At 34.4% G+C, this 72,089-nt stretch overlaps 5 protein-coding genes across 6 annotated transcripts; 4 read left to right on the forward strand and 1 right to left on the reverse strand.

The window, feature by feature from the left end:
* The first annotated feature begins 16,193 nt into the window (after positions 1–16,193).
* LOC137805855 (putative N-acetyltransferase HLS1-like) lies at positions 16,194–18,082 on the forward strand. The gene is made up of 3 exons (XM_068605756.2): positions 16,194–16,545; positions 16,810–16,940; positions 17,066–18,082. The coding sequence occupies exons 1-3, from the start codon at positions 16,357–16,359 to the stop codon at positions 17,940–17,942; spliced, it is 1,197 nt and encodes a 398-aa protein (XP_068461857.2). The 5' UTR covers positions 16,194–16,356; the 3' UTR covers positions 17,943–18,082.
* A 5,766-nt stretch (positions 18,083–23,848) lies between these two features.
* Positions 23,849–25,563, forward strand: LOC137805513 (PKS-NRPS hybrid synthetase cheA-like; the record flags this gene model as incomplete). The annotated part of the gene is made up of 4 exons (XM_090300118.1): positions 23,849–23,872; positions 23,947–24,482; positions 24,600–25,287; positions 25,339–25,563. Coding segments are annotated over 4 exons (1,473 nt in total), but the record flags the coding sequence as incomplete, so codon positions are not given.
* Positions 25,564–25,989: 426 nt separating this feature from the next.
* Positions 25,990–26,563, forward strand: LOC137805514 (uncharacterized). The gene is made up of 3 exons (XM_068605455.2): positions 25,990–26,097; positions 26,145–26,336; positions 26,417–26,563. Exons 1-3 carry the CDS (start codon positions 25,990–25,992, stop codon positions 26,561–26,563), a joined length of 447 nt encoding a protein of 148 aa, XP_068461556.2.
* A 6,605-nt stretch (positions 26,564–33,168) lies between these two features.
* On the reverse strand, positions 33,169–37,695 carry HCF107 (high chlorophyll fluorescent 107). Of its 2 annotated transcripts, none has more exons than XR_016519665.1 (8): positions 37,113–37,695; positions 36,874–37,017; positions 35,119–35,424; positions 34,960–35,019; positions 34,558–34,799; positions 34,076–34,186; positions 33,807–33,983; positions 33,169–33,689 (listed from the first exon to the last, which is right to left on the reverse strand). XR_016519665.1 is itself a non-coding variant. In XM_068607426.2 (8 exons), the coding sequence occupies exons 1-8, from the start codon at positions 37,611–37,613 to the stop codon at positions 33,300–33,302; spliced, it is 1,935 nt and encodes a 644-aa protein (XP_068463527.2). In that variant the 5' UTR covers positions 37,614–37,695; the 3' UTR covers positions 33,169–33,299. The 2 variants fall into 2 exon arrangements, 1 of the variants encoding a protein (XP_068463527.2); XM_068607426.2 differs by having other exon boundaries at positions 34,554–34,799.
* Positions 37,696–56,838: 19,143 nt separating this feature from the next.
* Positions 56,839–57,557, forward strand: LOC137805856 (dirigent protein 11). Its single transcript, XM_068605757.2, has one exon. It carries the CDS (start codon positions 56,914–56,916, stop codon positions 57,439–57,441), a length of 528 nt encoding a protein of 175 aa, XP_068461858.1. The 5' UTR covers positions 56,839–56,913; the 3' UTR covers positions 57,442–57,557.
* Positions 57,558–72,089: the final 14,532 nt, after the last annotated feature.

Consider the following 72,089-nt stretch of genomic DNA (forward strand, 5'->3'; position numbering starts at 1 on the left):
TCAGAAGAATATACTTAATAACTTTAATATCACTTCAATTCTTCTACCGTTAAATGAATACTTGTGTGTATTTCCAAGAAAAATAAAATATATAGGTACTTCCAAGGAAAGAGCATTAACATGTTGAGCTTGATTCAATTAGCTCGAGCCCAGGTTTTCGTATTGGAGGAATTTAAGCGAAGAGTTTGAGAGTTGTATATTGGATGAAGATGAATGAATTCAACAACATATTGAAAAAATAACCCTACAAAGTTATTGTTAAAGTTTTTAAAAAGGAGGTATAATGTAAAAAAAAAATTGAGTTATCTCATAAATCTTTCTAATTACTCGTAAGAGACAACATATTAACTGTTTTTTTGAAACAACAATGCCACCATTTTTGTCTTTTCTTCTTCTTGCAACATAGAGGAATGATATTGCCGGTATGAGATTATCAGTAATGATCTATAAGCTTCATATGCTTATATCTATATGGATTGTTAGAGTTCTGACATGAGTTATGTTCCTGCTAGGTTAAAAAATATATAGCTTGATAGAATAGCAATTGAGTGGCATGTTATGCGTAGGATCCGAGGTTCTCTCAGTGCCGTGGTCAGGCTAGGATAAGTAAAGAACAATTTAAATAGAAAAATTTGATAAAAAATTATATCATGACATAACTTTATCATTTATAAGTTGAAGAAACTCATTGAATAAGTAAACAAAAAAATTATATTTAGGTCACTAAAATTAAAAGAAAACTTAGTGTCAAAAAGAATTTTTTGTAAATTTTGTAAAAAAAATATTGTGATGGCCATATTAAGGAATATATATTTACCATTAATGTATATATTATGATTAGCTATGTAAATGCAAATCAGATCCCGTAACGTGGATATCATTAGTTTAATGTCTTGAGTTACGTAGATATTCTCTCCCTCCTGGTTAAACTTTAGTGTATATATGCCCATGTATGTATCAAGAATAATCACACACAAAATCAATTTTCTGATCATCAATTTCCAGTTTTACATCTTTTATATGGTATCATAGCGTCGATCCTGGTGCTTTGAAGAAATCTTTCCCTATTTGTCAAAAACAGTCTGATCATGTCCAAAGACGCAGAAACCTCTGAAAACCATCCTCATGGATCCATCACATCCGTATTATGTCCATCATTCAGATAAATCCGGGCACATGCTCGTTCCAACAAAATTGAATGGGTCGAATTATTTATCTTGAAAGAAATCATTGACACATGCCCTCATCGCAAAGAAGAAGCTTGGCTTCGTCGACGACATGCTAGCAATGCCTTCACAAGTCAATAAGCCCCTTGAATTCGATCTATGGAATTAGTGCAATTCCATGATTCTCTCAAGGCTTATTCATAGATCATTCCAAGCCTCCAACAACATCGACCTATGGTATATGCGATTGGGCCACCCTTCCTCTACGCGTCTCAAACTCGCTTCCTCTATATTACCTTCAGTTGTTATTTCTGATCACAATAATTATAATGTTTGTCCTCAAGCAAAGCAAACAAGGTTACCTTTTCCCAAAAGTGAAATAAAAACTCATTCTTCTTTCGAGTTGTTGCATTGCGACATTTGGGGTCTACACAAAGTACCACACAAACAGGACATCATTTTTTTCTCACTATTCTAGACGACTTTACTAGGTGCACTTGGATTTTTCTCATGACTAAAAAATCACAAACATCACATCTCCTAGAATCGTTTATAACATTTTCTCAAAATCAATTCCATGCAACGATCAAAGTTTTTCGTGCTGACAATGGACTGGAATTCCTTTTTATGCAAGATTTCTTTCATAAAAATGGTATAGAACTTCAACGTACTTGCGTATACACGCTCCAACAAAATGGGGTGGTCGAATGTAAGCATTGAAATATCCTAAACATTGCACGTGCTCTTCTATTTCAATCACATATGCCACTTGAATTTTGGGGGGAATGTGCGTTAACGGCAATCCACATCATCAACCGCCTTCCATCACCACTTCTCAAAAATAAATCCCCTTTTGAATTGTTTTATCATCGACCTCCCTCACTTTCACACCTTAGAGTCTTCGGTTGCCTCAGTTACGCCATTGTTGTCCATCCCAAACAGAAGTTTGACTCCCGAGCTCGTCAATGTGTCTTCGTCGACTATCCCAATAATAACAAGGGGTATAAACTTTTCGACTTAGAATCCCACAACTTCATCATCAGTCGTGATGTTATTTTTCACCAAATCGTCTTCCCATTCCAACAACAAACTCAACCGTCATTTGCACCTCTGTCTTACCTAACTTAGCACTCGATCTACCCTCATCCTATCCGTCTATCCGAAACACGGAAACACATAATCCAGAACCAAATAGTCCTTCTGAACCTGTCACTGAACCTGACATTAATCATTCACCAATACTTACTCTAGCTCCTCTCACACGTCGCTCTGAACGCACCAAACACCTTCAGGCATGGCATAAAGACTACGTGGTTGACTCAACATCCACCTCAAGCACTAGGTATACACTCCATAATTTCCTTTCCTACTCACGCTTTTTCACTGCACAAAACACCTCTTTTGCTAATGTTTCAGAGACTAAAGAACCCACAACGTACGCTCAGGTTATTCTCAATCCAAACTAGCAGCAGGCTATGCACACGAGTTAAAAAACTTGCAACAGAATAATACATGGACAGTGGTGCCCCTTCCCATAGGTAAAAAACTCATCGGTTGCAAATGGGGCTTCAAAATTAAATATCGATCTAATGGGAGTATTGAGCGATATAAAGCACGTATCATAGCCAAAGGCTATACTCAAGTTGAAGGGATCGATTATCATGAGACATTCCCGCCTACTGCCAAGCGTAACATTTCGATGTTTAATCACTATTGTTGCAGCTCAAAATTGGTTTCTCCATCAGTTGGATGTACATAATGCCTTCTTACATGGCAGCTTACATGAAGAAGTTTATATGGATTTACCACCCGGACTTTGTCGACAGGGGAAGACTGGTGTATGTTGACTCAATATCTCTTTACGGGCTAAAACAGGCTTCCAGAAATTGGTTTTCAACATTTTCATATGTCATTCAAAAGGATGGATACCAATAGTCAAAGATTGATTACTCCTTATTCACCAAACAACGAGGTTCTTCGTTCACTACATTACTTATTTACGTAGATGATATTCTATTAACTGAAAATGATCTACGGGAAATGAATCATCTTAAAGCATGTTTGCTTAAGTGTTTTTGCATCAAAGACCTTAGAGATTTGAGGTACTTTCTTGGCATTGAATTTTCAAGATCAAAATAGGGCATATACATGACTCAAAGAAAGTATGCCTTGGACATACTTCAAGATGTGGGACTTAGAAGTGCACGACCAGATAGTTTTCCAATGGAGCAATATTTAAAGTTGTTAACTGATGATGGTGAATTACTCTAGGAGCCTACTAACTACAGACGCCTCGTTGGTAAATTAATGTATCTCACTGTGACAAGGCCCGACATTGTTTATTCTGTTTGAACCTTGAGCCAATATATGCATGAACCCCGCAAACCTCATTGGGACGTGGCATTACATGTCCAACGTTATATCAAAGGGACACCAGGGCAAGGATTATTTTTTTCATCAAAGAACAACCTCACTTTAAAGGCATTTTGCGACTCCGACTGGGGTGGATGTTGTACTACATGAAGGTCTGTTACTGGATATTGTGTATTCCTTGGCACGTCACTCATCTCATGGAAGTTGAAAAAACAAACTAATGTTTCAAGATCTTCAACAGAGGAAGAATACAGGTCGATGACAAACACCTCTTTAAAAATTGTTTGGTTACGGTACATATTGCGGGATTTGAAGGTCTCTTGTGACGTTTCTATACCATTATTCTGCAATAATCAAGTTGCTCTTCACATTGTCGCTAATCCTGTGTTTCACGAGTGCACGAAACACATTGAGATAGATTGTCACATTGTGCAAGAGAAGTTGCAATCTGATATGATTAGCCCTTCATATGTGCCAACTCGACATCAATTAATTGACATATTTACAAAAACACTATGGAATGATCAATTTTTAACACTGCAACACAAGTTGGGAGTTTCCAACATACACTCACCAACTTGAGGGGGAGTATTAAGGAATATATATTTATCATTAATGCATAAATTGTGATTTTCTATGTAAACGCAAATCAGATCTAGTAATGTGGGTATCATTAGTTTAGTGCCTTTAATTACGGAGATATTATCTCCGTCCTTGTTAAACTTTATTGTATATGTTCATGCTATGTATGGAAATTATAAGCAAAAATTATGTCACTAGTGCAAATTGTGTTACTGATGACTGAAAACAACAACGATTTTTTTATCTTCTGATGATTTTATCATAAATATAATGATCTATACGACAACAACAGTTAAATAGGAATCGTTGTTGTAAAGAAAAACAATGAGACTAGTACTAAAAATCACCGTCATTCTATTTTATGGTGACAATTTTCATTTAATTGTTGTCATATAATTATTGTCATATAGGTAATTTTAAATCATTATTCTTCATTTTACCTTATGGTATGAATGAAAGTTTCTTCTTCTTATTTGTTGTTCATTCACTTGTGTTCCGATTGTGTTGTCATTGCGATCCTTCTTTCTCTTTGTCCCCCTCTTGTCGATATTTGTCGTTTGTGAGTTGTCTTGGAACGTCATGAAGGTGTTGTGTTGTCATAATTCCGCTATCCTACGACATGGATCTTGCTGGCTCTGCCAGTAACCGATTTTCACCCCTTTTTAGTGTTGGTCAACAATCCTCACTCACTGTTAATCGCTCCTCAACACATGTCATTGCTCACTACTCACTACTATCTAGTTCATTTTCTTCCTCTAATTTTTTTTTTGTTTTTAAAAAATATATTAATTAGTTAATTATTTCTGAATTTTTTGTTTTTATATATGGATTGTTGTAGTGTTGAATTATTTGAACGCATTAGTGTTGGGTTTGGGGGTGTCTGACCCCAACAAAGTAAATTGTTTTAGTTTTGAGATAGTTTATGTTTTGTGCATTAAACTTATCAAAGTTTTGGTTGAAATAATAATTGTTTACTATACTTTAATTTGAATTGTTTTTTTGAATGCACAAATTTATTTTGCTTAGTTTGATATTGAAATTTCATTGTAGTTGTGATGGAGATCAAGTTCAAGAAGAAGAAGTCGAAGATGAAGATGCTCAAAAGGATAATTTCCCATTCTTTTGATGGTAGACAAACTTCTCCTAGGCATTCTTCCAAGGATTCTTCAATTGCTCACAGCCATGGAGAGGATAGTAGAAGGAGGAGGCGTCGTCATCATTCCAATGGGGGAAGCCACCACCGTGAACAAAGACATCACCAAGAGACCAAGCCTCAAGTTCCTTTTGTAAAAGTCCCTAGTTTTAGTGGTGATAGTGATCCTAATTTGTATTTAGAATGGGAGGCTAAATGTGAACAAATTTTTAACACCTATGAGGTTGAGGAGGACCAAAAGGTGAAGATAGCCACCCTAGAATTTGTAGATTATGCCATGAAATGGTGGCATAGCCTTGTAACGGACGTTTGCTATAACAAGAGACCTCCCGTGGTCTCTTGGAACAATTTGATAGAGTGTATGCGCTTTAGATTTGTGCCACCACACTTTAGGAAAGACCTCATGTTGAAGCTCCAACGGTTTCAACAAGGCACGCTAAGTGTGGATGCCTATTTTAAAGAGTTAGAAACGCTTTTACTTCAAGTTAATTTGAAAGAGAGTGAGGAAGCTATGATAGCTAGGTTTGTAAGTGGACTAAGAAGGGATATTCAAGATGTTGTTGAACTTCAAGAGTATTCATCTTTGGGATCTTTGGTTCATCTTGCAATGAAGGTGGAACCCCAAATTGCTAAAAGAAATACTTTTAAAAACTCTCCCAATGATGGTTACTACAACAACTCTTGGAAAAATAAAAAGTCTTTTTCAAAACTTCCTTCTAAGGATTCTTCTTTCAAACCTAAGGAGTGTAGGCCTTCCACTTCTACTCCTAAATCTCCAATCAAATTGTCTAGTAAGAAATGCTTTAAATGTTTGGGTTATGGTCACATTGCTTCTAATTGTCCTTCTAAAAGGAATATGTTTGTGCATAATGACATTGTAGTTAGTGAGCATGATTCTGATTCATCTAGGCATTCTTCTCATTCTAGGGCATCAAGTGAGCATGAAGGCGAAAATCCCCTTGAAGGAGATTTGTTGGTTGTGAGACGAATTCTTGGTAAAGTTTTACAACCCTTTGATGAAAGTCAAAGGGAAAATATTTTTCATACAAGATGTCTCATTCACAACAACATTTGTTCTTTAATTGTGGATTGAGGTAGTTGTGCCAATGTGGCTAGTACAAGAGTAGTAGAGAAGCTTGGTTTACCTACTATCTCTCATACAAAGCCCTACAAGTTACAATGGCTAAGTGAGGTGGGCGAAATCATAGTTAACAAACAAGTCCTCATAAATTTCTCTATAGGAAAATACAAAGATGAGGTCTTGTGTGATGTTGTGCCCATGGAAGCTACACATGTTCTTTTGGGAAGGCCATGGCAATTTGATAAAAAAGTTTTTCATGATGGATTTACCAATAAAATTTCTTTTGATTTCCATGGTCACAAGGTCATTTAAAATCTCTCTCCAAGGGAAGTCCATGAGGACCAAATTCTTATGAAAAAAAAGAGGGAGAGTGAAACCGAAAAGAGTTCTAAGAAAACCCTTCTTATTTCTAGCCATGAGGTCCAAAAGGAAATAGTTTCTCACACTCCTATTTTTTTAGCTCTTCCTAGACCTCTTACGTTATAAAGACTTGAGGTTAGTCCCCATTGTTTGGATAATTTGGTAAAGGAATTTAAAGATGTGTTTCAAGATCCTCCTAAGGGACTTCCACCTTTAAGAGGGATTGAACACCAAATTGATTTAATTCCGGGATCTTCTTTACCAAATCGTCCCGCCTATAGGACCAACCCAAGTGAAACTAGGGAAATTCGCCAACAAGTAGAAGAGTTGATTGCTAAAGGGTGGGTTGAAGATAGTATGAGCCCTTGTGCCATGCCTATTATACTTGTCCCTAAAAAAGATGGAACATGGAGGATGTGTTCCAATTGTAGGGCTATAAACAAAATTACAATTAAGTATAGGCATCCCATCCCTAGGCTTGATGATTTGTTGGATGAATTGCATGGTTCCCAAATTTTTACCAAAATTGATCTCAAAAGTGGGTATAATCAAATCCGTATAAAACCGGGTGATGAATGGAAGACCGCTTTTAAGACCAACTTTGGCTTATATGAGTGGTTAGTTATGCCATTTGGTTTAACTAATGCACCAAGTACATTCATGCGCCTCATGCATCATGTTTTAAGACCATTCATTGGCAAGTTTGTTGTTGTTTATTTTGATGATATCCTCATTTATAGCTTGTCTTTGTTTGACCATAAGATGCATGTTAGACAAGTTTTAGAAACCCTTAGGAATGAACATTTGTATGCTAACCTTCCTAAATGTATGTTTTGCACTTGATCATATAGAATTCCTAGGGTTTATTGTTAGTATTAAAGGGGTGCATGTAGATCAATCTAAGGTGGTAGCCATTCAAAATTGGCCAATCCCTACCAATGTGAATGATGTCCGAAGTTTTCATGGCCTTGCTTCTTTTTATAGAAGATTTGTGCCTAACTTTGGTACAATAGTCGCACCTCTCAATGATATAGTGAAAAAGGATGTGGTTTTTAAATGGGGAGAAGCACAACAACACGCTTTTGATGTTTTAAAGGAAAAATTGACTAATGCTCCCATTTTAGCCCTTCCTAATTTTGCTAAAACATTTGAGATAGAATGTGATGCTTCAAGTATAGGCATTGGGGCTGTTCTCCTTCAAGAGGGCCACCCCATAGCTTATTTTAGTGAGAAATTGAAAGGTAGTCATCTCAACTATTCCACTTATGATAAAGAATTATATGCACTTGTTAGAGCTTTGTTTACTTGGCAACATTACCTTTTTCCTAAAGAATTTGTGATTCATAGTGATCATGAATCTCTTAAATATTTGAAAAGCCAAAACAAGCTCAATAAGAGGCATGCTAAGTGGGTGGAATTCCTTGAGCAATTTCCTTATGTGATCAAACATAAGTAAGGCAAAATTAATGTTGTGGTCGATGCTCTTTCTAGACGTTATGCCTTGCTTAATATTTTAGGTTCCCAATTTCTTGGGTTTGATCATATTAAGGATCTTTATCATGATGACCTTGATTTTTCTTTTATCTATCAAGAGTGTGCTAGGGGTGGACATAAAGATTTTTTTTATACAAAATGGCTTTCTTTTCAAAGGAAAACGCCTTTGTGTGCCCCCAAAGCTCTATTAGACTTTCTCTTGTTAGAGAAGCACATGAGGGAGGATTAATGGGACATTTTGGGGTTGCAAAAACTTTGGATGTATTACATGAGCATTTCTTTTGGCCTCATATGCAAAAATATGTTCATAGTTTGTGTGATAAATGTATAGCTTGTCGTAAGGCAAAATCTAGGGTGCAACTCCATGGGTTATATACCCCTCTTCCTATCCCTTCAATGCCTTGGGTTGATATATCTATGGATTTCATCTTAGGATTACCCAAGACATCAAAGGTTAAGGATTCCATCTTTGTGGTAGTGGATTGGTTTTCCAAAATGGCACATTTTATTCCTTGCCACAAAGTGGATGATGCATGTCACATTGCAAATCTCTTCTTCAAGGAAGTGGTTTGTTTACATGGACTTCCTAGAAGTATAGTATCTGATAGAGATTCCAAGTTCTTGAGTCACTTTTGGAAGACCTTGTGGGGGAAACTTGGTACTAAACTTTTATTTTCTACTACTTGTCACCCCCAAACCGATGGTCAAACCGAAGTGGTCAATCGAACCTTGGGACAAATGTTGAGATGCTTTATTTTCGGGAATCCAAGCGTTTGGGAAGATTTACTACCACATGTTGAATTTGCTTATAATTGTGTAGTAAATTCTACCACTTCACATTCTCCTTTTGAGGTTGTCTATGGGTTTAATCCCTTAACACCTCTTGATCTTCTTCCTATTCCAATACTTGATGAGGTATTATGCAAAGATGGGGATGAAAAGGCTTCTTTTATAAAACAATTGCATAATGACATCAAGTTACGAATTGAGAAGAAGGTTGGCAAGTATGCTGAACTTGCCAACAAAAGGAGGAAAACATTATTGTTTGATGTGGGTGATTGGGTTTGGCTTCACTTGAGGAAAGATCATTTTCCTACTCAAAGGAAGTCCTAACTTATGCCTCATGGAGATGGACCTTTTCAAGTCCTAAAGAGGATTAATAATAATGCTTATGAGTTAGATATGCCTGATACATTCCTTGGTAGTCATACATTTAATATCAGTGATCTAACTCCTTTTTCTGTAGGTCTCCAGAATTCGTGGTCGAATTCTCTCCAACTCGGGGAGTATGATGGAGACCAAGTTCAAGAAGAAGAAGCTGAAGATGAAGATGCTCAAAAGGATATTCGCTCATCATCCTTTTTACCTCAAAGGATTACTAGGAGCAAATTTAAGGAATTAGGAAGTAGTGGTCAGTTGTTTTCCCTTTTTGTAGTATCTTTTGTATAAACTTTAAAATGCTTAAATATAGTCTTTAGGAAAGGTGCTAAGAGGGAAACCTAAAAATACCTCTTATGTAAAGCATCTTTAGATATTAGTTTTAGAACATTCTAGTAGTTGACCCTTCATCACTCACTTTAGGCGCTAAAAAGTGGGAGATTTGCAAGGGACCTTTTGGATAGCTTCTTGTGTAAGCTTCTTGTACTTCTTGACCGGTCCTCCTCCTATATAAGGAGGGCTTGAGTCCTTCTAAATACAGAATTGATATTTTGACTACCGAAATTCTCCCAAATTGGTGAGTGCTTGAGAGACTTGTGTCTTCTCTTACCTAGTCTTATCTTGAGAGCAATCTTGGAGCCTCAAGTGGCGGCATCTACACTCATCTTGGAGCTTTGCATCCTTCAAGTGTCGTGTTCCTCTCCAAGGACTCCAACCACATAAGTTCTCTTGTTCCTTCCATCTTATTCATCCATTTCCATGTTCACATAAACTCTAGAAACATGTCTTAGGCTTTTCTTACACTTTTGTTCGGTTCATTTGTGCTAGTTCTTGTTTTGTTCGATTCATTTCATTTGTTAGCAATTTTAATCGGTTCTTTAGCTTTCTTTCTTGCTTTTGTTCGGTTCTTTTGATTCTTAGGTAGTTTTAATCGGTGCTTTTACATTCTAGTTCATTTCAATCGGTTCATTTGACAAGAAATGGGTTTACACATGAGTTTTGGTTTGGTCGCTTAAGATTTGGTGAGTTCTTGAATGAAAGAACATTGATCCACTTCTAGAAAAGTGCCTATTCATATTCCAACTCAAGTTGACTCCATAACATGTCTATGAAATATCTCTATCTTGTTATTGGAATCATATCAAGTTGCATCGAGTGAAGCTTAGTTCTTCATTTGAGATTTAATACAAAAGTTATGTATTACCTTTGATTTGAAAATTTTCTTTAATTTCTTTCCTGTAAAAATAAAAGAAGGTCGTACTAATAATGAATATATTGAATTTTGAATTGCACGGTTGACAGTTTAAGAAGATTAATAATTTTTTAATATTTTATTGATACATATAGATTTTAATTTACATTTCGCATATTTTATGAAATTTGGTTGACTATATTTTATATTGATCTTCGAGTGCATATTTGATTGTGGTTGATTAACGCTTTCATTCTGTGTAACCTAAATACAAATGTCAAGTTAATGAAGAGGATCTTAGTAATTTTCATATTATTGGCACCCGTTTATTTACATCAACGATGATCAATAAAAATGATGATGATGTACATGCAACCCGTAAAGATTATGAGGAGGGAATATACATATGACCATTCCACACGCTATGTATGAATTTGTTAATTTTGTTAAAAATATTAATTATGTATGCATATGTTTGTTAACTAAATTATAATGTTAATCATGATGCATGTTATTTATGTTTGGTACTTTGTTGTTTGAACAAAGATATGATTGATGATCAAGACCCATTTAGTTCAGATGTTACCTTGAAAAGATTTGCTAGAGGATCCACCAAACTGAGGTTACTCACTCAAACATGCTACTAGTGAGAGGACACCAATCACTATTGATGTCAATATTGGTGTGGCCTATGGTCCAAATGCATACATTTTTAGCAACTACCTTGGAGTTATTGCACGTGAAAATATTTCTTTTCTAGTATCTTCATGAGATCATGGGATCATGTGTATGAGGTTGACCAAAATATGATTTGGCAAGATATTTTGGTAATTTATCTAATTTTATTATTGTTATCTATTAGTTATATTGAATATAATTATTTGTTGAAAGTTTTATTCCTTTGTCATGCAAATGCTTTTTTATATTCCTAGTGATGTGGAGACGCTGAGATCGAAGACTCTTTCTTTGGTCACCATTAAATTTCATCAATTTTATTAAATTGACAACAACATATGTATTTCATTCAAAAAGAGATGAAAATTCTTGTACGAAATACACAACAATTAACAAAGAAACTCGACGTTTGTTTGTTCAAAGTCGTGAAGACAATAAATGGAAGATTAGTACACTTTAATTTATAAATATGTTAAGTGATCATTAAATACAATATTAAATAATTCATAAAAATTTTCCTATATGTTACAGGATGTTAGAAAAAAAGGCTAAGTCTATTTAGGTTCAAAATGTTACCTCACACTTATTGTCTTGTGAGGGCTATGAAAACTTGAAGAAGTCATGATGAAGGAGAGAAAACACGACCTTCACCTACTTCTGAGGATGATACATGTGTCATTCACCCTCCATCACTACTATCTCCTCACCAAAAATGGAAGCAAACTTGTATACGATCATCGAGTGCATATACTTTTGTTTAGGTCACGTCGAGTCGTTGAAAAAATTGTAAGTTAACACGTCGTGATCATATTATTATGTTTTTGAATAGATAAAATATAATTTTATATTTCATGATTCTTTGGTTGAGCAAAGCTTTTAGGGTACTTTTACTCCTCACGATCATTAAGACGTACTTGTTGCCAGAATGACTTGAGCACCCTAAAAGTGTGTGTGTGTTGTTAGGTCAGGAGTATGCATTCATCAATTCTTTGGATCATTTTCACCTCAATAATCTTTTGGGACACCCAATCAAAAGAATCTTTCATAATTGAGACAACAAATCACCAGGATGTAACAAAGGGGGTTACTCAGAAGCCAAGACAGTAGGTCTTTCACAACATACCCTTCCTGCAGAGCCACCTATTCTGCCTCCAACTGTTAGAGTTAGCATAAAGGGGAGTTGTGCAGCTGATAATCCATTAGAGGATTACATTGACTCCACAAGCCAATGTGAATTATTTGTTGAGGACACTTCTACCCCTCAATTGGTGGCACTAGGGAAAATATTTGAATGGGTCATTGTATTACATAATGTTGCCTCCTATCTAGTTAAGGCCATGGTTGTAGTTCTTGTGCTAACAGACAAAGTATTTACTGTGGCACAAGCATTTCAAACTTTCTTAGTCTGGTCTAAGCACCTTGTTATACTCATTTCAGATATCTTGTACGAACTTACTTGTGTTATTACCTTTTATTTATGTATGCATGTTATAAATTACTCAAGTTGTTATTTATCTTACAACAACATCGTCATAAACATAATCCTTCAAGAAAGAAGCAATTTGTATCTATTATATGGCTGCATTATTAGAGGTTGTTATGACCATATAGGTACAAATCCAACGAATATTCCATGGGACTCTATTGTATTTTCCAGGAACTTTGACATCTCATTATACATACATGTGTTAGAGGTTGCTATAGGGAACCAAAAATTGAATACATCAATTATTCAATTATGAATGATATAAGTGTCAAAAACATTATTTAATTTTACTTTAATATTAATTAATTAACTAATTAATTATGCTTTAAATGATTTACTTTTAGGTACATGTTTGGATTAGGTGTTAATGAGGGTAAACATTATGTTTATGGATTCATGGACCCCAAATTTATTAATCCATTGGAAAATAAAAAAGTTGAAACTCAAACGTATATCACCAACTGCTTGGTTTTAGGGGGAAGTAAATATATTTCACACAATATGTTCATGAGTAAGTGTAGTTTTTCCTTCATCAAATTACAATCCATCATTTATAGTTGTAATGATAGTTATTTTGAATGTCAGCGTCATTAACAACTACTTGTCATATCCCTAATCGATCACATTATTACATGGTTTTGCTCATTGCACAAGAAATCTCCTATGTATCTCAAACAAATAGTGAATTGGTAATTAACATCAGTTTATGTTCCATTATATTAGTCTCCCTAACTTGTGTTCTTTTCTTATTAGTGTGTACTCAAAATATAATATTTTAAATCAAGAGCAAGATTGCAAAAGTTGGCATGGTTGTAACTCAAGGTTATTAATTTTTTCCCAAATATAATTGGTTGCTTGTTAATTAAATACATTAATTATTTTGGTATTGAATTATAGAGTAATAAACAAAATAAATGATATGGGTGTCAATATTATGTAATGTGATTAATGACAATTCGAGGAGGTTTAGACTAGATAATTATTTAATTAATTCATAATTAAACAACTTATGTGTATTTTATGTACTAATTTAAGTTATTATTTGTTGTAGTATTTCATGGAACCATTTGATTCTAAATCCATGGACAACATATTTCACCAATTTCTACAACACATATATTACAAAACTTTGTAAACTTGTCTTTGTAATTTTACCTTTGAAGTTTGGATATTATGTTTTAAATTTCTCATTTGTCTTACTTTTTATTATTTCTTGGTACATTAGTGATGTGAGTTGATTTTAGGATTGTTCACTTAGGTGATACTTTAGATTTATGATTGAGATTTTTAGGCAATTAAGAGTGAAAACCTAAGGAAAATTCCCATTGAACATTAACTTAACCAAGTGGTTAAGTAGATGAGAAGGTTCATTTCACAAAGGCAAAAGGAAAACACAAGTATAAGGTGAAGATGATGACAAGATATGGTACGAAATTAAACAATGAAAGCAATAACAAAAGGAAATGACCGAATAGAAACAAGGAAGCAAAACAAGAACATATTTATGAATTGAATGGAATGACAATGGAAGGAAAATATGAAGAAAAATGAAGCTTATGAGAAATGGAGTTTGAGATGATGAGCACGTCACTTGGATGATGAAATGACTCCAAGATAAGTGTTGGAAGCCGCCACTTTAGAGCTCTCAAATTCTCACAAGATAAGACTAAAGACTAAGAGGAACAAGCCTCACTAGCATCTCACACAAAATGTGCAGAGTAACTTTTCTCTATTTCATTCAACTTGTAAAATGCACTAGGTAGGCCTCCTATTTATAGGTGAATGAGCCTTGGAGAACAAGCTAAAGGGGTAGGATGGGAAAAGGGAAAAAATGGGTAGTCTTAGGGTTTGACTAAGTCAATCTCGCATCATAGGCTTGTCTTTCTAGAAACTAGGTCAAAATGTCTTCCAAAAGGGCTAGGAACAAGCTAAAATGCTACCCACACCCTCTATTATGCTAATGATACCTTATTCTAGCCTATCTTTGCTATTTGGACCCCTAAAGTGAGCCCAACTTATTTACAACATTTTTTAATCATTAAAAAGACTAGCAGGAAGAACTTTAGGTGCTCTGGTCGTTGTCCAATTCTCCCTCTGGTGAGGTCTCTACTTTGAGATGACTTCTCATTGTGTAAATTAACATCCTTGGATATCTCCTCGTTGACTTGATTTGCATTAATTACTCATTCTGTTGTAGAATATATATTGTATATAAGTTGTTTAATTATCAGGTAGGAAAAAAAAACATAAATTAAATTAATAAAAAAACATGTAAAGAAATTATGAATCTTACAAAAATCATTGTCAAAGACTCCAATAACAACAACAGTTTATTACAAAATTATCATCATATATCATCCAAAGAAACTCTTTTTTTACATTGTAAACACCTATGACAACATTTTTTTATCCAATCGTTATTGTTATCAAATCATATGACAACAATTTTTTATTCAATCGTCATTGTTATCAAATCATATGACAATAATTTTTGAACCAATATAGGGCGATCGTTCAAACCGTTGTTTAAAATAATTTTTTTTAACCAAATCCGCAAAAGATTTGAAAACTATAAATAGAACTTAATGTTGTGATGTAAGTATAAAAGTATTATTTTTAGTACATAATATTCATTTTAATATAGATAAATGTAGAATTTTTTTTTAATAACATATGTACACATTATATCATAATATTAATATTCAAATTCCTCACTTTTAAACGATAATTTATTTATTTAACTCAATATATAAATAGTAAATTAGTATCATTATGAATAAGAAATAACAGACTTTAAATTTTAAAGAAATATAAAACAAAAAATTATACGCCAAAATCAGAACTCACTTATTTTATAGTAACTATAAACATTTATTTATTCCTAAAAAATTATCATACCACATTGATTTTGTATTGGAAAGATTAAGATCCGTTGAAAAAAATGAGCAAGCATGTAGTACCTAAGCCCGGGTCCCCCTACGTATCTGTGACAACTCACAAGTCTGGCCACACCTGAGTAAACGATCATCAGCATTACCATTATAATCAACACTCTGTGTTGAATAACAATTAAATTGGTGGAGTTTTATGTCGAAGGACTTGCAAGAGTTTGGACACATAACAAATGATTTCTTATGCGTATTGCAAGCGACATTGGTATGTCATTATCATTAGCTACGTACGCATGTTTTAAGTGACAATGGTTGAAGAAAGTTGTGAAAATCTTTATAAATAGATTCAGTGGATCATTTTGATAGGCTACTGTTTCAGTTTTGTGGTGCAACCCGTGTAGATTGTGTACTTGTATTTGTCCAGATGACAACGACTGTGATAAATAGTGTCAGCCTTTACTAATAAAAACTAACACAGGAATGCTATTTTCAACGGATGCGTCAAGTTGCGTGTTGTGATAAAATAGTTATTAACGGAATATCTTGATAGAGATGATACCAGATCATAGGACATTGTGAACAAACAACCAATGGTTCTTCACCACATATAAATAAGGATGCGGCATGAGTTGGATGGTTGGAGAGAACCCAACCCAAAATAACAAAGACCCAATCTCAGAAATCATTCCTGATTTCAGTTTCGCACTATACATCACTTGCTTCTTTTAGCTAAGGAAGAGTAGAAATGGTTGACACTTTCAGTGTAGAGAGCAGGGTTCATATAAGAGAGTTTGATGAAGATAGAGATGTTAAGGTGGTGGGGAAGCTTGAGAGGAAGTGTGAGATTGGGACTAAAAAGGGGGTCTCCATTTTCACCAACATGATGGGTGACCCTTTATCTAGGATTAGGTTCTATCCCCTTCATGTTATGTTGGTGGGTATCTAATACCTTATCTTGTTCTCCTTTACATGATTATCTCTCCAAATCCAAATTTGGGTTCAATTAGTTAATTATAAATATGTATTCCATTCCATCCAACACTCATCTTCATATATATATGTATATACTCCATTTCTGTACTTACATTCTACTATATATGAAAGGTTTATCTGTTTCAAATACATGCACATACCACATTACTAATATATATGCAGCAGATGACTGTACTAATCATATATATGTTTCGTAATGGCCTAGGTGGCTGAGCTGCTTGAAAGCAAGGAGCTTGTGGGTGTGGTTCGAGGGTGCATTAAGAGTATGAGAACTCCTTCTGAATCATTGCTGAAGATAGGTTGCATACTAGGCCTTAGGGTCTCTCCTTCACACAGGTAATGTACCCAATTTCTTTTATTTATGAGGATGTAAAACCTTGAACTTGGTATGAGGAAACACATTGCAATATGGTCAGTGTTGCACTGAATAATACACCACCGACATTTACTCATCTATGCAGGAGAAAGGGGATTGGACTAAAACTTGTGACCTCAGTTGAAGAATGGATGCTGAGAAATGGGGCTGAATATGCACTCTTGGCCACTGAAAAGAAAAACGATGCCTCTAGAAACCTATTTACCAACAAATGCAAATATGTGAGCCTCAGCTCGTCACTTTTCATATTTGTGCATCCAATTAGTTTCCCTGCAAAGAACATTTCCAAAGATATAGAAATTGAGAAGGTAAACATAGACCAGGCAATTTCCTTATACAGGAGAACCCTGAGGGCCAAAGAGTTGTACCCATTAGACATGGATAGTATTTTGAAGGAGAATCTCAGCTTGGGCACCTGGGTGAGTTATTACAAAGAGGGAGGCTTACTCAACTTACAGAGAAAGGAAGAGAGTGAAGACATTATTACCAACGAAATCACAAGCTCATGGATCATCTTTAGCATATGGAATACTTATGAGGCTTATAAGCTTCAACTTAAAAAGTCTCAGCCACTTAGGTTTCTTCACACAACTTTAAATCATGCAAGAGACAAAATTTTCCCTTGTCTGAGAATGTCGGTGAGTGACTCACTCTGCAGACCCTTTGGGTTTCTCTTCCTCTATGGGCTCCACGGAGAGGGAGAGAACCTTGGGGAGCTAATGGAATCCATATGGAGGTTCACATCAAGGATGGGAGAAAGTTTGAAGGACTGCAGAGTGGTTATAACCGAGCTAGGGTTTGGGGATCCACTTGTAAACCATGTCCCTCAAACAGCTTCTATGTCGTGTATCGATGATATTTGGTACACCAAAAGAATTTCAAGCCACGGTGACGAAAAGGATGATGAACTGCTGATTAAGAGACAAATCGGGAATGTGTTTGTTGACCCTAGAGATTTTTAGGTGAATAACTTTTTCTCGGCTACTTTTGTTGATGTATCTATAAGAATGCTTCTAGCATCATGATCTCAGCATATTTGAGAATTATGTATACCATTGACTTCATCTCTTAGTTGAAGGACTACATTTATGATTAACATCAATTCATCATGTCCCCTTCTTTTCTTTACTTTTTCCGTCTTTTCTTTCTCCAACCCAGATAGACGAATCATTGATGCAACAGTTTTATATCTCAAAAGATGGACTTAAATTTGTTGTTTATCATTCATTGGTTGAACATAAAAGAAAATCAAAATACCTGCATGCTTTTCTTGGAATTTACGATGCAAGCTTTCAAACAGAATGCTCCTACTTCAGGAATCGATCGTGGTTCATGGCTGAACTTTAAAGATACCCAGTTCCCTGTTTCAAATAACAGTCTTTTTTTTCAAATTTTTATTATTACACTAGTATATATGTGTGTGTAAAAGGTACTGTTTATTACTATTCAACAGCATTACCCTCATATGGAATCATAGAGTTACTTGTAAAGGTAAGAGTGGTGCGATTTGCTTATCTAATCTTTGGTGACCCTAGTAATTCAAATCAGTTGAAATTGAGCATATGCACTGCACTATGCTGATGCAACAGTTCAAGGTATAGCAGATCTACTGAGAGAAATATTTGCATAAGGAAAGTATAAACATTCATCGTAATTTGGGCGGATTTGAGTGGTAGTGGGAAAGAAAGACAAGTAAAGAAAATAAGATAGAAATAATTAAGATGAAAAATAAAATGGGAGATGCATAAATATAATTATTCTTTAGTTACATATATTTACTTGTATATTGGCTGTAGAGTTTAAAAGATAAAAATTATATAAAACTATAATAAGTATTTGTTTATACCATTAATTAATTAGTAATACTTTTTAACATGACTATTATAAAATTAATAAACTTTGTGATAATTATTCATTGATTGACAATATAAAAAAATTATATTTTAAATGTATACATGTTATCTACTCTGAAATAAATAAATTTTAATGCATATATATATAGTAAATTAACTTTAAATAATTACTACTACATAAATATTTTTTTCTTACTTTAAGATAATATTATATTATTTATTAATTAAATTAATGGTTCTGTACATAGCGTACCCAAAAATCTTGATTTTTTTTATCTTATAAAATAGTCATGACTTTAGTTTATAATGATTATTCATTGCAGGGGTTAGTTTCAAGGTATTATTACTATCTTAATTAATTTATAATAATATTTCGTTAAAGATATTAGTTTTTATTTTTAATAGAAAAGGGTATATTCGATTAAACAAACTACCTAAATAAATTCTTCTGTAATAAATTATATTTATTGTGTAAACATTAATTTTATAATTGAATATTAAATAAGAGTATTATATATAAGGACTAATTTCAGGAGAATTAGACAATAAATTTTTGAAAATAAATGAAGAATGAAAATTATACTTTTAATTACAAAGGTTACATATAAAAATTATTTTGTCTTCATTTATTAAAAAAAAATCTCAAATTGATAACTTTTTAATTCTCTTAATTAACCTTCTCTAATATATCTAAAACTAAATCCTTTTTTTCATCATTTTCTCTTTTTCAAATAATTAGTTAGTTGAGTGTGACGAATAAATCAATTTAATTATATTGAAATTTTAATTTAAGTAATTTTTAAAATATTTAAAACTAATTCATAATAATATTTCCTTAAAGATATTAGCTTTTACTTTTTAAAATGAGTATGCCAAACAACCTTAATAAGTATACTTCTATGATAAATTATTGTGTATAATGAATATGTGATAAGAGTATTTTCTATGTATATGACTGATTTTAGGACAAAGGTTCTGAAAATAGATGAAGAATGAAAATTATATTTTTAGTTAAAAAGGTTATATTTAAAACTATTTTATTCTTCGTATATATTAAAAATTCATTATCTTTCTCAAATTCAAAAACTTTTGAAATTTTTCTACCTATGTCTCTAATATATTTAAAGCTAGCTGTGGTGGTTATATTAAAAAAAATCAGAAATAGTTAGTTAGTAAGGTCGGAATAGTAAACCAAATTTAACCTATTAAAATTTTAATTTGAGTAAGATTTTCTTTTTCTCTTGTATATTTGACTTCTTAATTTTTACTTGTAAGTGTGTAGAGTTTAGGGATTTTGCATCAAATTTCACTCATTAAAATTTTAATTTGAGTAATATATTTCCTTCTTCTATTTTGAATTCTTAGTTTTCACTTGCATGTATGTAGTGTTTTGGGATTTTGCATTTGTGATTATGTGTTTTATTTTTCAATCAAACTTTCTAAGAACAAATTAGGAATTTTCCTAAATTTAGTTTATGTTTGGGTTTTTTTGTGGGGAAGCATACAAAGTAAGAAAAACTAACCTAATCATTTATTTGGTAAAGTTATATAGGTGAAATTTTTTTACTTGCGATTTAATTTATTATTATATTAGATTGTTTGAATTAAGTAACTATTTTGTTTGTAGAATAAATTAAGATTCTTACTTGTGAAAAAAAATAGTAGCAATTTTTTAAAAATAATATTAAGTTTTGCGGAGGATTTCTTGTTAGGATTTTGAGATATTATAGTATTGATGAAATTTGGCTAGTTGATGCAATTATCTGCATTAGAGTTCACTCATATAGATATATAGATGTACAATAATATAAAATCATTAAATAAAAATTAATTTTATAGATAAAAAATAATTAGTTATTATATTACCTAAAATATATTTTATTTTTAAATTAAAAAATTATTAGTATCTAGAGTATTTTTTTATTATTAATAAAAGAAATTATAAACAGGTTTTTAAATCAGTATTTTATCAAAATTTTAACTATCAACTAGCTATCAATTTATAAAATAATTTATAATTTTTTATTAATAATAAAAACTACTTTAGATACTAATAATTTTTAGTTTATAAAATAGTATATAATTTAGTCAATATAGTATTTTTGTCTCTAAAATAGTTGTTATTTAATTATTTTCTTGTAGTGAAAGTTGACCATACAAATATGTAAAATGTTTGTTGATGTATATATGTGTGTCAATGAGTTTCTTCTGCATGGATATGTTTTAGACCAAGTGTGGAAGGCTTGTTAATGTAAATATTTGCATTAGAATTCCATTCACATTAATGTGGCTGAACACACAAACATGTGATATTTGCACTAATGTGTTTGGATTTGGAAGGATATGTGTGAAAATTTGAGAAAATGAAAGTGTGAAAAAAATGAAGTTATTTAGATTGGAGTATGTTAGAGTAAATTTCTAAGAATAATTTATTGAAATTTGTTAATGATGTGATGTGAGATGATTTTTATTTTTTTTAAATGTTGAAAATGCAAGTTTACAAATTTACCTTCATTTTTTAAAATAGAAGGTCATCCCGCTTTCCCACCAGCCTCACTCTTCCTCAAATACCCTATAATCCAAATAACTTTCGCACATGCTCTTCTTTCCTCTTCTACAATACACACCTTAAAGCAAATACACCCCATGAGAATATGATTGCACCCACAAAGGTGTGCTTACTAATGTAAAATATTTATATAAGAGTTTTTGTCCACATGGATGTGACTATGACCCATAAAGATATAGAAGACCCATTAATGTAAACATTTGCATCAAAATTTCGACCAAGAGTATATGTTTAAGTTTGTAGACATGTAAAAGACTCGCTGATATTGATATTTGTATTGAAATTTCATTCATGAATGTAGCTCATATCATAAGAGTGTGATAGACATTGTATAATGTATTTCACTTTTAGGTATATTTTTTCATGTTATTTAAGTATGAATTTGTATCGAATTAGAAATATTAGTCAATGTAAAAGTTCTAAATAATTATCTTAATTTTGAATTAAGACAATAATCAATTTAGTATAATTAGTATAATTTTAAAGAAAATATTTAGACTTTACACATTAGGGGAGTGAAAGATTTTGTGAACTAGCTAATAGATTGTTGTTAATATTTTAATGTTTTTACATTTGAAATATTAGTATGTATATGTTAGGATAAACCCAAACATACAGACCCAAAAAACTATGTTAACATAAATCTCACAAATATAAGTGAGATTCTGAAAAAAAAGAAAAAAAGAAAAGTTTATAGTTAACCCTAATTTAGTAGTATGCTGTAGGCATAGCCTTTGTTAATCATAGAATAAGTAGTTGCAGTTCTCGTGTTCTATTAATTGGTGCTTTCATTACTCTTACATGCCTCCCAAAACCCAATCAAAAGACCCACGCAAAAAAAAGCAAAGTAGAACAACAGCAGGAAGCGACGCACCAAACCCTAATGGCGCACCAAGCCCTAATGCACAAGAGGAACCCAAAACGCCCCCAAGGCCCATTTTCCTGTTGCACCCCCGTGGCCCAGTTTCCTACTGCACCCCTCCACGGAGTTTCTTGTTGCACCCCTCACGACCCAGTTTCCTACTGCACCCCCACGACCCAGTTTCCTACTGCACCTCTCCACGGCCCAGTTTCTTGCTGCACACTCCACGACCCAGTTTCCTACTACACCCCCGACCCAGTTTCCTCCTACACCCCCAACCCATTAAAACATGTCACACGCCACAACACCACTCGTGCTCCAATCGTCGCACCGTCCAACGTCGCAAGCCTCCACGTAAAACACATCACACGTTGGAACACCACTCGCGCCGCGTTGCCAGTGCTGCCAGCCGTCGCGCACACCAGGTCAGACGCCGCAACACCGCTTGTGCTCCATCCGCCGTGCCGCCCAGTGTCGTCAGCCTCCGCGCACGTCAGATCACACACCGCAACACCGCTCGCACTCCAACCGTCGTGCCGCCCAGTGTCGCCAGCCTCCGCGATCGTCAGGTCACACACCGCAACACCGCTACCGGCGTCTAGATCCGTTCAACTGCCAGCACCCCAGTCCCGCCGCTCTATGTCACCTCCGACACCCTCCTCAGTAGTATCCATTAGAATTCCAAAGATTGTTTATTTCTCACAAAAAAAAAAGCAAAGGAAAACAACAACAACAAGCGGCGCATCAAACCCTAATGGCGCACCAAACCCTAATGTACAAGAGGAACCCAAAACGCCCCCAAGGCCCATTTTCCTGCTGCACACCCACGACCCAGTTTCGGTTTCTTCTTCCTGCACCCCCACAATTTTAAATATTCCAACATTAACCTTGAGCAATAATTTTAAAAGGGCAACGTTCAGCACTTCCACAGTCACTGCTCATCTTCATCCTTGGGTATCAACTGTTGTGGAGGTTTTTCATAATTGTTGGGAGCAAGGCGGATGAGTACACAACGTTGCCGAAGTGTTGTTTGGGTTATAGAGGTAAGAGTTAAGGTTTTTTTTAAGGAGCACAGTGGTTATGGAAATTTCGGGATTACCGGATATCGGGATCCGGTAATATATTCTGGATTCATGAATCCGAAATTAATTAAATTATGTGTTCCGGATGAGGGGGTGTTCCGGAAGGTAAAATGTCATAATATGTTGTTCTCTGGATTTCTGAATCCAGAAGCTTAAATGTCATTACGGATGGGTTGATCCGGTATTGTATTTTGTGTTATGGATTCATGAATTCAGAATGCATCAGTTGCATTATGGATTTATGAATCCAGAATTGTTTTTTTGTGTTATGCATTCCTGAATCTGGAATAGTCTTTTTGAATTATGGATTGTTGGATCCGAAATTATTTTTTTAACTTATGGATTCATGGATCCGGAATGCAATAATTTTGTTTTATTTATTTTTATTTGTAGAAGCATGGACAATAGTGAAGAATATGAACAAGAATTATATGATGATGTGAATGTGTGGGATGATGATGATATTGAGAAGTCATCATCTAAATGGAAGTGATATGAATGTACAGATGCGTTTACTACAGATGAGGTAAAGTTAAGTTTGTAAAGTATGTTTAAGTTGTTTGTTAATTAGTAAATAATTTGTTATGATAACTTTTGTAGGTATTTCATACTCGGGATGAACTTCTAAAGTGGGTTAGAAAAGTTGCGTTTGACATTGGTTTTTGTATTGTGATATTGAGATCGGATACTTCAACTGGCCAACGAGGAAGGAAAACATTTGTATTATTAGGTTGTGAGAGAGGAGGTCAATACAAACGATATAAGAATGATTTACAGGTTACTGAGAGTGGAACTAGGAAATGTGGTTGTCCTTTCAGATTACGAGGGTATCCAGTAAAGAGTGGTGAAGGGTGGATATTGAAATTAATTTGTGGGTCTCATAATCATGAGTTGGCAAATACATTGGTTGGTCATCCATATGCTGGTAGGTTCACATGTAATGAGAAGTCAATGCTTATGGACATGACAGACAGTTCGGTGAAGCCTAGAAATATTTTGCTGACAATGAAAGAGCATAATGAGAAAAATGTGAGCACAATAAAGCAAGTTTATAATGCACGATATATGTACAAAAACTCAGTACGAGGTGATAGAACTGAAATGCAACAATTGATGATGTTACTTGAGCGTGATATGTATGTCCATTGGTCTAGGTTTGAAGAAGGGACGAATGTTGTGCAAGATTTATTTTGGACACACCCTGATTCAGTGAAGCTATAGAATGCCTTTAACATTGTATTGATGATGGACAGTACCTATAAAACTAATAGGTATAGGATGTCATTGTTTGAAGTTGTTGGTGTAACCTCAACGGGATTGACCTTAAGTGCTGCATTTATGTTACTCGCATCAAAACGTCATCATAACTTTGTATGGGCCCTTGAGAAGCTGAAAGGTTTGTTTTTGAGATTTGATTCATACCCGAAGGTTGTGGTTAGTGATAAAGATATTGCTCTAATGAATGCAATAAATGTTGTCTTTCCCGAAGCTGCTAATTTGTTATGTCGTTTTCACATTGATAAAAATGTTAAAGCTAAATGTAAAATGATTGTTTATCCAAAAGAGGCATGGGATCAAGTGATGGAATCTTGGGGAGCAATTGTTGATTGTGAAAATGTAGAGTCCTATGAACATCGTGTTGAGGCATTTAATGTTGTTTGTTCACCATGGCCTATATTTACTGAATATGTGATTAGTACTTGGTTAAATCCACATAAAGAAAAGTTTGTTAAGGCTTGGACGGATAAAGTCATGTACTTAGGCAACACGACAAGTAACAGGGTTGAGGCTGCACATTGGAGTTTAAAGAGGATCCTTGAGACGTCAATGGGGGACTTATGTTTTTGTTGGGAATCCATTAATAAGATGATCATCTTGCAACATAATGCAATTAAATCTTCATTTGAAAAGAGTTTGCATGTAGTGAGTCATGTCTTCAATGTAACAAGATATAAGAAATTGCTTGGCTTCGTATCAAAATATGCCTTGTAGTATATTGCAGAAGAGAGTGATCGAGTTGAATATGTTGGTTTAGATAAATCTTGTTATGGGTGCACCATTAGATCTACTCACGGCCTTCCTTGTGCTTTTGAATTGGCTTCCTTTGGTGTGGGTAGCATACCATTGCAGTCAGTGCATCTCATTTGGACACGATTAAGCTTTTTAGATATTTCAAGTGATGATACTTCAGCAGAGTTGTCCATCCAACAAGAGTGAGTTGTCATCATGAATCGGTTCAATGAGGTTGACATGGCTGGTAAGATTAACATCAAAGCCAAATTAAGTGAGATTGCCTATCTAGATAACACATCTTTATGTCCACCAAGGGAGAAAGTCAAAACAAAAGGTGCACTAAAAGGGCGTCAGAGTAAATTTGGTAGATCAACGAAGCGAATTCCTTCTTACTTTGAACATGTTGATGCCATTCTTTCACAACATGATAGTTCATCTAGTTTGAAATGTAGCAAGGGATTTATTTCGGAGACTCCTCCGACCAAATCAATACCAATGCTACAAAAATTTCCAGTGGGAATTCATCCTTACATTGTTGATATTGTTGATGTTAAGGCTGACAGTCATTGTGGCTATCGTGCGATTGGTGCATTATTGGGTATGAGAGAGGAGTCCTGAGCTATTGTACGCATGAACTTGCATAAAGAACTTTGTCAATGGCGTCAAGAATATATTGATTTGTTTGGCGGGGATGAACGATATGAATTTTTGAAAAATTCACTTCTAGTTGACCACATGGTAATTATATTCATTATGAATGATGTTACATTTTCTTCTGTTTGCAGATAAGTACAGATAAGTGGATGACAATACTAGATATGAGATACGTTATTGCAAATCGATATAATGTGATTGTTGTGTGTTTATCTCTTAAACAATCATTGACTATTTTTCCATTAAGATCCCAACCTCCAACAGATTTTAATCATCACCACATCATCTGTATTGGACATGTTCATGGAAATCATTTTGTTCAGGTTTGTTAAACTTCATTATCAATGAATTTTAGGAATCATAGAAAAACATAATTAATGAAATTGCTTACAATTTTTAACAGGTTCAGTTGCAAGAAGGTTGCCCGATTCCACCAACAGATATTTTATGGTCTACTCATTGTTATCCAATTGCCAAAACATGGTGTTCATATTATACTAGTCGGATGCAAATGTTTACACAAATTATGTCCATTAGACGACATTTATAGTTGTCTAATTATGTCACCAACAGATATAACATTCTGACTATTATAAATGCGGAAGAAGAATTGTATAATTTCATAACCAAAGTGTTCATTCATCAAATTCATAAATAATTGTAAACTAAGTCTTTGTTCACGAAATTACAAAACATAACATCATCATCATCGCCCGTGTCGTCGTCTGCGGACATACACAGACATGTCCTCAGTGGCTGATCGGGCTAGCATCAAGGCTATATGTGTCCCTTCCCATGCAGGTGAATCCTTGGTTAGATGACCATCATCTATAATCAACTGCAAGGTGGATGCTATTCTTCTACAAAGACCCTACAATTATAAACAAATTACATTAATTGCAATTGAGCATGTATTATTTAAATAAGCAAGTAATAAGTTCTTACCACTGCGGGATGCTCAGAGATAGTATAATTCTCGCCCTGACGTCGTCCATTATGGGTAATCACCGGACGTCGATCATCCTCAGCCATCTGGATGATATATGGGTGTGATATAGATCGAAACCACTCCAAATATGCAGGAACACAGGTTCCAACATCAGCTGCTAATATTGCACCCTGTACGAGGTTAGCATTATAATCTAACCATCGATGGTCGATATCAGATGTGGATGGATCGCCATGATGAACGGTGGTTGGGTGACTAGGGATACACTGTATATATCCAAATTGTCTGAGTACACGTTTAGGCAAATGCATTTGCCTACAACCCCTCAACCGAATGTACCCTGAAAATAATGAAATCCACTCAAAAGGACGCACCGCTCTATGCTCTTCATAGGGCATCAATTAAACAACACCTACACAAAGGCTATCTAATTGCATCCGAACTGAGGCAAGTGTGGACAACCTACTCTCGACCACATATTTCATACACCGCGGCTGATCCTCAACATAGTCATCCTGAAGCTGTCGGTGCCCAATAGTCGGAAAATGCTCATATATCCATGATGAAAATAACGTGACATACCCAGCTAACTGTTTAGTATTTGCATAGGAACCATCTCCCAACTGCTCATACATGTGGGTCAAAGTAGCTGCTGCCCACGAGTATCCTCCGGTGTGCCTTAAATCTACAAATAATCCCAAGTAGGATACACTCACCGACGTAGCACTCTTATCTGCAAAGATGGTGCAACCTACTAGGTGTAGCAAATATGCCCGTGCAGTAAAAGTCCATTGTCTCCTAGTACATGCGTCCTCATACATCTCCCTCAACCAGCTTAGACGCACATGTCCACCCCTACAATGACGAGTCTCAACAGCTGCTACTCCCCGATCTACACGAAGTGAATCAACAAGTAAATCGGTCGCCACAGCTGCATCCAAGGTCGGATACATGTAGAATTGCCCCATAATTGGGAGGTGCAACAAATTCGACACATCATCCAATGTGATGGTCAACTCACCTACAGGCAGATGAAATGAATTTATCTCTGGGTGCCACCTTTCTACAAAGGCACACAACAGTCCTTTGTCTATAGCTTTCCCCAACAAGTGCAGCTAAACCTGACAACTCCACTGCAGGTAGTATCCGAGGATGAGGAGCACCCATCTTATTCATTTTTCGGCCATGAGACACCAATTTTAACTCTCCTCGATCCTAATTTAACCAACCAAAATCATATAAAATATACAATTTAATCAACGCAAATCATATCAAATTAACAAGGAACAAATATCATATTACAACATATATTTACTTACCACAACATTCCATAATTGCATGGCCACATGGGCTTCATAACCTGTCAACAGTGTCTTATCCCGTGGACCTTCGGGATAACCTTCATCTTCTACTTCAGGTGTGTCTTCATCCTCCACCTCCAATTGGGGTTCAGCTTCTTTAGGTTCAACATGTTCTGCATCTTCATGTTCAACATGTTCTTCATCTTCATTCACATGTCTTCTTCTTATTCTAACAGAGGCTGTGGGACGTAGACGATCACCTTGTGAACCTCCACCCATAGTCTTCACAATTTCTGTTCAATTACACCATTTAAAGTCACCAATATTCACCCCTAGTTGCATGATGTTGACTTTCAAAAGTATGTTTGCACACATTATCCAAAGATTCACTAAGACTTAGTTTGGAGAAAACTACGATATTCAATCATATTCTTTAATTTACACAAGGTTAGGTTTCATAATCAACATGAAACCAATAATAAAATTAACTAGCATACAAAATTAATCTTAAATATAGCCAAGCCCACTCAAGTGAGAGTACAATACTATATAATACCAAGCAAAACACTACAAAACCTTGACCCAATACAATTGTTGTTTAGTAATTCAAGTAACACAAACACAAACAACAACTCATTATTCCGGACACATCAATCCGGTACAATACCAGATCCAAAAATTCGGCAGTTTACCGAATCCATAAATTCGGAAGCTTACCGGATCCATAAATTCGGAAGCTTACCGGATCCCGAAATCCAGAACATTCTCGGAATCATAAATTCGGGATTCTATCGGATGCATCAGTTCGGAATGTGAAAAAATGATTACAGAAACATAAATCCATGGAAAAAACGGATGTCTAAATCCGAAAACAGAAAAATTTACTTACCTTTGCCAAGAGAAGGAAGAAGAAGCCTCACCAAAAAGGATTATGTGAGATTCAAAGGAGAAGAGGAAGAGGAATGTGGAGGTGCCGCCGCTGCTATGGAAGAGGAAGAAAATTGTCTGCGTAAAAATAAGAACATCAACGCTGCCTTCATTTTAGGGTATTTTAGATTAGGGATATGTTTGGAATTTTAAAAACTAATAGGGTGATTTAGTCTTTGTATAAGAGTGTGGGGGTCCAGGAAGAAAAAAGTGGGGGTGCAGGAAGAAACAACCCCTAGTTTCCTGCTGCACCCTTCCACGAAGTTTCTTGTTTCACTCCCCACGACCCAATTTCCTGTTGCACTCCCGCGACCCAATTTCTTGCTGCAACCCCCACGACCCAGTTTATTGCTGCACACCCCCACGACCCAGTTTCCTACTGCACCTCCGACCCAGTTTCCTGCTGCACTCCCCACGCCCAATTGTACTTAAGACTACTCTTTGAGGACAAAGTGTTTTCTGGGGCGAATAATAATGTTAGGATAGGCCCAAGCATACAAGTCCAACAAACTATGTTAACCTAAATCTCACATATATAAGTGAGAGATTCTGGAAATAAAGGAGAAGAATAAATGTTTATAGTTAACCCTAATTTAATAGTATTCTGTAGGCATAGCCTTTGTTAATCATAGAATAGGTAGTTGCAGTTCTGGTGTTCTATCAATTGGTTCTTTCATTGAGAGTTATGCCTCCATAAACTCAATCAAAAGATCTAAAAGAAAGAATAAACACCATCAAAGAGTGTGTTTCGGCTATTGAAGAAATCCTACATCGCCTACGCCTCAACCGTCGCGCCGCCCAGCACCACTTGCCTTCGCGCACGCCCCAACAGCGCCTGCGCCCCAACCGCCGCACTACTTAGTGCCGCCAGCCTCCGCGTGCACGAGGACACAAGCCGCAACAACGTTCATGCCCCAACTGTCGCGCAACCCAATGTCGCCAACCTCCGTGCACACCGGGCTCCACTTCGTTCAATTTCCAGCACCTTAGCCGCCATCGTCGTGCCTCCCAATGTCGCCTGCAACTACACTGCCCACATCCACTCCAATTTTTGCGTCCCTCTCCTTCATCCCCTTAAAACACCAAGGATTATTTCTTCAAAAAAAAAGCAACAGCAGTGGCGTCACCCTCCCCTCCTAAACCTAATTTTCAAATGACACCCTCCACTACAAACCCTAATTCCCCAAACGACACCATCCACTGTAAACCTCAAACAATAGGCGCCACAAACCAACCCTAGCAGTCCAAAACGCCCCCAAGGCCCATTTTCCTGCTGCACACCCCACGACCCAGTGTCCTACTGCAACCCCCCATGACCCAGTTTCTTGCTACACGCCTCACGACCCAGTTTCCTGCTGCACCTCCCATGGTCCAATTTTCTGTTGCACCCCCACGACCCAGTTCATGTTGCACCCCTGTGGCTCAATTGCACTTGAGACTTCACTTTGAGGACAAAGAGTTTTTTGGGGTGTATAGTAATGTTAGGATAAGTCCAATAGTATACTAGCCCAACAAACTATGTTAACCTAAATCTCACATATATAAGTGAGAGATTATGGAAATAAAATAAAAGAAGAAAAGTTTATAGTTCACCCTAGTTTTCTAATCTTAGTATTATGTAGCTCATAGACATAATTAATAATAGAATAGATAGTTGTAATTACTACCGTTCTATCAATGGTGCTTTCATTGCATACCATGCCTCCCAAAACTCAATCAAAATACTTAAAAGAAATATCAAACTCTATCCAAGAGTGTTTATCGGCCATTAAAGAAATATCACACCACTTGCGTCTCAACCGCCACACCGTCCAGCAACGCAAGCCTCTGCGAAAAACACGTCACATGCCGCAACACCGTCGCGCTCCAATCCTCACGTCGCCCAGTGCCACCAGTCACCGCGCACACCAGGTCAGACGCCGCAACACCGCTCGTGCTCCAACCATCGTAACGCCTGATGCCGCCAGCCTCCGCGCATGTTAGGTCACACACCGCTACCGACGTCTAGATCCGTTCAACTGCCAGCACCCCAGCTGCCTTCGCGCCTTTCAATGTCACCTCCAACACCCTCCTCCGTCATATCCATTAGAACACCAAAGATTGTTTGTTTCTCACAAAAAAGAAAGAAAGAAGCAAAACAGAACAATAGGAGCAAGCGGCGCACCAAACCCTAATGGTGCACCAAACCATAATGCACAAGAGGAACCCAAAACGCCCCCAAGACCCATTTTCCTGCTGCACCCCCGCAACCCAGTTTCCTTCTGCACCCCCCACTACCCAGTTTCTTGCTGCACCCCCCGACCCAGTTTCCTGCTGCAACCCCCGACCCAGTTTCTGCTGCACCTCTGCGGTCCAATTGTACTTAAGATTACACTTTGTGGACAAAGTGTTTTCTAGGACGGATAATAATGTTAGGATAGACCCAAGCATATAGGTCCAACAAACTATGTTGACCTAAATCTCACATATACAAGTGAGAGATTCTGGAAATAAAGGAGAAGAAGAAAAGTTTATAGTTAACCTTTGTTAATCATAGAATAGGTAGCTCCAATTATGGTGTTCTATAAAATTTTGTATTTCTTAGATTGAATTGATGAATGTGAAGGGTGATTATATAACCTAAGTGTAATATAGTGTGTATTTGAAGTAAAAAAAACATTAAGTAAATGAGTATTCATATTTTACTAATATAATAAATTACATAAATTATAAATTAAAATATTAGGATGATAAAATATTAAATTTTTTTTGCTATAATACGTGTAAGGAACTATCCTGAATGCTTACGAGTAACCCTTTGAGGAGTATAATCCATAGTTGAATCAAATATTAGACTTTCGTGTATATTTTTAAACAATTATTTTTCAAAAATAGTCTAATTGTTTTTTTTTTCAATTTCTAAAAGTTTTAAATAAAGTTGAAAATTTTATTAATAATTAAATTATTACAGTTTTTACATGTAATGTGATATTTTAAGTATAATGTAAGAATTAAATTTCATTAGTTTATATGGTGAATATCTATCTCAATTTCACTTATGTGGTTTGTATAGATGATGTTTTCATAAATTCTAAATCTATCTATGTATATACTTTATTTTGTAAATTTGTTAAAATATTTTAAAATTAACTATTGAAGATTGATTTCAATTAAATATAATTTTATAAATTATCCTAAAGATTTTATTAAAATAAAATAATATACATATCATTGGTTATTTCTATAAAAAAATTATAAACACGTGTTATATGCTTTTCACAAAATAAGTCTAAATAAACTATAAACATGTAAGGTCTCCGAACCCAGCTCAAATCTGAACTTTACTTAAACATCACGACAAATAAAGTACCCAGATATTAAATAACATAATATAATGTAAATTAATTAATTAGTTATATACTAACAAAAATGCACCAATAATATTTTTTTCCTTGAAATTCAAAGCTCATTTCAGCTACTGAATTGGAACGTCCAAATTGTACAAAATGACATTTTGTCATTTTAAAGTTCGTCTAAAACTTATATGGGATTTCCCAAATTTCGAATATATTTTTGTTTTGGTAAATTGTCAAAATGTATTTGTTATATACAAAATGAGTATTTCTTTATCTTTCAACATTATTTTCTCTTTCAATTTGAGCCTTTGAATTAATTAGTATTCACTTTAATTGTGTATCTGTTTTTTTAGCTTAATTTATTTTATTAACTGGCAGATTTCTTTCAATTAACTGTAAAGTTTTTTTTGGGTCAATTTTGATGGTGTTTATCACAATAAATTATGAACTGAAAAAAGTTGAAACAACAATAATAAAGAGATAGAGTACCAAAACAAAAGTTTAAAGGCTATAGTACTGTTTGTTTTACAGAACTTTAACAGTGATTTAATCTTTGCTATAAGATCCTCCATTAAAGATAGAGAAAGTTGGAGGTTTATGAAATTTAGGAGATATCTAGACTAGAATTGATTAAAAAAAATAATTGAGAAATTAGTATATTTTGTATTGTATTAAAAAATGTTTGTGTTCTAATGCCATGTTGAACACAAGGCAAAACACCTCTCATGCCATGGTGATTCTATTAAAATAAAATAAATTTTTACAAGACAAGACCTAAACAACATTTCTTTGGACTTGGAGTTTAGCAATTCTGTTATTTGGTCGCCATATCCTTCTACCAGATGGAATTCTCTTGTCAGAAGAAATTTTGGGTGCTTCCAACTGAACTTCCAGATTGGAGGAATCTAAGGATAGTCTTTTCATAATGAAAGCATCTAAATCGAAGTCACTTTCACCATCTGCATCATCCTCATCATCATTGTCGTCGTCACTGGAAAAATCGCCTCTGTTTTTATTTGTTCCCGCAGTATTTCTCAAAGAATTAAACGGCATGTTGTAGGAATTTGGGCTGAGTTTGAGGAGCGTCTTTAAACTGTCAATGGCCGGGTCTAAAATATCTAAGAATCCCATAACCCATGTAGCATCATCTACAACTTCTGTTCGCTGTACCATGCAACAAATAAAATTTACAAGAATTAAATTATGTGTCAAGTAGAAATTGGTCTGAGATTATAATGGTCCTTGGATCATGAAATATTTCTTCCAATATATGACAGTTACCTGTTGGAAATAGAGATTACGAATCTCTTCAGCACGCACAGAGTTTCCTTGTTCTTCCTCCATTGATGCCCAAGTCATCCATGTGACGTAACTCTGAGAATTTATATTCAGCGAGGATTTAAATAACCTACGTGCAGCTGAAAGATTGCCAACCCTCTGTTCCAGAACACCCCAAGCCTGCTTGGAGAAAATAGTCACACCAAGTGATGATTACTAAGCTATGTAAAGACTCAAGTTGTAACAAGATTTATTATATGCATGCGTGTCACCTGAAGACATCTGGCAGCAGTTTCACTGTTCTGATCAATTGATAGTGTTTTTTGGTAGAATTCTCTGGCTTTATTCATGTTTCCTTCCTTCCATTCCATCCAACCCCAAGCCTACATTATGCAATAAAATAAAAATCATGATTCATGAACTTTAAATCTAACTCAACCTTATAAAAACAGCTTATAATGTGAAGTTTGCATCCACTTATGTATTATGAAATGTTTTTATCTTTAGTCGATGTGGGATTTTCGACAAGATGATGAGGATAGTAAGAAGAATGCCATGATAAATATATGACACTAATTCAAATCAAATAGAAGTGGCATATTCTGACTTTCTAAAATATCTGACTTTCTGCTAGTCAGCAGAGATTCTTCATCATGTCAAAATTAGTTCACAGAAGATTATAAAAAGAAAGGAATGAAAAACTGGGTAATGATATTTAAGATAAATTATCCAAGAGAAGAAATTTCTTACAAACCAAACAGGTTGGTGCCTTGGATTCAATTCTGACGCTCTCCTGAACAAAACCCGTGCAAGGTTTGCAGTTGAGTGTTGGTATTCTAATAAAGCAAGAGATTGAAGTAGAACAGCATCCCTCGGATTTAGAGTGTGGCCTATCATTAAAAGTTTTCTTCCCTTGTCAATGTTGCCAAGGTTTGCTTCAAAAACGCCCCATACATGCCAAGCAAACCTATTTTTAGGACTAGCATGTACTGCTTTCTATAAAACAAAATAGAATAACACACACATAAGTCACGCAATGACAGAAAAATATCCCAACACCTAATGTGTATATAGTCTGTCTAGTTCAACCAATGAGATGAATCAGAAGGAAAAAAAAAAACAGAAAAGAAGAGGAACTTGTAATGTTAAATAGAACCTCAAACAATTTCCTAGCAGCACGGTAGTTTTCCTGTTCCACCTCCATTTGTGCCCAACTCTATTTTAGAAAGAATAAATATGATTTGATGAGATAACTAACAAGCAGTACATAGAAGTTTACTTGAGAAACGATATCCCTGAGATAAGCATGACTTACAAGCCAACTAGCACAGCTATTAGGATTACACTTTATGGCCTGATTGAATAAATAGCGAGCCTGCTGATATCTTTTTGCTCTAGCTTCAAGCAGTGCAAGTGTTTGGTATATGTACTCATTCTGTCCACCATATTGAAGACCTTTACCGAGTAGACTCCTTGCCTTCTTTATATTTCCCTGCTTTAACTCTAGAACTGCCCATCCATGCCAAGCAGCAACATGCTTCTTATCAGCAACCGTGGCAGCATCAAACAACTCTCTTGCTCTCCTGATATTTCCCATTTGCATTTCAAGAACAGCCCAGCACTGTCCAAAGAGAACTTCCACTTATTAACTTCAGAGGTTAAAATACAACGTATCAGAGTATTGTTGGGAACAATCACTCCCATTCCTAATATTATTTTTAGCAGCTGAAAATAATCTGTCAGGTTCAGTACATGCCTCAAAGGAAATATGCATGCCAGGCCAGGTAAAATATAGTCACATCTATGCCCATCTGTGATTTTAAATAAGATGAAGGGGCATTTTTAAACATGATGAGATTTAATGTTGGTAATTTATTATCAACTAAGTAAAAAACTTGATCGAATATTAAATATAGATAAGGTCAGAGGTAACATGCATCACTCTGATCTTTAACAATTGACTCGTGTCTAATGTGCATGGGCCTATTTGGGAGAACTTCTAAGAAAGAAAAAATGAAATAATTCTCTTATATTAGTTTCTCTAAAAGATGAATTTAAACTAATCCATAAAAGAACTTTAGCTAACAAAGAAGTCAGGCCTGTAGAACAATTTATGCAAGCAGACTCTTTGAAGAGGACGTTCATTTATCCAGGGTCTCCAGATTTGAGAAACCCACAACATAATCTTTTGGAGAAAGTACACTATGAAAACCTGGCTAATGAATTTGCTTCAAAAAGTGCTAGAAGGATAACTCGTTTTACGTTTAAGGTTGTTTTAATTTGATATTCTATTTGGATGTTATTATCAATGTAAATAAAGTAGTTTGAAAGTTTTTGTACTTTATTTTGTAAAAATGCAATCATATTATAATATTTTGAAATATTAAATTAAGCCTTTATTTTTAAATATAAAGAAGTGGAAGGGCTCAATTTCCAGTATTAGAACAGGACCTCTAAAAAATTTAAGACAGCTCTGGACGAAGTCTACTTCACTTTCCCTTTTCATTTTATTCTCTTAGAAATGCTTATAAAGAAGTTTACCCATTTAGAGCCTAATTCAAAGTTCCAATACCGTATTAAGAAGAGTATTTTAAGTCTTCAATCTTATAAAACCAGCATATGACATTTATATACTATGAAGAGTATTTTAAGTCTTCAATCTTATAAAACCAGCATATAACATTTATATACTATATGACATGTTCTTATCTCTTATCAGGATCTGAACAAATTTAATGTAACTTGCACCTGACACTCTCACTAAACCGCATTCCTAAAGAGGGAGAAATGGGATCCAACCATGATTCCTCCTCGTGTCTCATCTTCATACCTTCGTGTTCATAATGATGGTGTGGATAAATAGGTTTTACTACTAAACCAGAAAAATACCTTGATCCAAATCCGGTTAAATTTAGATGCTATGAATTATCATAGGAGAATTGCAAGCACTATAAAACTATGTCCGGAATTCTAAATTTTTAACACACTCTCTAGTAGTCTCTAAATTCTTACCTTGATATTGAATTAAAGTTTGGTGATCACCACATGCAAAACACACTTGAACACTAACCTGCCAAATGTAGGCATTTTCACCCTGCGTAGCCTGGCAACCCTTCTCGTATATCTCTCTGGCTGCACCTGTTTTCGATTGCTTGCTCAAAATCTTTCCAAGTACCACGTAAGGTCGACCATCTTCTGGCCAAAAGCTTATACACTTCCATTCCCATTCAAAACCATCACAAAGAAATTGGCAACATTTCCACAGAAACAAATTAGTAACTTTAAAAAGGGAAAAACGTGACACCACACCTTTTGCAGCAAGGCCTCTGCTTCTTCATATTGAAAGCTTCTTCTAGCTATAAGTTTTGCCCTGTATAACGCCAAGTCCAAATTCACTGTGAGGGGTCTCTCTTTCGATTCCATCCTCGCAGGTTCAAACATGGGCATCTTCTTCGCGAATCTCGCCAGCCCCGCGTCGATCGCCGAAGCCTTCGCGTCACCACCGTTTTCCGCCTCATTCTCCTCCTCTTCCTCCTCTTGGCTGGAAAAATCTGTCACCGGCCGGCGAACCACAAGGACTTCCTCGGAGCCCGAGTCTTCGGGTGAAACTGCATTGCTTGAATTCTGTTCCGATGAAAGGGCACTTTTGTCCAGCACCGTGGTATACGAGGAGGACGAGTCACTGAGAGAGCAACACGGAGCATGTGAGTGTAGGGGCAAAATGGGTACTTTATGTGTGAGCTTGAAGATGTTCTTGGACTGAGTTACGAAAGCGAAAGTGGAAGAGGAAGAGGAAGGGAGGGCGTTCATTTCTGGTTAACGGACTAAACTGTTTCGTGTTTTCTACGTAGAGACCAATTGTTGAAGAAGAAGAGTGAGGGGAATTACCGTTATTACCCTCGATTGGAGTCATTGTTCATTGGAATTTTGTGATTCAAGTGGAAGGGTAGTTTGGTAGTTGTACATGCTACGTGTCAGTGGACTGAAATTATCCACGTAACTACGTGGCTTATGTGGCTGAGGCCTTCATCCTTAATGCAGATTTTAGTCACACGTGTGAGTTCGTGATTGGCATGTGTGGTCGGGTTCCTGATTTTACAAACGTTGATATATCATAAACGATTAATAAACGGGAGAATATTTGTCCTAAACATTTTTCGCTTGGAAAAAAAGTTTATTTTACATAGTTTTTTTTATCTTACTTTCGCTTTAAAACTTTCTTTAATAATAAAATATTATATTTTTAATATAAATAAAATAATATTATATTTTAATTATTAAGTGAATGTAGATGTATTAAAGGTGTGAAATTATCATTTCTCTTTTCACTTTCAAACACAAAAGGACTGTTCATCTCATGATTGATGGGAATATATGAAAACGGTAAATACTAATGGGAAGTGGTTTAAAAAGGTTATTTTTTTTTAAAAAAAAAGTAACTTCTTATCTCTTTATTTTAAAAAAAAAACATGTTTAATTTTGTATCAAAATAAATCCTGATTAATAAACAATGAGATGAAAAACTATATATTGTATAAATTTTTATATATGGGTATTGTATTAATTTCTTACAATAATTAATGTATTATATATATATATATATATATATATATATAAAGTTGATATAAACCTATAAACTATATCTTTTGAAAAAATATTTAAATTTACGTATACATGATATTGAATTTTTATTTGACATTCATGTTATTATTTACAATATCATTTGTTTTAAATTTACGTTTAAGATTTAGGGTGGAATAACTTGATTTAAAATACTATTTACATCATATATAACGTACCTATATTATATTAATGTTGTAAAAACTGAATTTATAATAACACAAAAGATTGAGAATTCGGTTTTTATTCATGAACCTAATGTGGTTTAATTTCACGAGTCTGATTCTCATGGTTCAGTTTTGGTACTGTGCTTGTGGAAAATCTCGTGTAGGCATTATGTTTCTCTTGAAGTTTATTTTGTGTGTGAGATCCTCTTCTACATTCACGATCTTTACAAGGGTATGTGCTTTGTGCGCAAGACTTGGACTTTGGAAGATTCAACCGTTCTTTTCGAAAAGTTTGGCAACTGGAACGTGATGGAGTGCCGCTTGGGACGACATTGGGGTTATGCCAGTTTTGGGGTCGTTAAATTTTTTCCACTATATAAAGAGGGGTTTCATTCTCTCATCTCACTCACATCTTCACTACCTCTTCATCTTCCTCATCTCACTCACGTTGTTCATCTTCTTCTCTTCCTCTCTTTATCTTTTCCTTTTCCTTTTCACTTTATTCTTTTCTTTTAATTATAATATTTTCTGAGTTTGTTGGGTTCTTACTATTTTAAGAGTAGCTTGCTAGTTCTGATCTTCGAAAAATTCCAAGAAGTTCCTATTGTATCTTTGGGGACTTGCGCAATACACCACAGATAAGTCTTTACGGACAGTGATCACTCAACTTTGTTCGTGTTTTAAAGCCTCAATTACTACAACCGTAAGGACTTGTGACTGACAATGCGGACAACAACAACTTTGCTCTGGAAACGACAAACGTTATTTCCACAATGCAAACCATTTTTGCGAAACCATTTCCAAACGTCTAAAAAATTAAAGTCTTCACCGGTCAGAATTTTCGATGCAGGCAAAAACGCATGTCCACCTTGTTGGACATGGACGGAGTCGCTTTTGCACTTACGACTTCTAAACTTGACTCAAACATGACTGCGAAACAAATTGATGTTTGGACCCATGCAAACAAGGTATGTCGTCACACCTTACTCAATGTGTTATCTAACGATCTGTTCGATGTCTATTGCTCTTACAGGGAAGAAAAAGACATTTGGAATTCCCTTATCCACAAATACATTGCCGAAGACGTCGTCAGAAAAAGGTTTGTGATCGGAAACTACAATCGTTGGGAGATGATCGAAGACAAAGACATAAAAATCCAGATAAACGAATACTACAAGTTGCTTGAAGATATCAAAGATGAAAGTATAACCTTGCTTAATGAATTCGTGTATGAACTATTGATCGAAAATGTTCCGTAATCTAGGACTGATTACTAACAACAACTAAAGCATAAGCACAAACAAATGTCACTATCAGATCTGATCACCCACATCATCATTGAAGACAGAAAACGAAAGGAGTGTGTTGCTGCAAAGGCCAAAACTTTGTCTGCCAAACCCTAAACCCTAAATCAACTCCAAAAAGGTACGAGAAAAAATTTGATCACAAAAAGAAATATAATAATAAATTCTCTCGTCCCAATGGAACTAACCCCACTTTCAAGAAAAAAGGAAATTGATTTGTTTGTGGAAAGTCAGGTCATCATGCACCTCAATGCATAGGGCCAAAAACAATTATCCTCTTAAGGCAAATCTAGCCGAAGGGAAAGATACCATTGTAGCAGTCGTTTCACAAGTAAATCTTGTGACCAATGTGAGCAAATGGGTGGTAGACTCTAGGGCTACCAGACACATCTGTGCAAACAAAAATGTGTTTAACTCTTATAAAAGTGTGGGGGATAGAGGAAAACAAGTTTATCTCAGTGATTCCAGGACAACTTTTGTCTTAGAAAAAGGAAAGGTTTTACTAAAGCTCACATTTGGTAAAACTATGGCTTTGAGTGATGTGCTACATGTGCCATCGATTAGAGTTAATATGATCTTTGTAGCATTGCTAAGCAAAGTTGAGGTTAAAGTGTCATTTGAATCTGACCAGATTGTTATGACAAAAAACAATGTTTTTGTGAGGAAGGGATATTGTGATCAATGCCTTTTTGTATTGAACATCTATGAAATTATTAATGAATTTGAGTCTTCTGCTTATATTGTTGAAACGTATGATATATGGCATGCTAGATTAGGACATGTGAATTATTCGTATGTTATGAAATTGAAACGACTAGGATTAATCAACATGTGTGACAAACAAAATAGTAAATGTGGTATGTGTAAAATCTAAAATAAGGAAGAAAACATGCCATTTTGTAGAACGCCAAACTGAACTTCTTGGTTTAATTCATATCGATCTTGCAAATTTAAAATACACAATGTCTAGAGGTGGTAAAAATTATTTTGTAACATTTATATATGATTTTTCTAGATACACCAAAGTGTATTTAATTAAACATAAGGATAAAGTTTTTGACATGTTCTTAACTTATAAAGCGGAAGTAGAAAATTAAAAGAATTAGATCACAAAGAGGTGGTGAATATGTTCTATTTAATGATTATTATGTTAAAAAGGTATTATTCATGAAGTAACCCCACCGTATTCACCTGAATCTAATGGAGTAGCTAAAAGGAAAAATAGGACTTTTAAAAAAATGATGAATGTCATGCTTATTAGTTATAATGCTCTTGATAATTTGTGGGGTGAATCTCTGCTTACTGCATGTTTTTTTTCTTCCAAAATAGGATATCAACCTAATCTGAAATACCTAAGAGTATGGGGATGTTTAGCTAAAGTGATGTTACCTGGTCCTAAGAAAAGGAAAATAGGCTCTAAAACATCTGATTGCATGTTCTTAGGATATGCGGAACACAATGTTGCCTATAAGTTTCTTGTTCTTAATAGTGATATAATTGAACATAACACTATAGTAGAGACGAAAAATGTTGAGTCCTTTGAACATATCTTTCCTCTAAAGAGTAGTGGTACATTTGAACAACCTATAGATAGTGCTAGTGATGCCATGAGTGAGGATGTTAGGAGAAGTAAAAGATAGAGAAAGGAAATCTCATTTGGAGATGATTTTTACACTTATCTAGCTGAAAATGATCCTGATACTAAACATTGGGATAAAGCCATTAAGATTGAACTTGATTCAATCAAGAAAAAATAACACGTGGACCTTAGTAGATCTGCCTAAAGGAGCAAAACCCATTGGTTGTAAGTGGATCTTTAAGAAGAAGTGTCATCTTGGATGGATCCATATAGAAATATAAGGCAAGATTTGTGGCTAAAGGTTTTACTAAAAAACATAACATAGATTACTTTGATACTTTTGCCCCTGTTACTAGGATTTCCTCTGTTCATGTGTTGCTAGCTCTAGCATCTATCCATAAGTTAGTAATTCACCAAATGGATGTTAAAATATCTTTTTTGAATGGCGAACTAGAAGAGGGAATTTATATGACTCAACCTGAAGGATGGGTAGTTCCAGGTCAAAAGGAAAAAGTATGCAAACTTTTAAAAACTTTGTATGGTTTGAAAAGTGCACCAAAACAATGGCATGAGAAACTTGATAATGTTTTACTTTGTGAAGGTTTTTCTACCAATGATGTTGATAAATGTGTGTATTCTAGATCTGAAAATGGTGAATGTGTCATTATATGTTTGTATGTGGATGACATGTTAATTCTTGGTACATGCAATGATATTGTTTTTAAAACAAAACTATTTCTTGGATCTAAGTTTGAGATGAAAGACATGGGTGAAGCAATTGTGATTCTAGGAGTTAAAATTATAAGGAAGGGAGATAATATATTACTATCCCAAGAAACATACACTAAGAAACTTTTAAGAAGTTTGGTTATTATGACTTTAAGTTAGTGAGCACCCCTTATGATGCTAACTTTAAATTAAAGAAGAACAAAGGTGAATCTATTTCTCAAACTTAGTATGCCCAGATAATTGGGAGCTTATTGCATTTAATAAGCTTTTCTAGACTAGATATTGCTTAAGCAGTAGGTAGACTGAGTAGATACACTCAATGTCCTAGTCAGGATCAATGGGATGCGCTTGCGAGACTCATCAAATACTTGCTGTGAATATAGTAGATTTCTTGCTGTGATAGAAGGGTATAGTGATGCTAAATGGATCTCTGATTCAGCTGAGACAAAATCCACTAGTGTTTATGTATTTACACTTAGAGGTGGTGCAAAGATCAGTAAGGCAAACTATTATTGCAAGATCAACAATGGAATCTAAGTTTGTTGTTCTCAAGATGGTTGGTAGTGAAGCTGAGTGGTTGAAAAATTTCTTAGAAAACATTCCGTTAGGAATGAAACCAACCCCATTTGTATCAATGCGTTGTGATTGCTAATCGACAATAACTATAGCTAAAAATAAAACTTACAATGGAAAGAATAGACATATACAATTGACACATAATTTGGTGAAGCAATTGATAAAGAGTGGAACGATTTCTATTGACTATGTTAAGTCAGAATGAAACTTGGCGGATCCTCTGTCAAAACCCCTAGGGAGAAAACTAATTCTAGAAACATTGAGGGGAATAAGACTTAAGCCACTTGCAAACAAACAAGTAATGGAAGCCCAACCATTGTGATTGGAGATCCCATGAATAAGGTTCATATGGGTTGTTCTTGCCGGTTGACTTGATCGTCGGTTGACTCCGATGACTGGTTCGGGCTTTGCCTGTCTCCTCTGGGATCTGCACTTCTCTTGGTGTTGAATGCTATACTTGTAGAGACAAAAAGGGCGCCCTTACGGCCAATTGCACTCTGACGCTCAAGTAAGTACGGGCTTATCAAAGAATAAGAAACAACTAGTTTCAGTATTCAAAAAGTGTATTCAGAATTGCGTACCTTCACCTGGGATTTTAAGCCCCCTTTTATAGAGTATCGCTAGGTTACCACTAGTAACCGCCTTCCCTCATGAGAATCTTATCTCTAGTGAGAGTATCTTCAATAATCATAATTCTGTTATAGTGTGCGTAATTTTAACAACACAACTGTGTAGAATTCTATCTCCTTGGAGTGCAACAAACCCTAACAGAATAACCACCTGGGCACCAACAAAGGCCACCACTCCCGGGGTCTAATCTGTTTGAAGTACTTTTACATGGCCTCTCGTATCATTGTATCATGCATGTTCCGCTACGTATCATGCATGTCCCCTCATGTAACATGCTAACTGCTCTTATCAAACCCTAGTGCACTTTGGGCTTGGCTCAACAAAGACTGTTTTACTCATGCTAGACCCATATGTACTAGGTATACCCTAGGTCCGTTAGCATACGCTTTCCTGACTTATCAGGCCTTATACACGAATTATTATACCAAATGCATGAATGCGGGTTTTATACAAATACCTGATTCTCAACTCGTGGCCCATCATTCTAGCCCACCACTCTTAACATAGATCTGGTCACGCTAAGCACACCCCTGGAGCCCAGCCACATGACTCACAAGTGGGTCTCATTTGCCGAGCTGACCTACTTGAAAAAAGACTGAGGTCTGACCGACGAGCTCTGAGCGCTACGAGTTATGGTCTAGTACATGGGTAGAAGCAAGTCACTTGTTAGTTCTACTAACACTAAAATTGATTTAAGATCAATTTTGTCCATTCCTCTGGTGTGTATGAAAGTTCTAGACATTGCATTATCGAAAGGATAAACTTTGTGGTTAAAATTATGAGGTAAAAGAGATTTAATAATTAACAAAGTTTTAATAATTTTCATATATGTTATGGTTGGTGTATGATTTGTAACATATACTTGATGAAATCACCTATATGATGTCAAGTGGGGTCGTTTGCATGAGATCTTGGTGAGATCTCTATAACACTCATGAATATAGGGCACGTGCATGACCTAATAAGCGCAACACAGTAATAATAACAAGTAATGTAGGAGTGTATTGTGATTGTTAAACCTTTAACACATACTAAGTGTCTTGGTTCATATAGTTTGCTATACCAATTACACTATGTATTAAGTTCATCAATCTAAGATTGGTTCATATAGTTTGCTATACCAGCTTTGATGCATTACATCTTAGATGAACCCGTAATTTTTTTTCTTCTTTCTTTCATTCTAGCTTGCATTTTGCAATATATGGGGGATTCTTGTAAAACTGAATCTATAATATCGCAAAAGACAGATAATGCAGTTTTGATTCACGAACCCTAATGCGGTTTTGATTCACAAACCTGATTCTCAGGGTTTAGTTTCATTGATGCGCCATTTGCGGAAACCCTCGTGCAAGCGTTTCGTTTCTCTTGAAGCTCTTCTCATGTGTGGGATCCTTTTCTACACTCACAATCTTTTCAAGGGAAGGAGTTTCGTGTGCAAGACTCGGACCTTCGAAGACTCAATCGTTCTTTTCGGGAAGTTGGGCAGCTGAAAAGTGAGGGAGTGCCGCTAGGGACGACATTGGGGTTGTGGCAGTTTTGGGGCCATTACATTTTTGCCACTATATAAAGAGGGGTTCCATTCTCTCATCTCACTCACATCTTCACTGCCTCTTCATCTTCCTCATCTCACTCATGTTGTTCGTCTTTTCTTCTCTTCCTCTCTTTATCTATTCCTCTTCACTTTATTCTTTTCTTTTAATTATAATATTTTCTGGGTTTGTTGGGTTCTTACTATTTTAAGAGTAACTTGCTAGTTCTGATCCTCGAAAATTTCCAAGAAGTTCCTATTGTATTCTGGAGGACTTGCACAATACACCGCGGATAAGTCCTTATGGACAGTGATCACTCATGCCTTGGGAAATAAACTTTTTTCATGTTTTAAAGACTCAATTACTACAACCATATCCCAATATATCAAATGGCATATACATTATACAAGTTACTACATTCTCATCAACATAAATTTTTTTTCTCAACAACATCTTCAATGTTATTAAACAAACAATAAAAACTAAAACATTGTCAATAAGATGTTCTCTTCCATTATAATTTTTGGAAGAAATACTATGTTCCATAAAAAATTAAAACTTAATTTTCAAAATATTATTAGTAATTGATCCTGATTTTTAAGGGTTATAGAGGTACAAACATATATTACTGAGTGAGATATGTACACCTACCACTGTTAGATGTACAGTTACCATCAAGTTAAATGTAAACCACGTGAAGTCAGGATATATCGTTTACTTAATGAACTAACATAGTTAATATCTTGCTACATAGGTTGATACTACCTCGGGTACATCAATCACCCATAGTTGGAGCTTAAGTTTGTATTTGATTAATCTAACTCACTTAAAGAATGAAGATCAATCTTTTGGAGAATATGTCCTTATATGTATTTTTGTACTTTTGTGTATGATTATTTATGTTTATCAAGGTAAATAATTTATGAAAATCCAAGAATCGTGTTTTGAAATGTTTTTAATTGGCTAGAATTTAGTGTTAAAGAAATTTCCATGGACTAAAATTATATTTTAATATATTAAAATTACTTAAAACCTTAAAAAAATTGTAGAAATGTTTTAATATGTTAAAACTTGTTGTTTAATAGGTTGAAATCTCTTTATTGTAAGGATCTTGTTATCTGATATGTTATAATAGATTAAATATTCAAATTAGTTCACTGCTTTCACTTCAAGTGAAATCAATCAGTTGAATCAAGTTTTTTAATCCATTAAAAATAACAAACAATTTGTAAAAGTGTTTTTATGTGAGGATTATGAAAAATTATTTTGGAAACCTTTTTATACCAAGTTTTTACATTTTTCAGAAAGAGAGAAAACTGATTTTTAAAAGCACAATTTACATTGAGTAAATACTTTTGATTCTTGGAGTTTTATCTGATTACTTTCATTGATTGTAGCAATTTTGCCTAATTTACATAACATGTATGTATATGATGTAATTTAAGTGTAGTTCTTCTTTAATTCACTTGTTTATGAGATTCTTGTATAAAAATTGAACAAGAATTTTTTTATTTCTTATAACAACTAGGTTTTGCTTATGGTATAAGTCATTCTTGTAGGGTTTAAGAGATTGTTGTGTGACTCTTGATTGCAAAGTTTTTGTGTTATAATGACATCTCAGGTGGTGTGACTGAGAGAATGAATGTAGCTCTTGAGAAAGAGTTCAGTGTGTTTCTCCTTATCTCTCTTTACATTTCTATAATATGATTTTACATTTCTATAATATGATTTTAAGTGTTTATTATGTGTTAAAAAACTTAACCGAATAATTGAGTAATTTGATAAAAACTAATTGATTAACATTTCTTATTTTCACTAGTTAAAAGTATTTTCAATTTGTTATCTAACCGATTAATTTTTCACAAGATTTTCATTATAGTCCAAATTGTAAAAAATCTTTTAAAAGTTCAATTCACTCCCCTTTTGAACTCCGCCTACATATCTAACATAAAGGACTCACATCAATAAAGGATCTCACACCCACAAAGGTCACCTACATAGGATACAAATCTCATTATATATATATATGTGTGTGTGTGTGCGTGTACGTGTGTGTCTGTTGTCATCCACACAATAATGATCTCACATTTATCATGTTTATTATATGCATATCATCGTATCATACAACAATCATATATTACCATCACATAAATCTATACATCATCATGATCAAAACAACATGTCGCTTGGGCAAGCTAATTTCTCATAACTGAAAACTATCCATGCTTAAGCGGTCTCACACTGCTTGAACAAGATACCACTACTTGAATGACATCTACATTTTGAATTTTTTACAACAAGTTCCAAAGCTTCAACCACTACTTTACTACGTGAGTAACTAAATCCCCATTTAAGTGTGTTACATATATGCATTTTGTTCACAATTTCAATGATCGTCCACATATCCACACCTCATGCTTTAGTGACCAACATGTTGCTTGAGCGTCTTAACGTGTTTGCATATTTTTAAAAAGTGTACAACTCATGTACAACCATCATGAATGTTGTTTAAGCATTCAACACAATATGTTGATGATATCTTCTAGAAGAAATAAATATGTTGCAATCTCTCTTACTCAAGTTACAAGATCTTATTTAAGTTACAAATTTCATCGCTTGAGTTTTCACATTATAGTTTGAATAATGGTAAGTGGTAACTATAATACTTATGCATCGTTTGGATATCACCTTGATAAGATACCTTGAATGTAATAATAATTTTCAATCATAATACGTTTTATTTTGAAAATATAAAATAAAGTAATGATTTTAACTTATTTGTAAAAAATATTTTAATTAATGTAAAAAATTATATAAAAAACCGATATAATCGCTGTCACTTAATTTTTCTTATCAATGGTTACAAAAAAGCCTAAAACATCAACAAGTAACATTTGTTGATAGCATTCAAGACCTTCTCCAAGAAGACTGCACTAGGCTTCAAATGTTGCTAGTGTGATAAATTGAGAAAGAAAAATGTAAAAGATTGTGGTATATGGACAACCACATAATAGATGCGACAATATACAATGTGCTAAAATATATTACTATTTTAAGAAGATCTCATGTGTTTTTAAACTTTTCTAATTCTTTGCTTGCAGTTTTTATTTTAGTGTTTCTTTTTTGTTAGTTTTTCTCTTTTGAGTTTTTCTCTTTTGAGTTTTTCTCAATAATTGTAAAACTTATTCTTGTAAGTGGAAGGTTTCTTTTTCTTCTATGTTTGTATTTTGTTTTGGTTTCTTCTTCTCATCATCATCATTACTATTATTATTATTGATGTTATTATTAAAATTATTATTATTATTAATCTTAAGAATAGTAGTAATTATAATAATAATAATGTTAATATTAATAATAATAATTATAATAATTATAATAATAATAATATTAATATTAATACTAATTTTAATATTATTATTAATAATAATACTAATTTTAATAATATTATTATTAATAACAATGTTAAGATTAATAATATTAATAATAATTATAATAATATTTTTCAAACTTAGTAAGTATTATCTATCTTTCTTCATATTCTTACAATCTCAATTTAGCCTGGTCAAATATATTGTTAAATAAAATAAATATTTATCATAAGCATACTTTTGAATTAGACTTTCTTGACAGTATTGCTATAAATTTATTCAAAAAAAAATTATATGTTTAAATACAAATTATGATTAGCTTTAGTATTTTATTTATTGAAGTACTGGTCAATTGAACTTGAGTATGACTGAGGTTAATGTGTTGGTCATTCACAAAAATGGTTTATGATGTAGTGACCTGGTGTAAGTTTTTGCATAGTGGTTAGGGAGGATGATGAATAAGGGGAATCAAGTTTGTTTATCACATGTGAAATTAATTTATCACATGAAAAATGAAATTGTTCTTGTCGGTTGACTTGGTCGCCGGTTGACTCCGTTGATTGGTTTAGGCTCTGGCTGTCTCCTCTGGAATCTGCAGTTCTCTTGGTCGTTGGAGGCTTTACCTGTAGAGACAAAGGGCGCCCTTACGACGTTTGCACTCCGACGCTCAAGTTAGTAAAGACTTATCAAAGAATAAGAAACAACTAGTTGCAGTATTCAAAAAGTGTATTCAGAATTGCATACCTTCACCTGGGACCTTGAGCCCCTTTTATAGAGTATCGCTTGGTTACCACAGGCAACCACCTTCCCTCACGAGCTTCCTATCTTCAGTGAGAGTATATTCAATAATAAGAATTTTGTTATAGGGTGCGCAATCTTAATAGCACAACTGTGTAGAATTCTATCTCCTTGGAGTGCAACAAACCCTAACAGAATAACCACCTGGCACCAACAAAGGCAAGGTCCAAACTTCTTTCAAGAATATTTGTCTGCTTTTACGTATAACATATGCAATGGCTCAAGAGAGAATAAAATCTCAACTGGAATATAACCGGGAACTTTATCTTTTATCTTTTACCTTTAAGGTATAGACCGCAATTAATTCGAATGCATGCTCCTATCTTTAAGATTATATCATGTAATCAACAACTAATTGCGACCCCCCGTACCATGCGTGCATAACATTCCATAAACCCTAATGCACTTGAGCTTGGGCTTACACATGATGCTTTTCCTATGTGGGGTTTGAATGCGCTAAAAGCACCCCTAGATCCCTCGACACCTTTCACTGGCCAGCCAAGCTTTATACGTGAGGAATTATATCAAATGTATGAATGCGGGCTATTGCACAAGTACCTGATCCCAAACGCGTGACCCACCACACTTGTGATAGACTTGGATGTACTAAGTACACCCCTAGGCCCATTTAATGACTTTACCTTAGCAATTCATAAAGGGTTATCCTATATGCATGTACGAGAGTCAATATATACATATATCTAGAGCCTAGTCACAAGGCCAATGAAACCCATGTGCCAAGCTGACCTGTTTGAGTGAAATGCCGAAGTCTGACTGACGAGCTCTGAACGCTACGATTTCTAGTTCAATACAGAAATCCATTACTTTAAACATTTTGAACAATGTAACATTGGTAACACAAACCCATTAACTAATAAAATTGTCCAACCTAAAACATAAAATATAAATATTGTACACAACTACGGATTCGACTGGTCCATTGTGATAATTGTACACCGATAATAATGACATTAGAGAAATTAACCTTGGTATCCTCCACTGGGGTCACTTCACACAGACCTCATGCACCACCCCACTGAACAACAATAGTAAGCTCAAAATGTTGGGAATCTATTCAGTGTGCATAAAGTTGATAGTAGTTCACCACTTATTCCTACACAAGTCACCACTTACTATGACTAACTATATTAATACTAAGATTATAAAACTTTTCCTTGATGTCCCCCACACTTTACACACACCTCATGCACCATCCCACCCAAGAACAAGATAAAACTCAAAATTTCTAAAATTACTTCATTGTGCAGAAACTTGGTAGCAAGTCACCATTTATTCCTACCTAAGTCACTACTTAGTGTATCTTTCACTAACTACATTGACACTAAGATTACAAACCTTGACCTTTGTATCCTCCACTGAGGTCACTTTACACACACTTCATAAACCACCCCACCCAAGAACAACAATAAACTTAGATTTTCAAAAATTTGATAAGTGTGCAAAAATTTGGTAGTAGGTTAGAACTTATTCCTATATAGGTCTCCACTTACTATGACTAACTACATTCACACTGTGATTAGAGAACTTGACCTTGGTGTCCTCCACTAAAGTCACTTTGCACACACCTCATGCACCCCCCAAGAGCAAAACAAAGTTTAAAATTTCCAAAATTACATCACTGTGCAGAAAAATGGTAGCAGGTCACCATTTATTCCAACACATGTCACCATTTATTGTGACTAACTACATTCACGCTGAAATTAAAGAACTTAACCTTGGTGTCCTCCAACGAGGTTACTTTATACACATGTCATGCATTGTCCAAGAACCAAACAAAGTTGATTTTTAAATTATTTAATTGTACTGAAACTTGGTAGTAAGTCACACTTATGCCTACACAGGTCACCACTTAATGTGACTGTGACTAACTACATTAATAGTGACATTAGAGAACTTGACCATCGTGTCCTTCACTAGGGTGACTTTACACGCATCTCATACACTGCACCGCCCCACCTAAGAACAAAACAAAACTCAAAATTTATAAAATTACTCTGTTGTGCAGAAAGTTAGTAACTGGTCACAACTTATTCATACATAGGTCACCACTTTTTTTTATCAGCAAAGAATAAAATTAAATTACGTGGGACATTTCAGGGATGTCCCAACCCTTATACAAGAACCATTCGTCACATGTAGCTATAGCCACATGTAAAACAAGGCAACCGAACCAGAAAAAAAGGTAAACAACACAAAAAACCAGCACAAAATTATGCAGCAGAGTAAGGAAACATGTCCCAACACACACACCCCCATAAGCTACATAAAACGCCTTCTATGTGCTGCCCCGTGACTACAATACCTCAGTTATAGCCCCAAAACACTCCTTGCCAAAACCTGCTCTGATTCCTCTGTTAGAAGAACAAGAACTACCAGGGGGGCTTAAAACCATTCAGCTTTGAACAAACCAAGCAGCCCATCCCAACCCTCTCCTAACACACTCGTACAAATCTAGCAACCAAAGCTACCTTCTTGCTTGAACACTGTTAAAGTAAGACAAGCACATGCTTCCCGAAAGATCAAGCCCAACCTCACAACATAACAAAAAAAAGGCACTCAACTTTGGGTTAAGCTGCAGGTTATAACATAGCACAACTTCAGTAGAAGACCAACTTCAGCTGCAAGACCATTCTTCTTCACAACTTTGCACAATTTTGGGTCAAAAGGTGAGAAAACCAAACCCCGACTATAGCAAATCTGCAATCACCAATCTCCTTTTCAAGGTCTGCATTAGCTGCAAACCTCCTTCTTAGATCTGCATCCACCCTGCTCCATCTCATCCATCCAAAGACAAGAGCAGCCACAAGACAAGTTACTGAGCTTGTCATTGGGAAGATTTTGCTGCTCCATCTACCAGAGGGACTACACCAATCCCTGAGGTCCCCTAAACCAGATGTGGCACTAATATGAGCCTTCTAGCTCTCTGGAACGAAACTCCAACACCATCACCACCACACCAACATCTTTTTGCACCCTACTAAAACTTAGGTCACACCAGATCCACCTGCAACACCTTCTCCCTCCTTCAAAACAGACTTGACGCCTTCCAAACCCATTTACTTAAAGCTTTTGATGCAGGACATTGGATTCAAAATCCAATCCACTAAGGAGCAATTGAAAGAGGTTGACTGATGCTTCATCCATAACCAAGATTTTATTTAATCCTTTTGGAACATCTCTTCCGCATCTACGACACCTTGCTTGAACACCACCACATTCCTTTGGTCCCAAATACATCTAACAACTGTTGTCCATACCCCTTTCCATACCAAATTTTGTTTATTACTAACCTAGAACAGATGGAAACTCTCAAAGTGGGTCTTTATATCATTATGTTGAACAAACAAGATACCAACCCATCTTAAGCACATGAACCAAACACACATAGCGTGTTTACACTCCAAGAAGAGATGTTGACAAGATTCAACATTGATCTGACAAAAAGCACATAAGGCATTGTTCATCGCCACCCCTCTCCTGCTCAGACACTCTCTTGTTGGCACACTGTTCGTCAGAACCCTCCATGCTGTGGTCACCACACTAGGGAAAGCTTTAGCCTTCCATAGATATTTAAACACATCAAAGTGTGGACCTTTTCCTTGTTTAGTCAGACATTCGTAAGCGGAGTTCATGGAGAAGCATCTTACTTCATCATTCCCCCACACTTGGACATCCTTTTCTTCTCTACACAAGTTGGTCGTGGATAAGTGAGTTACCATCTTTGCTTCCAACATAGATTCCCACTCGAATCTTGCACGCCTTCCCCTTAAGCACCATCACCATACCGAATCAACCCACTCACCGACCTCTTCCACCTTTTGCCCCTGGTTTAAAGACAAGGAATACAATCTGAGATACATAGATTTGAGGCTAGAATTCCCAACCCATACATCCTCCCAAAATTTTACTTTGTCTCCGCATCCTAATTTCCACCCAATTTCTTTAAGGAACCACCCATCTCCTCCGTCCTCCCCACAGACTTTAAACAAGTCTCTTCACCACCAAGATTGGAGTTTCATTGGTGTATGCGAGACATCTAAACCCGAACCATACCTTGAGGCCAACAAATCCTTCCACCTCCATTTCTCTTCCAATATAAGGCGCCATCTCCATTTAGCCGGTAGAGCATAATTAAAGTTACGGATGTCTTTCAACCCCAGACCACCAAACATAGGTCACCACTTACTCTAACTAATTGACACTGAGATTAGATCATTGTAACTTGATGTCTTCCATTGAGGTCACTTTACACCCACCTCATGCACTTCCTCACACAAGAACAACATAAAACTTAAAAATTTCTAAAATTACTTAATTTTATAGAAACTTGGTAGTACGTCACCACTTATTCCTACACGGGTCATCACTTAATATGACTGTCTCTAACTGCACTAATAGTCATATTAGAGAACTTGAGGTTAGTGTTTTTCACTGGGGTTACTATACACATACCTCATGCACTGCACTACCCTACACAAGAACAACACAAACCTCAAATTTTTTAAAATTAATTAACTATGCAGAAATTTGGTAGCAGGGGTCACCACTTATTCGTACACAGGTCACCACTTACTCTGATTAACTACATTAACTTTGAGATTAGGTAATTGTACATTGCTCTGCTCCATTAAGGTCACTTTACACACACCCCATGCACCACCCTGCCTAAGAACAACACAAAGCTCACATGTTTATGTTGAAGTTGGAGGAAGCTTCTTCCCTACCAAGGCTTGATATGTGTTTGATGAAGAAATTGGCTTGAGTGCTTTGAAGATTGTAATAGGTTTTTAGATTCATTTGTAATTAGGCTTGTAAGTGTGTATGATAGCCTTTTGCTGTATAACCTATCCTAGATGCCTAACCAAGTCTAGATCAAGCACATGATGTGGTTAAATGGTTTTTGAAAAGCTTTTTAAAATGATTTTAAATTTTTTTAAATCAGTACACAAATAAATCTGTTTTATGGAGAAAGAATCTGTTTATTTCTTCTCTGTTAAAAGGCTTTTCTAAATTTCTGTTAGGGCACCACAAGCAAAGCTTAGGTCGTTATTTCAGTTAAAGCTGAGTTGACCTATTTGCTCTCATTTAATCTGTTTCATTGTGAAAGAATCGGTTTGCCCTTCTGGTCAGTTAAAAGGTTTTTCACAAGTTAGTTAGGGCACCAAAGGTACAACTCAGACAGTTATTTCAGTTAGCTGAGTTGGCGGTTTTCACAAAAATAAATCTGTTAAGTTCAAAAATGAATCTGTTGTTTTCATAACTGCTTTTCAACTGTTTTTTGAAAACAAGTTAGAAACTGCTTTTCTATATAAAGAAAAGTCTCTCTCACATGAGAGTAAGCTGAGCAATTACGTTTTTGACAGAGATAAAACATTTTCCATGTGAGAAGAAGGATTGAAAGGCTTTTGAAAGGTTTTCCAAAGAGATTTTCAAGTGTGCTTGTTCTAGGAAACCTTTGATCTTGGTGAAGGTGCTGGTGCAGTTCTGCAGCAAAGTGAACTACTGGTTTTGAGTTCTTGCATCTTCTTTTCAGGTGTAATCTTTCCTTTATTCTGTTTTGTAAAGGTGTAAGTGTTAGTCACTCCTTGATAGGGTTTCTTGGAGTGCAAGGTGTGCTGAAATAGGGTTTTTTAGCATTGTGTGTGTTGTTCTTGTAGTGTTCAAGAACTGCTGTGTTTGTAAGTAATTGGTACTGTTTTTAGTGGATTCCACCTTGGAGTAAGGTGAGACTGGATGTAGCTATGTATGAGTGAACCAGTATAAAAACTTGTGTGCCTTTTCTTCTCATCCCTGCACTCATTTCTGGTTTTGCTTAATTCTGTCAAGAACTAAATCTGTTCTTTTGAAATTGAATCTGTTAATTCTGGGTTTAAATAAGAACTGTTCTTCCTGATTTGTTAAAGCTTTCTAATCTCAAACAAGGCAGTTGTATATGCTGTTTTAATTGATTTGAAAAACAAAATTGTCTATTCATTAAAACCTGAGGAAGATTCATTCTCATTAAAACCTTGTGTTGAATGAAGTTGATTGATTTCTTGACATGGCTGTATTCTTCATACTCATAAAATCAAATTAATCTGATTCTGTTATAGCTCTCTGCTGATTACAATTTTAATTTGAACAAAGTATAATTGTGCCAGACTGCTCTGAAGAATCAATTTGTTTCATGTAAAATCAATCTGTTCTTTTTGTCTCTGGTATACTGAAAATTGTGTGTCTTGCGAAAATTTTATAAGCTCAATTCACCCCTCCCCTCTTGAACTTAGACACTAATAGACCCAACAATTGGTACAAGTGGTAGCCCTTGTATAGGGTTTTACCTTCCTGATGAGACCGCAGAAACAAGGAACACCCTAAAATATGGTTGGTTAAATTTGCTTGGAGTAGAGTTGACTATATATAACTTATATTTAGCTAAAAGAGGTTTGTGGTGGTGCTGAAAATGAAAACCCTGCAAAAGGGTTGTTAAATACAAATGAATGCACACAAACCCTTTTGAATAAATAATTTTGAAATTCGTAATCCATGTCATCATTTTATTTTTTTAATACTTCTTTTATTTTTGTAAATTATGTGATTTTTTTTATGATAGTATTGTGTTATATTGCATGTAATCAGTGTATATTATTATGAGTATATACTTTATTAATCAGGTTACGAGGTCAAACTTTGTGGATTTCTTATAATAATTTAGGAAAAACTTTTAAAAAATACCTATTAACATTCTAACAAGAAAGAAATAAGGAGGTAAATGATCAATAAAAATACTATTAAGTTTTACTATATTAATAATATGTAACTATTTCGCAAGTTTATAATTTTCATGTTCAAGATTTTAAATTTTCGAATTATTTTAAAGAGACATTAGTTATACGATTTTTTTTGTGTTTGAAAATTATGAATCTCATAAATTATAAATAAATTTGTGGATTGATAAAATATATTATTAATAATAACATATAATTTTTATTTTATTTTGAGAAGAAATAGATTTTCATGTTACATATAAATGATATTTTTGGAAATAATAACATAAATTTGTTTGAAAACGTTAGTTTTTGGAAATGTTACACAAATATGATTTTTTTTTGAATTTTTTATTATCAAATATTTGTTTTATTTTAATTAAGTAGATAGACTTTATTATTTTAAAAAATTAATTACCGAACAACTAATAATATCAAAATTTTAATTATATTTTTAATTTTTTAAAATTAAATATGATATAGTTTATTAATTGTCCTGGCCCGTAAATATTCTTGTCTATGTCATTGATTGTAATTTGGGGCAAGCTAAGAATCATTTTTCAAATGAAAATTGATCTAAGAGAAACGCTTAAGCGATCAAACTAGAAATTTAGATGATGGACTATATAATTACATATATATTTAAAAGGACTAAAAATGTTTTGTGGGGAGAATATTTACACAGGTATAGGCATTTAAAAAATCTATTTAAAATTTAAAAAAACAGTTTTTTACTTAGTCTCATTGGGAAAATGTTTTCCTTATCACAAATAGGTGCGTGAATTCCAAATTAAAGCACAAAAGGGCATTGGGTGTAAAAGTGGTGACCGCGTTTGTCATTATGCACTTGGAATCTCTCAACCAATAAACTTCCTTTGTCTCTTTCCCTAGGAATCTTGGTTTATCAACACAAAAGCATCTTGAACCACCACAATTAATTTAATGAACTAAAAAATCTTGATTAATCAGCCTAAAAGCATCTTAATTAAATTAACCCAAGGTAGAAAAGCAAAGGGACAAGGGACGAGAGACAAAACACGATCATGAACCTAACATCCAGCTTCTTCTTCATCTTCACCTTGATCATCTTTTACACAGCCTACAAATTCTCCACACTCCAATCAAAGCAAACGAATCTCGTCTTTTACGTTCATGATCACTTCACTGGCGACCACTCGACGGCGAGTACGGTGGCCGGAAAGACTGGGCCTGCCTCCAGCATCCTAAACTTTGGCACTGTGGCCATTGTGGATGACCCAGTTACAGAAGGACCCAATATCGATTCAGCACTCATTGGTAGAGCTCAGGGTATGTACATAAATTCGCAGCTTGATGGGAAAGGGTTGTACATGGTTTTCTCTGTGATCTTCACCACTGGGGAATTCAAAGGTAGCAGCTTGGAGATTCAAGGATCTGATATCTTCACAATGAAAGAAAGAGAGTTCGGAGTTGTGTCTGGCACTGGTTATTTCAGGTTTGTGAAAGGGTACGGGATTATGGAAACCGAGTTCATGGATATAGCTACTCTTAGGGCCACTCTTAAACTCACTGTAACACTCAAGCATTACTAACAAATCTCACTCTCATCTTTTCTACAATTTCATTTCTATTGTCAAAACATTTCCAACTATAACTGTGACACTATTTTGTGTAATACAGAAATTAGTTTGATTCAGATTCTAAGTAACTTGTTTCTTGATACAATAGAGAATCTCATTTGATAACTCTTAAGAGTTGTAAATAGTTTTAGAAACTGGTTTTTATGATATGTTTTTGGAATATAAATTTGGGTTTTAACTAGTCAAATTAATAAATAACGGTTGTATAATGATAATGATGATATATATCTAAAGTGACATAACAAATATATGTTAGAAACTTGGTGTAGAATGTATAAAATTAAATTTTTGGGAGTGTGAAAATCTTTTATGCAACTAATTTAGAATTATTCATAAATATTGATTTTTCCAAATTCATTTAATTTCTTCTGGTTTGGTATTTTAGTGTTAGACATATTTTAGTGTTAGACATATTATTACTTTGAATTGATGTTGAGTTTTCATTAAAATAAAACAAATATGGAGTTATTGTAAACTTAAAAGTTGGATTGGTTTCTATACAACTTCTTTGTAAAAAAAACATGTCGCCTTGAGTGGTTGGAATGCACAGAGGAATATTAGAATTATTAAAGATTAATTGTTGAATTTATTTATTTTTGTTACTAATTTTCATTTTACTGCATTTTTTACTCAATCGAAAAAATTTAGTTTAAAAAAAATGTCGAGATAATTCTTGTTTCATTAAATTTGTTTCATTCAAATAATAAATTATTTGCAAAAATTATTCTCCTTTTTAATAAAAAAAAAGTCGTTAAAACAAAAAGTATCTTAGTGAAGTTACATACATTCAAGAAAGTACTATTAAATGGTTAATTATGTATATGTACTAAGTCTGGAAATTTCGCAAAATTTTAAAATTTTCAGATACATTGAGTTATATAGATGAAAGAATGATGAAAGTTATTCATACTTATAATAAGATAGATAAAAAAAATAACTTTTACATAGAAGCTTGTTATATGAGATATACGTTAAAAAGGTTAAATTGAAAAAACAACGAAATAAATTTTATTATAAGTATTAATCTTTAAGTCTTTTATTTTATATACTATATATATATATAACTTTTATTTTATATACTACGTGGAATTTCTCATTTTAATTCTATAGGTTATGAATTTGGATATATTATATAACGTGTTATCTTTTATAGGTTTTATGTGAAATTTCTCATTTTAATCCTATAGATTATGAATTTGGAAACGGGAAGAAATATGTAAAAGATTTAATATATTTGCTTATGATGTAAAACAACGTTCTTTTGTGTTGGATGTACACATATTTACAATATATATATATATATATATATAATATTTTAATAGAATTAAAATTATAAAATTGAGATGTTATGAAATGTACTATTAATATTATATCATTACTAATTTTATATAAAAATAATTTTAACGGTGTAAGTTAAGTTATATATATATATATATAATATTTTAATAGAATTAAAATTATAAAATTGAGATGTTATCACTAAAAATAATTTAATTTTAAGAGAAGTTTATTAGGAGAGGTTACAATAACTTCCACTAAGACACCCAATTACTAGAGGATTTTTAACCCTTGTTAAGTCTTAATGGTTTTTTTAATAAAGAAAATGTTGGTTGAACAACCGATGATGTAGTTGCTCCAGTATACAACTGTTCAGGTGGCAAAAAAGTAATATTTAATTATTGTTGTGGGGCACACGAAACATTCGGAAAAGGTTTAATCTTTGGTACAATTGTGAAATTTGGGTTAGGGGAAATTGAGATTTACATTTAGTTTTACCGTTCCCTCTTTCACTTTCTTCTTCTTTTGGTCTCGTGGTTTCGTGCTCTTCTCCTTGAGTTCTCCAGTGCATCGTTCTCTCTTTCACTTTTTTCTTCTTTTGGTTTCTTGTCTCGTGGTTTCGTGCTCTTCTCCTTGAGTTCTCTAGTGCCTTGTTGTTGTCGTTGAGTTAATGTCTTGGTGTTCTCCTCAAGTTCTAGTGTCGTCGTCGATCGGTGTTTGCAAAGGGAACCTCTCCATCTCTTTCCACGGTGGTTAGGTGATAAAGGTAATACATTTTTTATTCAATGGATTATGAAGTGAAACATTGATGTTGTGTGATTTTCATGATGTTGTGTGATTTTGATGTTGTTCTAGACCGTTGACTAGGATTGTCATGTTGTAGAAATTCCTTGTGAAGAGTTGGTGACGAATTATAGGAAGAGGGAGAGAGAAATGAATTAAACCATAAGACTATTGTCTTGTTACTATTACAGCAGTTGTTAGAGTGACAATAACATGTACAGTGGACCTTTAAAGTATGGTTTGATGATTCAGTTTTAGTTCGAGTTTCCTGTTGAAGGAAGTTTGAACATTTTCTCCCATGAATGCTGAATTGTTGGTATTATTGTTATTTCACCCAATGTTTACACTTAAATTTGAATTTATACATGAAACCACCACAAAATGAAGAGAAAAAGAAAGATTGGTCCATTACTAGACACACTGATATAAACTTGATATATGTTTTTGACACTGATGAAGGTAGAGCATATAAATTGTATGCTCTAATCGTTGAACAAAGGAGTTTGGTAATTGTTGGTAATATTTGGTAATTGTTAAGACAAATGAGTTTTCCAATCGTTCCTCAAGATGTTTTAGGATTTCATTTTGTCTAAATTGCTTTGCTAACTTTTGATTTGGACCGATGGGATTGTTAATGAGCTTACAATCCATTAAGCTTGTTTTTTGTAGGATATCCAAGGCATAAGTTCTCAATGTTTTCCTTAGATTGAGCCACTGTATTTCGATGAAGTATTTTAGATAACACACACCTTCTTTCTAAGTGAAAAAGTAACCACAAAATTAAGTCAACTGAGACTGTGACAATATGTCAAGAAAACTTTTTTCTACAAATGTCACTAATTCTACATTTTGTGTATATATAAAGTGTACTATTAATATTATATCATTACTAATTTTATATAAAAATAATTTTAACGATGTAAGTTATAATTTTACACTGCAATTATTATTTATATTAAATTTTGTTAAAATAAAAAATATCAATAAAATAATCAATTTATTTATGTTAGTATATTTTGATAATCAATATATTACCTATTTTTTTAATAATTCCTCATTCTTTCCTCACCTTTACCTCACAACACTCACATATATCAACATTACTGACCCTCATACCACCTTTACTAGTTTTTGGCTCACACCCCTTATAGTTACTTTCTGCACCCCTTTCTCACTTTCACCTTTCTCTCACCTTCCCACTTTTTTTAGTCACTCTCAGTTCATGCACCATTTCTCCTCCTACACTCACATTTCAAATTTTTTCATACACTGCATTCGCCCCTCTTTTGTTGTTTTTTCTTTCTTTCCTCTCTCTCTCTCTCTCTCTCTCTCTCCCTCTCTCTCTCTCTCTCTCTCTCTCTCTCTCTCTCTCTCTCTCTCTCTCTCTCTCTCTCTCTCTCACGGGGGACCATACTACCTCCCACACACACACTCACATCCAACATTGTGCATTCTCACTCTCTCACGTGACACTCATACACCACACACACTACACTTTTGTTTTTTCCTCATTGGTGTTGCACCCTCTCACGAACCGTTCCACTTTTGTTGGGCAAACAACCAAAACAGAAAAAAAGCTAAAATGAAAAAAAAAACACAACAACAATCCACACATTACACTACCTCTTTGTCCTCCACGTTACTTTCTCCATTCTTTGCACCTAAAACCCTAATCAAACCATATATATACACTCGCTTTTATTTTGAGGGGTTCCCTCATTTTTTTTTCTCCCACCATACAACATTCCACTCACTGAAGATGCAACCACACACAACCTTTCACCAGACAACACATTGCCCTCCTTTTTCCCTAATTCACAATCTCTTACACATTTTCTCTCTCTCCCATTCTCTCCACTGCACCTCCAGGACATAATGCAACACACCAATTGCTGGAAACGGAGGATCATGGAGTAGCAAATTCTTCACCCAAGCTACCTATATTGGTCCCAAGAACTAGCTTTTACACCTAGGTTTGTGAAGTTAAAGTTTGGGCTTTTGCCCTCTCCATTTTGTATTCTTTCATAGTGCTTCCTTTTAAATGTGTTTCTTGGTTTGCATTGAAGAGGTATATGTCTCAATGACATTCGTTGAGTTTGTATACGATCTTTTTGTTATTTTAGGATATTGATTTTCATACCTAAATGCGGGTACATGTTTATGCATAAGCATATGTGTGGAATGTTGGCATATAAGTTTGTGTGAGGAGGGCTAGTGAGACCCTCTCTCCATTCCCCCCCTCCTCCCGTACTGTTTTTATATGAATAGACCAGTGCAACTTGGCTTTGGGATCTTGTGTTATGTTTTTGTTGCTTTTGTTTATTTTCTTTCTCATCCTTAAAACCCTTAAACCATTCCCGTTTTGCCTCAGCTCATTATGTCCACAAACCTAAATAACCACCATTTTTATTTTGTCTCCACTCTAACGTTGTCGGTTACTCTCCCTACCGAAGCTACATTAAAATAGCTCACCACCCTAAGCGGTGGTTACAATTAGGTTTTTTCATCTACTCTCTCCTTTGTTTTTGTTTTTCAATGTACCATGGATGCATTGAAAACCTCTATTGTCTTGATATGGGGCTGCAAATTTGAAAATCTGATTACAACAACTTTTGTTTGCTTTATGTGATATTTTTTGTTCATGGCAATGACTTTTTTTTCGTGTGTTTCATACTTCATGTTTCAGTCTGGTGCATTTTGCCATTTCTGTTGCCATCTTGCCATAAAATGTTTATTTTATTTTGATACTAATGGGTCCCACAATTTGACTTTTGACTTTAATTGATGAGTGAGGATTTGCAGGCAAATTAGGAGATGTGCACCATACCACATAAAAGAAATAGCCAAATTTATTTGCTTTTCTGTTTTATTTGTATGTGAGAGAATGAATGTGATACAAAGGAATTGAAAGTTTAATTTTCACTCAATATATAACTTTAACACAATTTATATATGTGTCACATTTATAACCAATTTTCACTTATTATAAATAACAAAAATTTATACACCTCCTCATGTACCTCCTTTAATTCCTCTTAGTTTAAATATTTTTTCCAACTCTTTCACAAGTTTAAGTTATCCTTAACATTTATTTCATTAAACCATAATTGACGATATTAATGACACTTTTAAAATAACATTATTGAAAACGAAACAAAAAATAGAGATGTAATTTAACATAAATGTATATATAAATTTCAAATTATATTTATCTTATGTATATATACATAGTTTAAATATTTTATATCTACTGTTTATTTGTTTTTCAAATTTTGTATTATTATAAAAATTAGAAAATGATTGATCAATTTGTTACCTTCTCAAATTAAAAAAGTTATCCTAAAAAAGTTAAAGATGTAAATTATTTTATATTATTCTTGATTGTATTCCAAATGCAAGTCATTAAGAGCAAATGGCTTTATTTTGATATGTGTGTTGAACCAAGTGGTGTTCAATGTTTTGAAGAATCCAAATCCTTTGAAGGATGTTGAAGCATCTGCTTTGCTGTGTGTTGTTGTGCTGGTTTAAGCTTTGTTCTGGGGTAGTTTAATATTGTAATCCACCCTTAGATTAAATCTCAAGCAATTAGCATCTCAATCTTTATCAAAGTAAAATGTTTTTCAAACTAAGTTGAAACAACCGATTGTTTTGTCGAAACAACCGATTGTTTATACTTAGGTGTTTTGAGAAAGTTTGAAAACTGTTTTTAAATGGTGAAATCTGTTAAGTAACAAAACAACCGATTGATTCGAGGAAACAATCGATTGTTTGTTTTGAAACCATAACAGAAAAACTGTTTTCTTTGACTGAGCTTTAAATGCTTTAACTGAATACGCTCCAGTCATTAAATGCTTTGACCAATCTATTTTAAATGCAATTAAGAGTTTGTTAAGATTTGATAACAAACTATATTCTTGAATATATTCTGAAAAACTGTTTTTAAGGATTAAGAATCTTGAGACAAAGTTTTTTAACTAAGAGTTTTTCAAAGAGTTCTGAGATTGCTTAAGAGTTGAGAGATTGATCAAAGGTGCTGGAATAGGATTCTACTTGTATTGATTTCAGATATTCATCTGTAACAAGTGTAATCTTTGTAAACTGCTGAACAATTCGTTTGTGTGTTTTGCTGAGATTGGTTGTGTGTTCTTGAGGTGTTCAAGATTAGCAATCTTAGTGTTGGCCAAGGAGAGTGTGTTTCTTGAGGTTTTCAAGGTCATTCTCTTGGTTGTTGTGTAAGTGATCAATGTGTGGTTGCTTAGTGGATATCCTCAGGGTTTCTGAGAAGACTGGATGTAGCTCTGGTTTGGAGTGAACCAGTATAAACATTTGTGTACAATCTCTCTATCCCTAACTCTTTAATTTTAGTGTGTTTGTTGTTTGCTGATATAAACAACCGATTGTTTTTTCTAGTATTACAGTTTTTACTTGCTGTTTTGGCTAACTGAATTGCTGAATCAATTGGTTTATGAAATAAATTCATTCTAGCTTTGAGAAGTTTGCAAAAACCCCTTTAAACAATTCAACCCCCCCCCCCCCCTCTAGTTTAAAGCCATCTTTTCTAACAATTGGCATCAAGAGCTTGGTTCTTGTAAGTCATTCAAGTTGATCCTAAAATCTTTTAAAATGGTTGATAGACTACCGTTTGGGGAAGGTGCCTCAATAAACAGACCACCCTTGTTTTGTGGTTTGAATTACCAGTTTTGGAAAGTTAGAATGAAAATATTTATGGAATCTCTTGACAAAGGAATTTGGGATGCAATTGAAAATGGCCCTTTTATCCCAAAGTTTGAAAAAGATGGTTCTGTCATTGAGAAGTCATGGTCTCAATGGACTGATGCAGAAAGTAAAAAGGCCAAATTTGATTGCATTGCCAAAAATATCATAACCTCTACTTTAAATTCTGATGAGTTTTTCAGGGTCTCACAATGCAAATCATCAAAAGAAATGTGGGATACTTTGGAAGTCACTCATGAAGGAACAAATGAGGTGAAAAGAGCTAGAAAACATGCTCTCATCCAAGAGTATGAGATGTTTAGAATGCTTAAAGGAGAAACCATAGCTGAAGTGCAGAAAAGGTTTACACACATCATCAACCACCTTATGAGCCTAGACAAGACGTTTGACAAAGAAGAGTTGAATATCAAGATCTTGAAATGTCTTGATAGAGCATGGCAACCAAAGGTAACTGCCATTTCTGAATCCAAAGATCTAACATCATTAAGTGTTGCTTCTTTGTTTGGAAAGCTTAGGGAACATGAGCTAGAGATTAATAGACTCAATGTTCAAGAAAGTGAAGATAAGCACACAAGGAGCATAGCCTTGAAAGCATCCAAACATAAGGGAAAGCAAGATTCAAGTGATGATAGTGATGAGGGAAATCTTAGTTTGCTGTCAAGAAAATTCAGCAAATTTCTAAAGAGAAACCGCAACAAAGACAACAACAAGGATATGTATGGAAACAAGAAACCCAATGAATTTAATTCAAATAACTATACTTGTTTTGGTTGTGGTGAGCAAGGTCACATAAAGGCAGATTGTCCCAACAAGAGCAAAGAGAAAAAGACAAGCTACAAGGAGAAGAAAGGCAAGACAAAAAGAGCCTACATTGCTTGGGATGAAAATGAGGTATCTTCATCAAGTGAAGATGAAAAAGCCAACATATGCTTAGTAGCTGAGGATGATGATGATTCTTGCAGTTCAAGTGAGGTAAGTTCATGTGCTTCCTTAAATGAACAAAACTATAGTGAATTACTTGAAGCTTTTCAAGAAACACATGATGAAGCTAATAGATTGGTTCTTTCTAACAACAGATTGAAAGATCTTAATAGTGGGCTTGAAAAGAAAGTTAAATCACTTGAAGAGGATCTGAGAAAAGCAAAGAGTGATTTTGAAAAACTGGAAAATCTTTTAAAAATGCCTCTTGCAAGTGTGATACTCTCATTTGCACAAATTGTGAAAATCTTGAGAAAAAGGTTCACTATCTTCTTGAAACTGTGGACAAGCTTTCAAAAGGGAAATCAAACTTTGAGAATGTCTTGGCATCTCAAAGCTGTGTTTTTGGAAAGGCTGGTTTAGGCTTCAATCCACAAAACAAGCAAGATAGATTTTCAAAAAGTTTTCTAAGAAAATCAGAAAAACAACCGATTGTTAAGACGAAACAACCGGTTGTTACATGCTTTTACTGCATGAAGAAAGGCCACTCTGTTAGATTCTGTAAAATTAGAAAATATTGTGTTCCTAAAGGTCTTATGAAGTGGATTCCTAAGGGATGTGATGTTTCTAACAGCAAAGAAAAGCCAAAAGGACCCAAATTTGTAAGGGGACCAAATCTTGCAACTTGAATTTGTTTATGCAGGAAAAATGAAGAGAAAAAGAAGAACTAAGTCATCTGATCAAGCTGTTGAAGAAAAAGGCAGTCATTGAAGTTGTATCAATGCTATGAAAAAGGTCAAAACAGTGAAAATAAATTTTCTTGATCAACAAGCAATTGGCTCATTGAAGAAACAACACAAGGATAAGACCTTCCTTTATTTGTTCTCAATTTCTGTTTCAAAGTTCTTTCTTATGATTAATTTTCTTTTAGTCAATGTCATGTGCTTTAATCTGTTTCTGTTTATGGTTAAAAATTTCAAAATCAAGTTTTTAACTGCTGCAGAAAAACAACCGATTGTTTCTTCGAAACAACTGATTGTTTTGAGTCTGACAGCACTGTGAAGAAATTGATTTAATTGCTTTTTTAAATTCTATCCGTTGCAGATCAATTTCAAAGGGAGAATCTTGGTCAAAGGATCTGTGTTGAAAGATGAGCATGATCAGAAAGAAGTTACAACAGTCATAAAGGAATATATTCCAAAATCTTGGAAATTCAAGAGCCTTAATGACTAGTCAAAGATCACATGTGAAGACCATGTGATTTTCAGCTTTTTCTGACATTTTCAGTGCATAACAGAGTCAAGTCCTCTCTCTGAAAATCAGGTAACCATTGAATAAAATTAAATTCAATTGATTCTCTTTCTGCTATAAAATCAGGTCCAGATTTCTTCCATCAAGAACAACCAATTGCAACATCTCTTGCAATATCTCTTGCACCATCTCTTGCAAAAATTCTATGAAGTGAGTTTTCGTCTCTGCTATCATGGAATCAACCCCTCCCACCTCTAAAAGAGTCAAAACCAGAGCTGTAAGGTCTGGAGGAAGGCTTGAAAGCTGGTTTTCTGGTGACACCGATCTCATTGAGAAGTATAGGTATGAAACAAGTGTCAAGAAGATAAACAACCCTAAGGTTGTGTGCTTTGATTGGCTGAAAGTCAAAAGCTTGACAAAGTGAGGAGGCTTCTCAAGGACCAATCACTCAGAAAATTTCTGGAGCTAAAAGGGAACATATATCCATATTTGGTGAGGGTATTCTACACCAACTTGAAGTTTGAGGGAAACAACCTAGTCTCTCATGTGAAAGGTGTGGAGATGGAGATAACTTATGAGGTTTGGGCTGCTGTTGTTGGACTTAAGTTCTCTGGTCTGAGAATCAACAAGGGAAACCTTGGTGTGGTGGAAGAGTTCAACAAAATCCAGTTCTACAAAAGTTGCTTGAAGAACAATCAATCTCAAGTTAGCACATGCTCGGTTGGAGGTTTGAAGCTTGATGAAAGATTGCTTGCTCTCATTGTAACTTGGATTCTAACTCCAAGGGGGAGTAATCACTTTGTGCTGACTGAAGAAGATCTGGTTTACATCTTCTGCATCACCAAGAAAGTGAAGATCAATTGGATTCACATAATCAAAGAACATATGCAAAAAGCCATGAGGTTAGGCGATTACCATTATCCCTACACTACAAAAAATCGTGTATAAAGTGGCGGTTTTAATATGACAGTTATTAAAAACCGCCACAATTAGCTGTATAAGACGACAGCTTCGTAGGTGACATAATGTTCCTTCGAAATGTGGCATTTAGAACCGTCATAACCTTCGAAATAAATTTTATCCCACTTTTCGTTCCCTCCATAACCTTATTTCCCGAAGTTTTTTGTTTTCGTTTTCCCCTCTTTCAGTCTTCGAAAATAAACCAGTTTTACTCTTGGAAATGTACCTCTCAATCTTCACGTTCCTCATTCAATGATCATGTAAACCCTCACTCTGACCCTTCTCAGCCCTATTTCGTAAACCCTCTCTCAACCTCATCACAATCGTTCCTCTCCCAGCCCCATTTCGTAAACCCTCACCCTCATTCTCACTGCAACCGTTCCCTTCACAGTTGTATTTCGTAAAACCTCACTCACCGCCCCACTTCATATTCCTCTTCTCTCACTGCAATCGTTCCCTTCTCTCTCGATTTAGGGTTTTCAGTCGCACCGCAATCATTCTCACCGAAAAATTATTCTCGTAACCCGGTACGTCATCGACAATATGATTCTGTGTGTACACATGTTTGATGATATGTTGCTTCTCTGTAATTATTTATATTTCTTGTTTCATTATAAAATTAAAATCACTGTGAATTGGGAATTTCGTTTTGTTGTTAACGGGAGCGAGAAATGGAGTAAACAATTAGTTCAAAGTTTTCATGTTTTTGTTGTTCAATTTGGAAATATCTTAACTGTGGTATCCTGTTCATCCTAAAATCACTGTGAATTGGGAATTTCGTTTTGTTGTTAACGGGAGCGAGAAATGGAGTAAACAATTAGTTCAAAGTTTTCATGTTTTTGTTGTTCAATTTGGAAATATCTTAACTGTGGTATCCTGTTCATCCTTCATCACCGACAATAATTGATTTTGGCTGTAAAGTAATCAGTTTAGCGTGGTTCCGTCAATGCTATTGATCTTTATCATGAACCAAACTAATGGTTTCTCACTTTTTCTTAATTTTTTTTATTACTGCATTTATGATTCTATTTGATGGACTTATTTTTAATTTAGTTGCAGTTATCCATTTCAACGAGCACTTATAAAGCATGTTGTTCCTGTCTGGATGAGTTCTTTACATAATTTTTTAACTGAAATAAGTTATTTGGGGGCTTACTTCAAATGCTAGAAATTCATGTTAATGATTAAGGCTTTAGAAAGATTATAAGAAGGGTTAGTTGTTTTCATAATTATTGATGATTAAGTGAATTGTCAAAACTCCATTCTTGCTTTGAATTCTATCAAGTTTCATTATTTTTGGGTCTCCCTATTTCTTCAAACTTTAACATTCCAACTAATAATTTTTAATATCTATTATTTTTTTATAACTAAAAACCCCCCGTTACAAACTTTAGAAAGGAAGGAAACCACCTTTCTTTCAAGGTTTGTACTCTATAGTTATGCCACTTTCATTTTTCTTATGAATTCGTTCACTACTGTCAAATTAATGATAAATCCTTTTTTTTTATCAAAAGCTTACTTGCTCTTATTAAAATTGTGGTCTCTGGGTGTCTTTTTTGTTATTTTGTTTCTAGTTTTTTTTTCATTTTTTATTTGAGACATAATATTGATTATATATAGTACTTTCATTTTCTATTTTTGCTTAAGCCTTTTTATTGGGATCGGGTCCTCTATGAAAATTGGGAACAAAATTGATTGGAATGGAATATTGATAAAATAAATATTCCTCAAGGTGTTCATCCAAATGCTTTGAAGCATTTTGTAGTCTGCAAGTCTGGAAATAAAACTTACTTACATTTTCTACTTGAATTAGCAGTTATTTATACATGGAAAGAATGAATCTATTTCCCATCCCAAAACACTTATCTCATGAGTCTATTAATATTCTTCTCACCTGGCCAAACAACTTATGCATTTATTTTTCTGTAAAATGAATTGCAGGGCTATAGTTGATCATAATGAAGGCAAAGACGTCACTTCTACTGTTAAGAACATTCAGGTATATAGTTATTGTATGTATTGCTTCAGTTGTTATCTATCTTGTTATTAAACTGCTACTTAAATGCTCTTGGTTGTATGCCTATACTATATTCTGGGTGATGCTTGAGTGACAAGCTTAAAAATGTTAAAATTTAACTCTAATCCATTTGTATTGTTTGTGTATGAATATTTGTAATGTTGGACGCAGATTTATGCTCCATTTGAAATCCCAAATAAGCTAAAGGTTGCTTGATTTTGCTATGTAAGCATAAACAAATATTTGATTTATTCATTAAAGTATTGTTTAATCTTTTGGGAATATTAATTGAATAGATGAGTTCTTAGCGTGATAGATTGATGAATTAGGATGAGTCAATACTATAAATGCAGGCTGGCCATATGTGTAATGTTACTTTTAAGTACTATTTTATATGTATTAATGCACTAGCTACCTTGATCTAACCTTTGCACATTGTGTACCGCAGGCTTCTCAAGTTCTTCGCATAATAACATTTTATTGTACACAACTTCTAGGTCCAAACTACCACTGCCTTACTTCTCTTAACTTGTGTGAATAGCATATATGTGCAACATCTTTTATACATTTATTTTTCATTGATTCTTATAATTTTAGTCTATTTGATTATCATGCAAGGGTCTAATCTTGCCACATTACTCATCCATATAGTGTCTTTGATTATAATATTGTTTTCATTTATATTTTAAAAATTGTCAATTAACTCTAAACATATTTTAACTTATTCCAGGCACAGGATGTTGGAAGTGGTGCTTTATCACCAAACCATAATATAAGATCAAGTCGAGGCAGTAAGAGAAATTAGGATTGGGAGTTTAGTTGTATTATGTTTAGAACGTGAAACAATTTATATTTTGACAATTTAATTTACTTGTTGTTTGGATTAGTTTGACATTATCAACTTTGTTCTCTCAAAGTCATATTTTGATTATTATATTTATCAATTTTAATTATATTATGAAGTACAATATTATTATGAAATTAGTTTATGTTATAATTTAATTATATTATGAAACATAACTGTGTACTGAAGTTTAATTATAATATGAAGTTTAATTATAATATGAAATTAATTAATATTATGAAATCAAATTATAAAATAGAATTAAATAAATTATTAAAAATATTAAAAATAAAATTAAATATTTAATATTCGAATTATGAAAATTATAAGGTGTATTATAAATGTCATACTATCCTGTATTAAGTGGCGGTTAAAAATGTCACTATTTACATTAGAATTGATTTACCTAGTTTTTAAATTACGACATTTATAACTGCCGTCAATTACACGTTTAAAACTGTCACTTTATACAATGCATAATATGGCGTCTGCTACAACGGTTCTCAATTGACCGCCACATTAAATTTTGTGGCGGCAAGAATTCTGGCGGTACGCGGTACCGCCACAGATGTATAATACGGCGGTTAAAAACGTCAGTTTTTGCAAAAATAACTGCCGCATTATACACGTTTTTTTGTAGTGCTATGCTGTTTTAATATCTAAGTTTCTACTCCATTTTGAAGTTAATCTTGAAGATGAAACTTCTGAGCTGGTCAAGTCAACTCAAGAGTTGAACTGTGGATCACTCAACAAGATGGGCTTTACAAAAGTAGGTGGAAAGTGGATAAGTAAGGATGGTGATCATGGTGCCTCATCAAGTGGTGCTGCTCATCTTGAACAAGATGAACCTGCTGATATGGATGTTCAATATGAAGATCCAGTTGGAGATTTTCAAGATGGAGGGCCTAGTGCTGCTGATGGATATCAAAGAGAAAAAATGTCAACCATGTCATCTTTTGAAAGACAAATGATGGATAGGCTAGATAGCTTTGCTGAAAATCAAAGAAGCCTTCATGATCTGTGTGTTAGTAACTTTCAGAGGATTGATACAAGGTTTGACAACATGGATACAAGGTTTATGACTCTGGACGAACAGATTGAAGCTGTCCAGAATCAAATCTTTGATCTTCAGTTTGCTGATGAAGAAGAATGAAGGAAAAACAACCGATTGGTCAACAAAACAACCGATTGGTCAACAAAACAATCGATTGTTTTTGGGCTGTTCTTTTCTGGTTTTAAAATTTCTTTCCTTCTGCTGTTGCTAGTTTATTCTGATGTAATGGAAACAATATCTTGTTTTACCTCTTATCTTTGTCTATTTGTGAAGACAAATAGGGGGAGATATATGTTGTGTTTGTGTTTCCAGTTTGTTTAAATATCTTTGTTTTTCATTTTGTTAAAAACAGTTTGAGTAACATGTATTTTGTTTCTGATATTAACTGTTTTAAGCTTTAAATGTTTATCTGTATGCTAACAGAATATCAGAAGTTCAATATATTGCTCAAAGTTCTATTGCAGGAACTGCTTCAGATTTAATCAGGTACAACACAAGCATCAGGGATTTGTCTTCATCAAATAGGGGGAGATTGTTGAACCAAGTGGTGTTCAATGTTTTGAAGAATCCAAATCCTTTGAAGGATGTTGAAGCCTCTGCTTTGCTGTGTGTTGCTGTGCTGGTTTAAGCTTTGTTCTGGGGTAGTTTAATATTGTAATCCACCCTTAGATTAAATCTCAAGCAATTAGCATCTCAATCTTTATCAAAGTAAAATGTTTTTCAAAATAAGTTGAAACAACCAATTGTTTTGTCGAAACAAC

The sequence above is a fragment of the Phaseolus vulgaris genome, chromosome 3, assembly GCF_051622355.1.
Source record: "Phaseolus vulgaris cultivar YP4 chromosome 3, ASM5162235v1, whole genome shotgun sequence".
Classification (NCBI taxonomy): domain Eukaryota; kingdom Viridiplantae; phylum Streptophyta; class Magnoliopsida; order Fabales; family Fabaceae; genus Phaseolus; species Phaseolus vulgaris.

What these genes read in the sequence shown, in the direction of transcription:
- HCF107 (XM_068607426.2), bottom strand. Translation starts at nt 37,613, where the DNA reads ATGAACGCCCTCCCTTCCTCTTCCTCTTCCACTTTCGCTTTCGTAACT. An exon ending in CAGAGGCCTTGCTGCAAAAG is followed by an intron (nt 37,018 to 37,112) that starts GTGTGGTGTCAC and finishes TGGGAATGGAAG; the next exon opens with TGTATAAGCTTTTGGCCAGA. An exon ending in GTAATCTCTATTTCCAACAG is followed by an intron (nt 33,690 to 33,806) that starts GTAACTGTCATA and finishes TGCATGGTACAG; the next exon opens with CGAACAGAAGTTGTAGATGA.
- LOC137805514 (XM_068605455.2), top strand. Translation starts at nt 25,990, where the DNA reads ATGAACTTGCATAAAGAACTTTGTCAATGGCGTCAAGAATATATTGAT. An exon ending in CACTTCTAGTTGACCACATG is followed by an intron (nt 26,098 to 26,144) that starts GTAATTATATTC and finishes TTCTGTTTGCAG; the next exon opens with ATAAGTACAGATAAGTGGAT. An exon ending in ATGGAAATCATTTTGTTCAG is followed by an intron (nt 26,337 to 26,416) that starts GTTTGTTAAACT and finishes AATTTTTAACAG; the next exon opens with GTTCAGTTGCAAGAAGGTTG.
- LOC137805855 (XM_068605756.2), top strand. Translation starts at nt 16,357, where the DNA reads ATGGTTGACACTTTCAGTGTAGAGAGCAGGGTTCATATAAGAGAGTTT. An exon ending in ATCCCCTTCATGTTATGTTG is followed by an intron (nt 16,546 to 16,809) that starts GTGGGTATCTAA and finishes GTAATGGCCTAG; the next exon opens with GTGGCTGAGCTGCTTGAAAG. An exon ending in AGGGTCTCTCCTTCACACAG is followed by an intron (nt 16,941 to 17,065) that starts GTAATGTACCCA and finishes TCATCTATGCAG; the next exon opens with GAGAAAGGGGATTGGACTAA.
- LOC137805856 (XM_068605757.2), top strand. Translation starts at nt 56,914, where the DNA reads ATGAACCTAACATCCAGCTTCTTCTTCATCTTCACCTTGATCATCTTT.